Source organism: Lichenostomus cassidix, chromosome 2 (genome assembly GCF_008360975.1).
Source record: "Lichenostomus cassidix isolate B80296 chromosome 2, HeHo_3.0, whole genome shotgun sequence".
NCBI classification, from domain to species: domain Eukaryota; kingdom Metazoa; phylum Chordata; class Aves; order Passeriformes; family Meliphagidae; genus Lichenostomus; species Lichenostomus cassidix.
Genome location: NC_139482.1, coordinates 116,443,403 through 116,515,491, shown reverse-complemented (window position 1 = coordinate 116,515,491; position 72,089 = coordinate 116,443,403). Strand labels below are relative to the sequence as shown.

The 72,089-nt window shown below is 40.9% G+C and overlaps 1 protein-coding gene and 2 long non-coding RNA genes across 4 annotated transcripts; 1 reads left to right on the top strand and 2 right to left on the bottom strand.

The window, feature by feature from the left end:
• Positions 1–31,899: 31,899 nt before the first annotated feature.
• Positions 31,900–39,057, bottom strand: LOC146442052 (uncharacterized). Its single transcript, XR_014850132.1, has 2 exons — positions 36,551–39,057; positions 31,900–35,455 (listed from the first exon to the last, which is right to left on the bottom strand). It is a non-coding gene; the product is annotated as an uncharacterized LOC146442052 (long non-coding RNA).
• On the top strand, positions 39,046–41,228 carry LOC146442051 (uncharacterized). The gene is made up of 2 exons (XM_085052927.1): positions 39,046–40,304; positions 40,854–41,228. The coding sequence occupies exon 1, from the start codon at positions 39,048–39,050 to the stop codon at positions 40,011–40,013; it is 966 nt and encodes a 321-aa protein (XP_084909053.1). The 5' UTR covers positions 39,046–39,047; the 3' UTR covers positions 40,014–40,304; positions 40,854–41,228.
• On the bottom strand, positions 41,216–46,360 carry LOC146442050 (uncharacterized). 2 transcript variants are annotated; one of them, XR_014850131.1, is made up of 3 exons: positions 45,997–46,360; positions 42,244–42,543; positions 41,216–41,612 (listed from the first exon to the last, which is right to left on the bottom strand). It is a non-coding gene; the product is annotated as an uncharacterized LOC146442050 (long non-coding RNA). The 2 variants fall into 2 exon arrangements; XR_014850130.1 differs by lacking the exon at positions 45,997–46,360 and having other exon boundaries at positions 42,244–42,708.
• Positions 46,361–72,089: the final 25,729 nt, after the last annotated feature.

Here is a 72,089-nt window from a genome sequence, read left to right as displayed (position 1 = left end):
TGAATGTTTATCCTTTCTCTAATCACTGTAAGAGTGGCTGTGGACTGTATTTATTTTATTTTCAAAATGTGATGAGACCAGGAAGTCTAGAAGCAGAATAGCTATTTAGAATGACTTTCAAATTCAGCACATTTGTATGCTTCATACAAAACAAAGAGTCCTTGGATCAGTAAGAGGGAAATAAAACTGAAGAAAGGGGTAGCTCATGTTTTTGGTGAAGAACTAAAGATGAGCTGTACTGTTCATTGTGTAATTTTTGAGCTTATCACATCTTCCTGTGTGTTTTCTGCCTTGATGGATAGATGAATGACAGATGACATCTGCCTGCATCTGAACACAATGCTAAAACATGCAGAGGCACTCAGGAAGGATCCATTGTCCCAGTGAGGTGCCAGCCCTAGAAAACCTAAAAAAATCCTCCCAAAAACACAAACCCTGGGGCTAAAACAAAAGCTTGTGTTTTGGGGTTTTTCTTTTTTCCTTTTTTTTTTTTTTTTTGGTGTGTGTGCGTGTTTGTTTTGGGTTTATTTTTTGTGTTTGTTCATTTTTTTTTTACTGAAATATCTAAATATCTTAAATTATAGAAATTGTGTATCTGTATAAAACAATCTATGAAATGTTTTGTCAGACAATTAGACATTCTGGAATGACTGCATGCATTGCCAAGGATTTAACACAGTATTTTTTGCATCTATTGTTTTAAGTGTTTCACACCACTTTTTTATTTGAAGCTCATTATCATCACTTGATTTCCCTAATCACTTTTCTCCTGTGAAAAATTGCAACTGCTTTCTCTTTATCTCTTGCACTCCAGCCATGTTCTTTCTTCATTGTTTCATTATTTTCCATGATATTTACTTTCTGTCCTCTGCTTTACTATGTTCTCAAAGTGAAAAAAAACCCAACAAACCCAACCAACCAAAACTACTCAAATCCAACTTCTTTTCACAGAATCACAGAATTTTTAGAGTTGAAAGACACCTCTGAAAATCTTCTCATGCAAACCCTCTGTCAAGGCAGAGTCACCCGGAGCAGGTGACACTGGAATATGTCCAGGTGGGGTTGGAATGACCTCTCTGGGCACTGTTCCAGTGCTCTGACACCTTCAATGTAAAAGGAAGTTCTTCCTCATGTTGAGGTGGAACTACTTGTAGTTTTGTTTACAGCCATTGCTCCTTGTCCTGTCACTGAAGAGAATTTGACAGCATCCATTTTCAGTCATCAGAAATCTCCATGCACTCAATGGAAGTAGCTGTGGCATTATTGCTCTAGAATGGTGATAGGATCCTTCCTAGGGAATAATCTTTAGTGGATAACTTAATTTTGTCTCATCCCAAAGTTTTCAAGATCAAGATCTATACTCTCAAATGTATGAAATTGAATGGATGTATTTTCTACATGGGATAAAATTTCACTTTAATTGCCCATTTGGTGTCCTATCGCACTAACAGAACTTGCATTATGAAATTATTATAGATGCCAGACTCATAATTAAATTATTATCAAGGACTAGATGGAGGGAGACAACTACATGCACCCTCTTCTTTTAGCCCTATTTTCTGTGATTATGCAACCTGTGCAAATCAGGTGGAACATTATTAAGCCTAGAGAAGAAAACCTAAGGTTTATATGTTACATGCGAATTGTTGATCTGGATGTAAGATACCTCTGAAAGTAAAATCAAATATCAAGAAGGTTGTAAAGGACACCTGAAGGTCATCTAGTCCAACCCAATCCTCAAGACATTTTTCAAGAAGTGAAATTGTTGGTTGCTTCCCTGGTGAAGCAAGCAAATAAAAATATACTACATAATCTCTTCATTATTTAGACCAATCTCTTCTAGTCATGAGGCAAACCTTAATTATAGCATCACTCCATTACACTTGGGCAGACCTCAAAGAGATTGAGAGAATCTCTTCAGATTTTATAGGCATTCAAAAGTTCAAATGAATACTAAAGTTAAAAGTGAATAAATATTGCCTCATAGCATTTGAAAAAGATTAGCCCCTTTCTTCACTCATGATAGGATTGTGATCTGATTTTTCATCTGCAGAACCATATTTAATATTCAGGAATATTAATCAAATTGGTTTTTAATTACCTTTTGCTCTGTGGTTGATTTGCATCACCTGGGGCTGCAAACACTCATTTCTGCATGACTGAAAACCAGAGGTCAGAAAGCCCCACACTGCAAAGAAAACATAATATCACATGGTACAGTCAATCAATGAAGTCAGGAATTCTGAGATAGGATTGCAACATGCAATATTTGGTCAACTACCTAAGACTTCCAAGGACCTCTTGAGCTCTTCAGAACATCTTTACCATGCCTGAGGACAGAAATATTCTTCAGTTACCTAACTCAAATCTCAGGTTTGCTGCTCTCTAGGTTGCATGTGATGGAGCTTTACAAGATACTTTAAAATTGTCTTTCAGGGCTAATTTAAATTGTAAACAGAAGGAAAAAAAACTACTCTTAATTTTTAGATAGATGTCCCAAAGAATTCTACAGCAAATCTCCCAAAGTCTTTGTCTCAGTGCTGAGTAAAGACTCTTATTGATGTTGACAGAGTTGCTCAGCTTTCTACAAAATAATCCAGTGACTTAAACCTCATATATGCCCAATGAAAGCAGAGCCACACCAGTGATAGGCCTAAATTGACCTAAAGTAATTCTGAAAGTTTCCAGTTACCTAACAATTCTCTTTTGTTTTATTCATGAAAAGAAATCCATGTACTGTGGTTGCTTGAAAAAGAAAGACTCCTGATTGAGCTATTAGAAGTCAGTAATAATTCACAGTGAACTTGGAAAAACCTGTAGAGGTTTTGTTTTACAAATTCTTCAGAACATTAATTTCACATCCTGTTCTTTAAAACGTGCTCGCTTTTGTGGCAATAATTATTGAGGATGTGAGTGAATCAGATCCTGAATCACTTAAAACCTCTACATCCATGAATAATGTTCACCAGTGACTCTTTCTCAACTCCATACTTATGCAGTAATTCCAACAATGAAGTCTGGTTGCGTTGCAAGAAAACAAACATGAAAGTAAACAGCTTGTTCTGTATTGAGATGATTAGAGGAGGAATTCAACAAAGACTAGACTTCTGTCAGTCCAGTTAGGAATTTATTATTCAAAGCTGTTGTGATAACAGTGTTGTTTCAGTGGATACAGGCTGTTCAAGTTTCTTGGGATTTTAAGGTGAATTCAGGTCATTCATTACTTTTTTTGGCACTATAAATCTGTAGCATTAGGAAGGAGTGGAAAGAGATAACTATGCTACAAATAGTACAAATAAATATGGAAGAGATCATTTTAACCCCCTAATTCTTCCTGTATGAAAATCTGGCTCCCTTCATGATAGAATCACAGAAATAAGATGGAAGAAAAAAACCCCAAATTTCCTTTTCTGGCCATACTGTGTACACTTTCTTATGCATGCAGGATATCCTCTGAAGCTCTCAAGCTTTTGCACTCTGTAGATGCACTTGGTTCTTTTTATGGTGGAGTTCAACACCACCAGTGCAAACAGCAGAGAAACTAGGGGACTTGCACAATAAGCTGTTTCTTGTAGAATGTGATTTTAAATGACTAATATATTCCATGAACACTCCCCAATTTATATGAGACTTGTGAAAGAAGCAATGTTGAAATTTGTGGTTCAGTTGCAGTTACAGTTGGTCTTCTCAGCACCCTTGCATTGATTATAGCTAGACATTTTTCTTCATCTTGGGTGCATTCCTCTTCTTTTTATTCCCAAAGGAGTTGGAGGAGGAAAAAAAAAGGTGGTTATGCCCCAAGTTTTCCAAACTGATAGTAGGATCTTCCTGTTTCTTCTTTATTTCCCTCAGATAATTCTTTGCAATGAAAAATGTAGAAAATTCATGTCCTGTTATGTAGCTTCTAAGTAGACTAATCTTGCTTGAACTGCTGTCTTTTGTTAATGCCTTTCTACTACTTGTAATTATAGGATGAAATATGTTTATTCCTTTTCCTCTGATTAGCCATGGTAGAGGTCTTACACACTGTATTCTCTTTATCAGGGAGAGGTCTGATGTTTATCTTCCTGCCTTGGGTGTCCATGGAGAGTGAAAAGCTGCAGGACTCAACTCAATGGGAATTTCATGCATGGAGGTGAAAGCTAGGCTTCTGTCTGGAGCAACATTAGAAGAACATCTCTGGTTTGAGATCTCATTGAGCATCCTCAGAAAAATAAATGGTCAAATGTGACTATGACGGATGGAATTGAGTCGTGTTATAAAGAATCCAAGTTGCAGTTAGTTCTTACTTTTTATAACTGGACATCAACTTGAACTTTTTACGTAGTTTTTCAGGGTTTTGAGATTTACTGCCATCAGTACTAAAGTTTCACTTAGAAATCTTGGAAAGGTCATCATCCTAATTATTCCCACTTAAATGTGCAAGTTCAAAATACCTCGCCATTTTGGGACATACACAGTGTTTTCATTATCAGATTGTGATGTCCAATGATATATTTAGAAAATATATTAATAAAAATGTGAAGAATCTGTCCAAGTAGAGATGAAATAGACGGATCTTACAAAAACAGTGTAACACAGACCTGCAACGTCCTGCAATCCTTTCTGCCACGAGCTTTTTTAAATGAGTATCCTTTCTAGAGGTGATATTATTCCATTTGTAGGATGTGATCAGCAAACTGAGATCTTAATTTTACCTTTCTATCTCCTGTCTTCTGACCCTATCTTCCAAAGGCCCAAATTCAAAACAAGGTGTTGAGATGAGATGAGATGAGATGAGATGAGATGAGATGAGATGAGGTGATGTAGCCAGTCACTAGCCCCTACCCCTCAGGTAATTATCAGGGGACACACTTTGAATGCTCAGCTTCCCTCTCTTCTATTCCATGTGTACAGAGCCTGGCTGATGACACATCCACTCAGCCCTACACTTACTATTAAACACCTTTCAACAAACACAAGCAAGATCTCTCTACCATAGTAACAGCAACTCCTACTTCCAGGAGAAAGCTATTCCCATTATGGGGAGGGGAAGCATCAGCTGGGGGGAGCAGCATGTCCTCCTCTGAGCATTACTGCTGTCAGGACAGCTCTGTGTCTCACACGGGTGTTGGTGCAGGCTGCATTTCAGTGCAGCTGGGAGTCCTGTTGCCCACTGAGCCCATCTAACTGCACACAGCATAGGCTGACTGGCACCCTTTAAGGCAAATGTAGAAAGTTTGCTGTAAAACCTTTTACAGTTTTTGACGTTGATGGATATGAATAGTGAAAAATGTCAGTTCAAGATGAAAAGCTACTGGTGAAGCAGCATCCTCCAAACATATTCCCATGGTACCATGGCAGACTTTAGCAGCCTTGATTTTCTTGACACAGAAGCTGGTAACTAGCGGTCTAGATGTAACTTCAGTTACATTATTTTCAAGCAGTTGAAAAGGCTGCAGCCTGATTTGCAGAATTCATTTTCGGTCTTGATGTGAAGGAAGGTTGTGTTTGTACTGTTGGATACATGGAATATAATACCTATACATGTATGTGTTCAGTTATGTATGTATGTCTGATTTTAACACTCATGTATGTGGGAACAGGACATAATGCAAAGCAGTATTCTCTTTCATCATCTCACTTTTTCCTAGCCAATAATCCAAGCACCTTGGTAAAAATACAGGAAGATACCTATTTAAACCGTTACAGATTTTAATTATTTCCTCAAAATATTAGATTTTCTCTCCGGAATTATCTCTCCAGCCCTGAGAGTTAAAAGACTGTATTAGTTCTTACGTCCTGTCTTGCTGATAAATGGTTATTTGTTTGTTTGCATATTACCTAATTACATTTTTCTTTTCAAAAATACCCAGGCATTGGCACCTGACATTTTACAAACATCTCTGCTTTATGAAAAAGCTTTACAGAGAAAAAATGTAACCAATCCTACCTGATGACATTTTAAATTATGTTTTTTACATCACTTGTTCTTAGTGTTGTTTTTAACAAAGAGCTTTCAAGCTGTTTTTTTTAAAGTTATTACTCTACTTGAATAGCTAGATTTCCAAAGGTAAGAACATGACTGCACATACAAAAATATATGACAAATAATTGTCAGAAGACATTTGAAAATTTTCTAAAGTTTTTATAAAGCTTTCCCTGTAAATGCTTTTGCTACATCTGTTCCTTACATACAGCACATTGTACAACAGTACAACAGTTTTAACGGATGTTGAGGATGTGCTGCACTTACCATATTTGAAGGTCTCCCTGAAATGAAAAGATTTTACCTTAAAACTGCTCTCTTTCATGCTGTAGGTATAGTGAAAAGCTAAAGCTAAAAGAAATATTTTGTTTGAATATTAATGAGGAATATTTGTTTGCTGCTCAAGGTGTCATGTAATGCCTAATAAGGGGTATGAATTAACATTACTGGTGTTCAAGAAATTTCCTCTCTCACCATTTCAGTGGTACTGAGTTGTTATTTATAACCAAATTACTGAGACAGAAGTATTAGGTTTATAATTATTTGTCCATTTCCTGGTTCGCCTTGAGTGAGTGACTTTGGGACTGTTGTCTAAGTTTGCTACGCAGTCACTTTCTAGGATGATCAAGACACTTCTATAGGATAAAGATAATATGGAAGATAAAGACACTTCTGTAGAATATTTCACAGAAAACTTAACTTTGGTGTACTGAATCTTCTCCTCAGGATGCTAAAAATACCTTTCTTTTCATTTGTTTGTAGGTTGTATTGGCATATTTAAGGTTCCTGAGCTAAGAAGAAAGATTCTGTTTCCGCTGCCTCTTCCAGCCTCTGTTAGTTCTGTGCTTGACTAAGTGCCTTTCAAGCATAGTAGAAGCAACAGGATTGTGTGGAAGTCTATTGCCAGAGTGAAGTCAAAGCCACACATTTCACACAGTCACAGAGTGGTTGAGGTTGGAAGGGACCTCTGGAGATCATTTAGTCCAATCTCCTGCTCAATCAGGGTCACCCAGAACATGTTGCTCAAGAAGTGTCCAGTTGGATTTTGAGTATCTCCAACGGTGAAACCCCCATAGCTTCTCTGGGTAATCTGTGGAATAACGTAAAAAGTAAAGCTTATGTTTAAGGGAAATTTCCTGCATTTCGATGTGTGCCCATTGCCTCTTGTCCTGTCACCAGACACTCTTGGACAGAGATTGGGTCCATCCTTTTCATTCCTTTCCACCAGGTAGTTATACACATTGATAAAATACTCCCAAGGCTTCTCTTCTCCAGGTTGAACAGGCCCAGATTCCTTTCCATACATCAGATATTCTGGTCCTTGAATCATCTTTATGGCCTTTTTCCAGACTCTTGTGCAGGGGACCCCAAACCTTGTCCTAGCACTTGAGATGTGTCTCACCAGGGCTGACAAGAGGGAAAGGATTACCTCCCTCTACCTACTGGCAAGGTTTTTACTTGTGGAGAGCCATTCCTCCCAGTTTTGTATAATCTCACAACCTGCTGAAGGTGCCCTCTATCTTGTTGTCCATGTTATTAATGAAGATGTCACCTTCCTACAACTGACGTGAGGCTGACTGGCTTGTAGTTCCCCAGATTCTCCTTCTTGCCCTTCTAGAAGATAGGAGCTACATCCAGTCCTCAGGAATCTCCCTGAATACCTTAACCTTTTGAAGACAATTGGGAGTTGCCTAGCAATGGCATAATCCAGCTCCCTCAGAACTTGTGGGTGCATCCTGCCAGGTCCCATGTCAGTTGCAGTTTGTTTAAATATTCCCTTACCTGACCCTTCTCCACTGAGAGTAACTCTGCCTTGCTCCCGACCTTCACTCAGGAGTCTGGGGTTCCTGAAGGCCAATCTTACTGGTAAGAGGGTGAGGCAAAGAGGCATGCAGTGCCTTGGCTTTTTCCGTGTGCTTTCTCATAAGGCCCTCCTGCCCCATTCAGCAGCAAGCCCACATTTTCCCCAGTCTTCCTTTTGCTGTTTCTGTACTCGTAGAAACATTTCCTGCCACCATTCACATACCTCAACAGATTTAAATCCAATGCATTTTTGGCTTTCTTACTCCCATCACATACTCAGTGTCCCTGTGCCTCTTCTGCATAACCTGACCCTGCTTCAACCTTGTATGTTTCCTTTTTGAGCCTTAGTTTAATCAGGAACTCCTTATTCAACCATGCAGGTCTTTTGACACCTTTGTCTGTCCTCCCAAACATGGGAGTAATAATTGGGATAATTTCCAATCTTGTAGGTGGATAGGTGGTCCCCCAAAATCAACAAAGACCCTTGCACCTCTCTTCTCTCCAGAGCTTTATCCCATGGGATACTTCCAAGCAGTTCCCTGAAGAGGTCTGAGGCTGCTTTCCTGAGGTCCAGGGCTGGGAATTCTTCTGTTTGTGTTGCTCTCTCCCCTCAGGATTCTGAACTCCAGCATCCTGTGTTCACGGCAACCAAAGATGCTCCCAATCTTCACATCCTGAACAAGCTCTCTCTTGTTTGTAAGTATGAGGTGCAGCAGAGCACACCCCCTTGTTGGCTCTGTGATCATCTGTTTTAGGATGTTATCATCAATATGTTCCAGAAACATCCTGGATCGCTTGTGCACTGCTGTGTTGGCCTTTCAACAGAAAATGGGATATCCAGGAAGACCAAGGCCTGTGAATTTGGGGATTCTTCTTTGAAGGAATGGCCATCCTATACTCTCTAACAGTGAGGTTGCACAGTCAGTCTTTTTTAGGTCAAGGCATGTCTGCAAGATGTTCTGGGTTCAAGATAATATTTTTTTTTGCCAAAAATGCCATGAATGTCCAGCTTTGTATCTGAGATAATAAAGTTTCTGTTGTGCAAAGAAATCTAACTTTTGAAAAGATATACAGAAGTATTTCTAGCATACATAGCTGACTTTCATAACCAAGCCATCAGTGCTCTGAAGGTAATCTAGAATATTCTGGTCCATAAACTCAAGGAGTGAGGGACAAAATTTATCTCTGATTTTGAGTTCCCATTGGGCATTGCTTATGTGTTTATTGAAATGTCTCTCCTGGACAATATCATACACCTCTGGCAAAACCCTGTTCCTTGCTAAGCAAAAGGATTTTATAAGAATTTACCTAAATCTCCTTCATTCAGTCACAAACTCTTTTTAATCATTTTTTTCCCTTTTTTTTTTTTTTTGCTTGGATAACTTCCATCGCCTACATGAAATGGGATGCTAGAAGGTATGGACTGTCTCCTGTTTTGTGTTGCTATTTTCTTGGAGTAGTTCACAAGTCCTTTAATCTACAGGATTAAACCCGCATTTCTGGTGCCCTCCACCCCAGCCAAGGCTACTCCCTGGGTCAGAGTGCTTTGGTCACCCCACTTTTCTAACTAGTGTGGCAGTGCAGCCAATATTCTCAGGACATGATGTTCTCAACCCTGCCACTTCTGGCTAGTGTTCAGCACCAGCCTGGCTTGGATTTCAGTCTGTAGATGCAAAACAAAGTTTATACGTCTCTGATAACATGCAGTGAGAGGCTTTTTGGAGACATCTTTTCTAAAATTCTATTTTAGAAGTTTTTTAAATTGTGTTCTGCTGTAAATGATTTCACTGCCTACCTTACGGCAATATAATGATTATGATTTCTCTTGCAGCAAGTCAAATATCTTTATGAAATTTTTAGTAATTCTTAGCTGTATATAAATATTTTTATTTAATGGCTTATTTTGAATTAAAATTAATTCAGTGATTACATGTAGATAATTTTTCTGAGGGATTAAAAAGCATTTTCATTCTTTTTTCCTAAAATTTCCCAAAGTGGTCTGCTTAAACCACCATGAAGCTTCATTAAAATTTGCCATTAGTGTGACTGGTATTTTTAAAGATGCAAAAGTGTGGAAAACAAAATCTATCTGTTCTGAGTAGTTAGTGATCAAATAGAAATTATTTCATTGATTCTGAAATAACTAAATTATAGTGTTTGGATTTTGTGCCCTGTATTCAGATTCAATTATCTGTAATTTAAACCCCGGTTTTAATTCTCACTGTGTTGATCCCATAGCTTAGAACATATGCTAATAGAATACAAAAATGGGGGATGATGTGTTGTTTAATATTTCTGTTGATGCATTGGGGTCACTTTTGAGCTGGGTCACTTTTGATGTAGTTCTGATTTCTGTAGCTGCAGTACTAGATTTTGACCACTGAGTGTCAGACACTGAATAATCTTTTGACATTGTTTTACCTTTTTGTTTCAACCCTTTCCCTCTGCAGCACAGTGTTAAAAGAAAAAGTCATGGCAGATCTTCCTAGCTCTGCTTTTACCAAAAAAAAAAACAACCCGATTGCTTGATAGATTAAATTCCATCACTAAGATAGAGAAAAAATTTGAGCTCGCTGAAAAGAAAGCTTTACAGCACACACTGCAAGTGCCTTGCCAAGTGTGTTACTGGTGGCACAGCACTGCAGAAAATTGTATTTTACTGATGAGAATTTGTGTGGGCAGTTGAACTCCTGTTCATGATGTCACTGTTACATGTTGTTCGTTCTTCCTCAAAACCAGAGGATGGACATCACCCTTAACCACTGCTCAGGATTATTCTGGGGTTTATTGTCCGGGACTGTGAGATGAGGATACCTCCATGTCTTTCTCTGTTATGTGCTAGGTGTGTGTGTGTATCTGTGCTAGTCAGCCTTAGCGAGGGCTTTGGGAACTTTCTTGGTGGAGACACAATTTAAACAAGCAGTAACTTCTTTCTTAGCATATTCAGTTTCCTTTTCCTCTGAATTTTAACTATTGCAAATGTACAGAGGAAAGATTGACACATAGGTCTGACCTTATGCGCTGTGGTTGCTACCTTGGGGAATCCATTGCCAGAGACATAACTGAGGCAAGAGCTTAGTAACAGTAAGATAATAGTTGTTGTGTTCAAATGAAAGGACACAGCTGTGGTAGCCACCACTGCATCCATTAAAGACAGAGCTGCTACTGAAGGAGCTGCCTACTTTAGCTCTCTAATGCCTTTCATTATAAGTCTCTGGCTTTCAGCTGATCTTATCTGCTGAACTTACACACCTGTCTCACACTCTTGGTGCTTTTCTTTAATGTGTCTACATGATAGAAATAGGAATCTCTCACACTGCATCGCAGAAGAAATAGAAAGGCAAAAAAAAAAACCTAGAAGAATTGGCAAAGACTGAAAATCTGAGCTAACCTGCAGCAAAGAGATGCTGTTGGCTGTGGATGGGAGCAGAGGGAGAATCTCAGGTGACACAGGGCAGAAATGGGGGCTGCAGGGGTAGGGGACATGATTGTTAGGTGTGTCTGCAGTGGATGTGAAATCCTCAGCTTTGTTTCAACTCGTGCAGAAGAGAAAAATTCAGTTCTGTGCAATGAAGCTTGCTACTGGGAAACACTTGAATTAGCGTGGCCTCTGCAACCTTACATCAGTCACTAATCGCTAATGGATGTTTAGAAGTCTTGGTAATGGACGCTAAATGGTTTGTTTGTAAGACCACTTCAGGAATTTGGAGAACTAGGTGGAATCTCTATTTTTGCTACAGAGGTAAGATGCTTTTCTGCCAGAGTTATGCATATGATTTTTTTCTAATTTTCTCTGCCACATGATGTTGTAAAGTGTTAAACATTTTGGAAAACCACTAGAAGGGCAATCAACTAAACTGGACCCAAAAGTCTCTGTGCCTCAGCTTCCTTCCCTTCTGCAACATGTCCTTGCTTTCATCTCTCAGGCAGACTAGAGAGATAAATTCATAATGGTTGTGGATCAGTTGCTGTGAAATGACATCATCAGAGAAAATTCCAAGAGGTACTGAATAACTTCCTACTTGATATAGTATTGATCTGTGGCACTGCAAGTAAAATCTGAGCCATCCCTTGAAAGGAGGTATGTGGAAAGGTTGAATAAAAGTTAAAACATCAGCTATTTTGCACATCAAATGAGCCTGGAATATGATTCTATGGCCATATCACATTGTGTACTCTGTCACAAAATAGAGTGTTTCACCTCACACTGCTTATAGACAAAAGGGTTGGGTGAAATTTTGACAGAAAGTTTTTTTTCTTTTTTTCGAACTTATTTTTCTTTTGATATGATTTTTAATCTCACAGCCCAACTGTGAGAAGGCAGCCCCTGCTTTCCTAACAGGGTGTTGGTCAATTCACTATCCACTGATAAATGTTTCTGACAATTCTTTCCTCAGTAGTGATCTCTCTTTTCCATTTCTTCATCTATCAAACAATAGGTAAGTTGCTTATAGAAATGCAGCTTTCAATTTTAAGCTGGTTTATGCAGCACTTTCACCACAATTTAGTCCTTCGTAATCAGATCATTTATGAAATTGCCCAAGGAGGAACACTGTTTCCAAGAACTATGAGTAAGATGCCATTATGAGGATCTAATAACAAAACCATGAGTTTTCACTCAAAAAGAAATAGTCTGACCTGACCTGGGAACACTGTAGTTAATAGTTAGAATCAATCTATTGAGTTTAAGGCTTCAAGGTAGTAGGAGAGGACAGAATGAAGTGCTACGACAGGTTTGTCCCCCTGGTGAGGAGACATTTGTCATCTGCTGCCCACCTGGAGGCTCAATGTGCTCACTTCATTCAGGTGATTTTGTGGCCTCCTGCTCTACCAGACAGTTCACATTTTGCCTTGGTACTCTTTGTAAAAGGTTCCTGCATAGTGCAAGGTAGAGGTCAAAATGCCCTGTGCAGAACCCTCAGGGAGACTGACCTTCTGTCACACAGCAATATGTATCAATTTTCTCCTCAAGAAAAAGAGGGGAGCTGAGGCAAAATGTAAACGTTACAATGAATGGAAAAATTAACAGAAAATTTAATTAGACAGGAACAGGGCCTTAATGATGAAAGCCTTGTCAGCTGGCACTTCTGACTTGGGTGGTGCTGCAGTTCACGTCTCTGATTGAAACAGGTACAAACAAGTTGTCCAAAGGTAAAAGCAGATTATATAGACTTTTAATGTCTGAAAATGAACTGAAACGCTTGATGTCCACAGAATCCAGTGTATTTTCAGAATGGAATATATAGATAATACTAGGAAATTTGCATTTTGCTCCTGGTTGGACTAAGCATGACTCAGTATTACACAGATGCAGGTGGCTTTTGGTTGGAGTCTGCAACTTGCTGGATCCCACTGAGCTTTATTTATCTCATGGTTTTGGTGGTCTGAAAAAGGCAATTAAGGCCACCGTCCAGAGGGTGGCACACTTAAACAGGTGGTAGAGAGGATCTCCTTCCCTTGCTCCTCCATACCTTATCACATCTGGCTAGAAGTTCTGCTGCTCTCTGCAGGTTGGTCTGGGTCTGCAAGCAGAGGTAGCTCTTGGGAGACAGGAAGGCAAATAGTTGAAACAGTGAACACAACAAGCTCTAATCAATTTAGACGGGACACTGTTGGTCTCAATGGACTATTTTGAAGAGATCTCAAAGGAGAGCTTAAAAAGGCAGCTTTATTGCCTGGAGGCTTGACAGAAGTTAACACTTCTCCTTGAAAAGCGCAAGTCAAAATGGATGAAAATTGCTACATCTAAAGCACAGATGACTTTGGACGATGAATGACTAGGAAAAAACTTTACAAGAGGACAAGCCTAGAGAGCTCCCTACTGGTCTTTATACCTATGAGGATGTTTCTTTAGTATTGCAGTAATTGTGAAAACCATGGCAATGGTGTTGAGCCAGTTATACATTTTGATTTGTGGCATGGTAAAATCCATGTAAATCTCTGATACTTAGGTATTATGGAATGCCAAAATTTCCTCCAGAAAAACAAACAAAGGTAGTTAGCATCAAGTCAATTAAAATGTGCTTGGATCTTGTTTATTTAAACTTTTAAATTCTTTGTGATATAAAAAAAAATCAAAAAGTTCTCTTTAACTTGGGAATAAAATTATTTAATGCTTAACCCCATATAAATAATATCTTAGAGCAGTCTCAAAGGTGGAATTCTTTCTGAAATCAGAAAATTTATATAATTAGCTCAGGTCCAGTTTTGACTATTCAATATTTTAGAAACAAAAAAAAATTTCTTAACAGCCTCTCTGCTACCTCTTCTCACACCTAGCAGCCATGATTATTTTATTTCTCCTAGTAAGTCTTGCAGCTGAAGGTGAGATACTATGGGGCAAGAACCTGCAGGCAGATGTGCATTGTGGCTCACAAGAGTTTTTATTAACATGAAATTCCTACTTAGAGCACAAAATGCATCCTGCCAGTTTCCATAATAGAGCCCACTCTTAAGCAAAGGTAACATGCAGAAATATCACTGTCTGTTATGAGGCACAAGCAGCCAGACAGATCAGGACAAAAAGGGCTTATCTTGCAGTAAGTTAATTTGAACAGAAAAATATCTATTTTGGATTGAAATCTAATCAAGTGTTTGAGACAGTTCTGTTTGGAAAGGGCAGATGATTTTCACTTTGAATTGCTTCATTGCAAAATCTCTGCCAAATTATCTTGCTGGCAAGATGGAGCCACCTGGCATTTTTGAATGGCTGCTGGGAGTGGCTGCATGCCAAAAATTTGCCAGACTGTGGCGATTAGTTTTAAAGGACTTGGCCTATGCTGTTCTTTCTCTGTGCAATGTCCTGGGGTCCCTCAAGCCAGGCAGATTCCTGTGCACTTATAGGGAAGGATGTGGAGCTTTTGCAGTTAGGGAGGATGCTCTTTCATCTGCAGTTTTGGTCACTCTGAGATAATATGGCAAATGGCACAGGTGTTCCCAGGAATCTCCTTGCTTTTTGTCTTCAGTCTTCCACTATGAGGTATTTGTTGAAAGGCAAAGGTTGTGCATAGCTGCCTTTCAGTTTTGTGGAGTAATTACACTTCTGGAAATGAGAATGTTGCTATGCTGGGAGGCCACAATGGGAGGCACAGGCATTCTTGAATGTATATCCATTGTGAATGTCCACAATGAAGAGGCTCCTGTGCCACTGATTAGGAGTGCCCTTTGTTACAGGACATTTTTTCCTTCACAAATATGTAGGTTTGATAAAGCTCCCACATGCTGAATAATGATCTGAGGCCAAGCACCAATTAACAGTCTCATTTATAAATGGAGGAGGAAACAGAATCTGCCTTTTAGCCTTTGAATAGCAAGCCTGTTTTAAACAGCTTGACTGTCATCTCTTTAAATTCACCTAGAAGATCTGTGGGCTTTAGCTTATTGCCTATGTGGATCTTTGCACTGCTGGGCAAGTTTTCCAGGACCTTGGTGTAAAAGAAGCTTAGGCCTGCTATTTGTGTATTACTGAAACTTCTTTCAAAACTGCTGTGACAAGTAGAACAGCACCATTATAAAGCAAGAATTTTGGGAAATGTGCCTTTGGAACTTTTTAGGAAGGAGGAGGAGAGACCATCTGTTTTGCTTGTCACAATTCTTGTTTGTTTAAGATGTGAATCGCCAGAAATGTGGAAAGATTGGGTACAACGACAAGTGATAGAGTAATTTTCACACTGGACTTATGGGAAGCATGTGTTGTCCATCTGTGTGATTCTCATTTTATGCAAATTTAGGAAATATAGTCTTATGTCTGATTGTCCAAAGGTAGTTCTGAACATTCAAATAGAGGAAAGATACCATGCCATATCGTCAGTAGGCCTTCCTTTGGCTCTGCAGCACGCCAGTGCAGAATGCTGCTTGTTTGAAACCACAAATCATAATAAACATTTATATTTAGAATCCCATAAAATAATGTTTCAGGGTCTGCAAAACACTTCAGACCCATGCTTGGGTTTTCCTGGAAGCGGAACAGGATACCACAGTTTTCCTGACCTTCCTGAGCAGGTGCTACCAACCTGCCCTGAGTCACAAGCTGATGCTTGCTGGATTGTGATGCTGGGGGAATACCAGAAGAGGCTGGGGAGAGTCTTTGGGCTAAAAAACACATAGCTGTATGTGGTTAAAGCTTAAACGAGGCATATCTGAGCTTCTGGGAAGAAGCTTTAATTTAAGGTTTGTTTTGGGGGAGGAAAGTGTTTATTTGCCTTCCTAAAAAAGAAATCACACTCCACCCAGGGTGATGTAAGTTTTACCTGGAGCATATTGCATTTTTCAGAGCTCGTGAAAATGATACTTCCCCTTAGCTACCCTAAGCAGTTTCATTGAATAGGTCCCAAAAGATACACTTTCCCCCCCATTTTTTTTTCTTTTTATCAGTTCATGGTTTGTCTACAAACTGCAAACGATTCTGTATTTTTTTCACTCAGTGTGACAACAGGAAACGTGGCTAGAAATACTTCTTAATTCCACTGCCATTGAAGTGCAAGCATTACCAATTTAAAATACTTTTTTGAGAGTGTTCAGTCAAGGAATGCTTCAGTGCTTGATCTTGTAGAAAGACAAAAGAGATCCACATGTAGTGAATATGAGATTCAGTTTTGAATTCCTGTTGGAAGTTCCCACGAAAAATTTTCCTTTGTTGGTGATTCTTTACATGGTATAATACCAGCAGTGTCAAAGATTAAGGTCTGTGCATAGTTGCTTACTGAACTCTCTTTAGACAGACACCCTGGTTCTACATACAGGCTTTTAGGATTTTTTAACAGTCTGTTGTTGTTGTTTGGATGATTTCAAGGTGATTCCCAATTTTGATTTTAAAAATATTCTATTCACAGTATGGTGTATCATTAATGCAGAAAACACCAACCACACAAGAAGACAATTTTTTAAAATAAATAGCAATGTAGTGATGGTAATTTGTAAACACACTGATTCTGACTCCTTGCAATCTGTCTGGCTTTTGAGGAGAGCTCTGTTGCATTTGTGAGCAGAATGGAAATCTTGGTCCTAATGCCTGTGGGTCTGTTCTGTGATATCTGATGTCAGAAAGGCTGTTGCTGAATGTTGGAAAGACAGTGTAGCAGGACTCCAGGTTTTGGCTGGGTCAAGAATACTGCTACATATTATAAATCCCAGACACTTTTAGGTATATGAAGCTAAAATGGTGTAGGAGAAATGGACTGACCGAAGGGACAATAGGGACCATCCCAATCGAAGGAAATGAGAGATTAAGCAGCACCTTAGCTTGTTGTGGGTCTGACATGGTGAAGGGACAGAAACTAGAGAAGTTAGGTCTTGTGTATCCAGCAGGACAAAAAAGAGAAGCAGGGAAAAGAGAGGAATCCATATTACATTGACTGAGGTAGAAATCCATATTTCATAAAGCAGCTCATTGTTCAGAGAGGACTGAGAGAGGGGAATGAAATATGTTTTCTTTTATCCAGCAGGATTATTTAGCAAGTAGGTTTGCTGGTTTTCAGTGGGAGAGGCTGGGGAAAGGTTTCAAGTCTCTTTTGGTGGCAACATCAAGCTGCTGGTTTTGGTGGTGGTGGGAATCAAAGATGGAGGATGATGAAAGGGAAGAGTTAAGGTGACAGAAGGGGGATGCTCCTGTGCAACTCAAGATGGATGGACTCAAAGTGAGGACTCAAAGTGAGGAACTGCAGCCTTGTGAAACAAAATATTTTTTTCTCTGTGTGTGTTTTTTCTGTCTCAAAAGCTGAGCTCTGTGTCAGCCTCCTACTAAAATGTGCCTTATCTTGAGGAAAGACTGGTCCAGATTTAATTATCTCAAGAAACTGGAAACACTTTTTTTTTCTGTCCTAGAGTACTTGTAAAATGTATCACCATGGTGGATAAGTACAATACAGCTTATAAAATTCTTAGATATGTGTAATTAGAGCTATAAAGAGTAAGTTATCTGAATAGGGTACAACTGTCTGTTTAAAAATTTTAAGTGGAATAGTCACCTATATTTTATGTGTGGCTGCCCAGTAGAAGCTGCTCCATAATTCAGGTTCTTCTCTTGTCAATGTGTGCAAAATACATTGAAAATACACTTAAATGTAATTTTATGAATTCCAAGTTTGAAGAGAAGTTTATATCTTTAAGATAAACATGGCAGCCACATGGCAGCCAATTTACAATAAGCAATAACTTAATAATTTTTGATACTGGAAATGTGGTGTCTGAAGGAGTGAACTGCAGTACTAGTTCTGCTTCTCCTTTCTTTGGATTATATAAGGATACGTTTAAACTCCAGCTGATTTGCTGAAACCTCTGGGTTTTCTTTTTATGCTTTCATCAAGCATTACCTTATTCATGCAAAACAATGAATTCAGGAGATTTGAATAAACAACTTGTAGCTGTCCATGTTTTCTGCTAGTATGTTTTAATCAAACGATCTTGAGCTATATGTTGCTATGTTACTGCTTTGTCTTTGTCTTTGCTTGCCTTCAACAGAACTAATTTTTCCCAAAGCTACACCATGCTCCTGCCACAATGCAATGTGCTACATAGATGTGTCCTATAAGCAAGTTAGCTGAAGTATCTCTGTGTTGTATAGCTGATTTAAGAAAGCAGGAAAGAAGAGGTACACCTCCTCTCTTCCACACCCAAAATATTGTGGAATCTGCAACAACTTCAGAAATTCTTGCATGTTGCTGGAGGTGGTTTTAGTTTTCACACCAGAAGTAATTTAATTTCAGCACTTAAAGCCCAAAAAGCTCCAACATATTGCTAGCGTGCAAAAATTCCATGTGTGCTAAAAAACAACAGCATATGGTTGGGTGGGGTGTGACCAAAATGAACATAGTTATCACATTGTGAACTTTCTTTTTACAGACTTGATTAAATAAGGAAGAGGGGGGCAAAGGGGGAGCATCTAGGACGAGAACCTGGAGTCCTCTTAGAGTCTGTCCTTTCAAGTGCTGTGTAGTGAACAGAAAGGTTCATCTTGCATAAAGTGTGGTTTAAAACAGGAGACTGACATTTCATCTGAACATGAACACAGAGACAAAGGAAAGGTAGAAAGAAGGCAAGATGTCTCTGGGGTGAATCATTAGAGGAGAATGGTAGGTCATCCAGCCACAGGGGAACTTCAGCCCTCCCTGTTTGCTCCTAGAAATTCGGTAGATTTGGATTATTTGCTTTGAATTGGGTAGAACAAGTTTTAAGGGGGTTCATTTGCTGGGACTGTGTGTTGAAGGTGTTTAAACTTTGCCATCAGTTCCTCACAGCATAATTTTATGCTGAGGTAATTGTAGAAACAAACAATTTAAATAATCTCTGATTGTGACTGTATATATATCCACAGTCAGGTTTTGGACTCAGGTCTTTTTTTCTGTTGAGTATTTGCAACCTTATCAGGTCCCCACATAGGAATATCTAAAAATGGCGCAAATCAAAATCAGAAAAAATTCTGGAAACTTGGGTCTAGATACTTATCCTTCTGTATCCCTGGTAACAAGGTTGAAACCCTTTAAGACAGTAGTACCAAAAAGCTCAGGTGACTAACATTAATGTGCAGTTGTTTCATGTGATTGTGTGGCTGCACCTAAAACCCCTCAACTGAGCGTATCTCTCTTGGGTCGTTGTTAGTGTAAGATGCCTGCTTAGGTTACTTGACTTGTGTCTGCTTTTTTTGTGCTCTTCTGGGTGCAAATATATCAACAGAAGAAGAATCCTTATTTCCTGGCGCATCACATACTATTCTATCTGGTCTTCAAGTCTGAATATGACAGAAGCCCATCTTTGCCAGGTGGAAGCTCTGTGCAAGCTATTTCACTGTCCAGTGCCTGACTCTCTGCATGACCAGCATGATTATTCTCTAGGCAGCCAGGAAAGGTACCTTCAACTCATATTCCCAGTCAAACGATGTCATTTCTGCTGTAGAGGCCAAGTACCATTACTAGTATTTGAGCTATACAAAGCCAAAGTGAGCTATACAATGCAAAATGTGCCTTTATTTTCTGCATGCAGGCCTGTCAGATGGTTAAAAGTGCAAACTGTTCCTAGTTAGGCTCTGTTGTTGAATAATTGGTGATTTCTGTGAACTCTGTAATCTGCTCTGGTTTCTAATGGTGAATTTTTTCCTACTTTTTCTTCTCAAGGGAATAGTCATCCTTGAATAGCCTTAATGATTAGATCTTGGCCCACTTTTTTTTAATGTTCTTGCAAACAACAAAGTAACAATGCATGTAAAAGTCTCTTCTTCCAATTTCAAAACTAAGAACACAAAATTACTTTGGATGTCTTTGCAACTTTGGAAAACCTTTGATTTTTGCTCAGAAAGACCATTGCTCATGTTAATTATATTGGCTGGGACAAAACATCTTTTTCAGAAAAAAATTCAGCTTATTCTGTAGAACAATGGGGTCTGTCAACATGTGACAAGGCCTCCATATCTCGAGGAGAGGATCCAGTTGATGCAACAAAGTGTCAATCAGGATGTAGAGCTTCAGGAAGTTAACTCATGCGTAGTCCAGGGTTGTCCAGATCAGATGAAGGAAGTGCCAAAAGAGCTTATCCATCATAACCAGATGAGAGATGAGCTGTATGTGAAAGACAGGACAGCTTGAAGGGCCCTGAGTGATGATCTCAGGAGATGTGTCCCTCAAGGGACAGAGACATGCTTCATGTCCTTGTACAGCCACTTGAAGCAACTTGACGTGAAAATACTAAATAAAACATACAGAATCCCCAAGAGGTCATTTCACCAAAGAGCCCGATGGGGAATTATCCAGCCTTTTAGCAGGTGTAGGGCTGTGCCTGAAAGTGGCATCATGGATGTCTCCTGGGTCTTCCCAGTAAGCCAGTAATGGATCTGCAGCTTGCCAGATAGTCTGTCATAGGTTGTCAGCCACGGCTGGGAGGAGGGACGGCAGCCTCTTTTGTTCCCATGTCAAGCATGCAGAGAAGGGACTCCTAAGTAGATAATTCAAGGGGAAACAGCTGCTGAGTTCTCAGTTTTCCATGACTCTCTAATTTTGCTTTCTTCTCTTAATGTATTTGCCTGCTGCTGGACGAATATTGCGTGCTGACAGTCAGACAAATAACGAAATGCTATAAACTTTGTTGAAAAACTACTGTGAAGTGTAGCTATTTTGATACTTATGGGAGAACAAGTTGAAAGGCTTTCTTGAATATTTAGGGCCATGGATGGATAATTTTAAACTCCTGCAAAAGGGCAAGCTGACTTGTTTTCTCTAGTCCTGGTCTTTTGAGCCAAATGAAGTATTACAAACTCCTGGCTTTGTGATTTTGAAGGAATTTTTTTCTTCTTTTAAAAAGCCTCAGCATCTGACGTCACTTGAATACATGAATATAGAATATTTCACTTAAATAAATGTTTGAATTGTGGCTTAAAAATGTAAGTCCTGTAGACGTAAAAAGGCAGACTTGTTAACCAACCCTTCCCACCTGATTAATGTCACATACCTTTTAGGCTAATATCAGGCGTTTCAATCATAAGTTTTAGATATTTTGGTTGACAGTATTTGGGTGTTTGTATCACTTAGAAAACTGCAAAAGCATCCATGAACTCCAGTACAAAAACTTGTCTTGGACAGTTTGTCTCTGCGAGAGACTGACTGGCTTAACCAGAGCTGTATAAACATATACCCTCTTACCTTCGCCAGCACCACTGGAGAAGACTGAGCTTGCAAAAGTTGTGATTTGGGATTTGTAATTGTTCTGAGCCTGGCCAGCTTTGCCCCCGGGTGTTTCTGGGCCCTTCCTTTCAGTTTTTTCTGTGTCTTTACCCTCATTCCGTCCCCGAGGCTGTTTTTGGGGTGCCCCGTGCCGCGGGTGCAGTTGGGCGCGGCGGTCAGCAGATGGCGCCATTGGACCGGGCAGAGCCGCCTCCGTGGCAATTCCTTCACCGGGGGAATTTCGGGAATCGTCCGCCGTGTCTGAGCTCCGTGCGCTCGGCTGTGGGCAGCCTGTCAAAAGCTTCCCGCAGGACGAAACGCGCTTCTTTCAGTCCCCTGCACATCTATCACAAAGGTGAGGACAGGCACAGCATTAGCCGATTGATTTATTTATGGACATATATATGCTTCAGAAGAATGAAGTTTGACAGCCAAAGAGTGTGTTTGTCTTGTCAAAATACTTTCTTGTTTGCTCCTTCTGACAGCCTGCAGGACAGGAGCCTCTATTCTAGTGTTTTAGTTTGAATCAAGAATGATATTATGACCTAAGCACCACAGGGTGGGCTCAGAGAATACAAAATTGTTTCCTTTAGGATAAGAGGAAGAAATCCTTATGCAAGAAGCGCAGAAGACAGTTGAACTCCAAACACATCTTATCTGCTACAGCTGTAAAGGCCCTCAGACCCCAAGCAAAGATTAGAGACTTGACTGAAGAAATGCCCCCAAAACTTTTGGTGTGGATGCTCTTGGCTCCAGCTGTTTCACTGTATGGATCCACTCCTTTCAGGCTGTGATAAGTGATGATTTTCACACAGCCTGAACTTGCTGTAGTCTCACCTGACAAAGATAGTGGCCCATCGGGGAAAATGAATGCCTCCAGTTTAGATACCTGCATTTGCATCAAGTAGGTGATGTGGATAAACCCCATAGTGATTAAAGGCTTCTGGTTTCCATACACACACAGAGGCAGTGTGGGCATCTTGCTGACTGTGGCATCTGTAATTTGCACTACTGGCTGTTCAGAGAAGGGATTCAGGAAATAAATTCTTTTTTTTCTCTGTTGTTTCACTTTTATGGCATGGTCTCAGGCTTCCCACAGGCTCAGGCAGGTGTTTCTGTGTGAGTTATGCTGAGTTATGCCAGTTTTGAAGTCTTTTTTCACTCCTCCCTTAAGCTTGTTACCATTCTTCTTTTAAATCCAAAGCAAAAGTTGTGGAGAGACATTGAGAAATTTGGTCTCATCCCCGCTCCTTTGAAAAAAACCCTTAAAGTACAGACGTCTAGAAAATGGTGGTGCTTTCATTCTGCAAGCTGGCATCATTCACTAACATTGATTTTTTTTGTTACAGTCAACCATCAAATATGACATTTCTGGAAATGAAAGTTTTAGTTGCTGGGTAGAAGAGAGTTAATAATCCTGAATTTATTTAAAGGTTATGTTTTCTATATTCATATAAAGTTATACTCAGTGGTGCATAGAGATGGGTGGTAAATGCTGTGAAGCCTCCAACAACTTGGTGAGTGGGCATCCAACACCTCCTTCCTAGAACATATTCCAGGATCATTGCAAAATACATTTAAGGTAATTTGCAAAGTCCAAAATCCTGGAAGCAGGAACTACCAAATTTGGGCTTCCTGTATTACTTTCACTCTTGCTGAGCTGTCTGCTGCAGTCATGGCTGGGAAAAGATTTCCTGTGAAATTTCCATGACTGTGTTGCCAATGCTGCAAGGAGGATGCAGTGAGTCTTCCCGGACAACTGTGATTACAGCCTACTCCAACTTCTTCAAGTGTCTGACTCTTTTACTCTAGCTCTTGATCCCTCATTTGAGGGTCTTTGGGTGAGATGTCATTGTGTTTTTGTGGAAAAATTGTAATAAGCTGTAAGACAAAAATTTCAATAAGATTTAACCAGGATTGCTCATGTGCTGAAAAGTAATGTTCATAAAATATTGATGAATTTAACCTTGCTTTTATGCTGTGAATAAGATTTTTATTTGAAATTACATTGAATGAAATTTTATCAAATGATAGTTTCATTTAAATATTACTCTGCTTTCCTATCTAGATATTTTGAAGGCCTACAGCAAACCTGGAAAGGAGTCCTGTGTTCAAAATTATGCTTAATTAGTTAAGATGTTCCTTTATTATTATTCCTATATTAATAGTTAAGTGTTCCTTTATTTTATTTGGTATCTTATTGGGGTGGCTTTGAATTGCTGGAAAAACGAGTAAAAAATACTGTAATTTTTCAAAATACTTTGTTTCTAGTGAATATGAATTGCCAATTAAATCTTACCCTCTGAGCCTAATTTTTAATAGTCAAGGATATGTGACAAAGAGCTTGTTTAAAAAAAAAATTATTTGTGTTTTGTTCTTAAAGATGGATTGAAGGAAATATGTTAAAGGCAAGTTGTTCCAGCACTGCTTAACCTGCTAGTATCTTGGAGATTATTTCTGCTGGCTTTATGGGCCTTTTCAGTGTGATCCTTGAAAATGCTAATTAATTTCAGGATTGCTGTGTGTGTGATATGCTTTGACATACACAGCAAATTAATAATAATATAATAATCTTTCTAAAAGAATTTTGAGAGCAATTTATAGTTCATGCCAGATGTCAGTTGACTGAGTAATTTAACACACTTGTGTAACTGAAAAGTAATAGCTTTTGCGAGCTTGCCATGCTGCTTATGGATATGAATGACAAAATTTATGGGTTTTTAGCTATGTGCATAATCCAAAAACATTCACTCCCTCTTGCAGGGAATAAGCAGTACCAGAAGTGAATGTGTTTTAATCATCTGAAACATATAGCCCAAATGCTATTTTATTTGTTTAAACCAGGAAAAGACATAATTCCTCTAAAGGAAGTGCTGTGAATGCAAGACTAAGAAAATTGTTCTTGTCCTATCAGTAGCTGCAGAGACCACATCTCCATAAAAGTCGTTAAAGCAGCAAAGACAGCACTGTCAGCTTAGAAATTGTGCTAGAAGATGTACTAAGCCTCTGGCCCTGGAATCTGAAGTGCTTCTTGCTATGTTTGTGCCCAGTGTAATGCCCCTGAATCTTGCAGGTTTTAGACCTAGATGTGTCCTGGGGGATGAGGTTTAGGGAAGCCACTGGGATACACCTTTCCAGACTTGAACTGCCTGGGAACCACGCAGCCTGAGCTGGAGTTCCTCTAGAGCAAACAGAGATAGGCACCTCTGGGAGGAGGTTCTTCCCCAAAGAGTAGGTGGATGAATTGCTTCTTGTGGGCAACCAAATCCAAATAAGATTTATATCTCTGTCCTTTCATGCAAATGATGAAAAACTGCAGAACAGAGTGGAGGATGTTCCCTTTACCTCTTAGGAAAAAGACAATTTCACAACCATCCTACAAATCATGACACTGAGCATTTCTAATTTGTTCCAATTTTACAAAAAGTGACATACATATTTGTTTTTGGTTTGATACCTAAAGATTTTTAGCATTTTCATATATTTGTAGCTTTGTATATTTTAATAGGTAGTTGTACAGCTTCTAGCACTTACTCTTTCTCTGACTTCAGAACAGCAGCTAACTCTGTGTCACATTCTTGAAATTCTGTTCAGTCTTATTTTAAATAAAAGGATTTCTAGCAAGGATTCTCTCTTTTGCACCAGGACTTGAGAGACATAACAAGAAATAGGGCAAAGAACCCCCTGGAGAGTCTGCAAGGGGCAGACCCAACAGTGGGTTACCAGGGCAACAGTTCTCCTATTGGATGTACCTGCTAGATCTACTAATTAATTAGACTTATAAAAATTGTGAAGATCTCATGCTGCATGTGCACATAGCTATCTTTGTGCACCTGCAAGCACTGCTTAAAGAACCGATCTTTATATTAACACTTTTAATATTGTTTAGAAGTCTTCAATTCTAGGCAACAGTTTCACCCTTTAAAGCAAAACACCTCTCTCAGATCTGGGCTCCTTATAAAATGTCTCTCATGGCCATAGTGTGGCATTGTGATGGTTCATCCTAGGATATTGGAGTGTCAAAATGTTCCTGCCTCTCCACTCTGTTGCCAGTTCCATCTCCATTACCCCTGTTTTTCTCTCTGAGAAAGGATAAGCCATGCAAGGACCCACTCAGGTTAACAAATGAGGGGCTTGTTAAGTTAAATCAAATGGGACAACCACTTTGGAGTGTGAGGAAAGGAGCTACAGGTGAGGTTCCTGCCTACCTGCCATCAGTTTCCCCTGGCTGAGACTCTGTCACCTCAGCTCCAAGAGAAACTGAATGTGCTGGATTAAATATTGGGTTTTGCTTTCTTTTTGTGTTTGTTTGTTTGTTTGTTTGTTTTAAAGGATGTTTATGCTACTCCTATAGTCTTAGAAATAGCAATTATCTTACCTTAAGAATATCATACCCAGGAATTTCCCATGCATGCATTTAGATGCCCAAATATATCTTTGAATCAGACGTCAATGGCCAGGTGAGGTGAGAGGAAATGGGTTGGTTTAATCAAAAAGGGATGGGAAGTCAGTGAACAGCGCGAGACCATTATCTTCTTCACTCACTCTCCTACACTGAAATCCCACTGATCTAGAAGATCTGTTACTCAGGCACAGAAGTAAGAGGGTACATACCATCTATGAAATCTCAAAAAAATTTACAAGGATTATGAATGAGCTGGGTTGTGATTGCTACCATAATTTCTTTCAGCTCCCCACAACTTTAATATCTATCAGTTTTTTCATTTCAAGATAGCAGTCAAGAGGCTCTTGAGAGTAACCCACACATGCAGTGCCTAGCAGGGAGAGACCTTGGCTTTGAAGATTAAAAAAAAAGAGTGACAGCATATGCTAAAGCTGTTTTATGAGTCATTTGCCTCTTTTTCATTGGGAACATTTGACGGGGTTATCCTATTGACACGCGTTATGAAAAACCACAAGACTCTCAGGGGGTTGGTTAGAAAACAGTTTTTCTCTTCAGTAACCAGCTAGGAGCTGATGCTCTTTAAGGCATCCCAGTTTATACATACTCTGTGATCATAAACAAAACCTGGACGTATTTTCCTATATGCAGAAGCACGAGGTCAATATGGGAAAAATAAGGCTAATGTTGTGCGTGCTGCTCAGGCTTTATTGGCTTATACATGAGCTGATCTCAGCACCACAGCAGGATACAGCCTGTTTTTCTGCTCAAAAACTGTGCTCCAGAGAGTGCAAGTAGGTCTTGTGTGTAAGCAGTAGAGCTGAAGTGCCTCTAAACCTATGTGTTTTCACCATATCTCAGAGGCAGATTTTAGTGGTTTTGCATGAGATCAGTGAGATGGTTTAGGCTAGAAGGATATCTAATGTTCTGCCTCTGATACCTTCATCTGAGGAGGTTTCCCAGTTGAGTTTGCAGTACATCTGAGGAACATCTCTGAGACAAATATTTTCTTTGATTCTGACTGAGAATTTTAAATCCAGATCACAGGATTTCATCTGGGCTCCTCTCGTGAAAATAAGAGAGGAATACTGCTTTTTCTGTCTTTTTGAGACCAAAAGAAGCATGGAGTTGACCCATGTTCTACAGGCAAGGCTTTGGTTAGCTCACATTGCTCCAGACAACCTTTATTTGTTTACATCTTCCTGCAGATTTGACTGAAGTAAGTAGAGATGCTTACAATACATCAATGCAAACTTTCTTCTGCATAACAATCACAATTTAAAAGCAATCTGCATTCCTTGTAACAGTAACTATGTTCACTAAAATTATAATGTTGCAGGATTCTTGTTAGACAAGACATGATTAATAGTTTTGATAACAGGCTTAAAAATCTGCTTGATATCAGTCATGCCTTCTACATTATTCTCACTGGAACTGTGTGCTGTGGTTCTAAGAAGTAATTTGCTTATTTATTTTAACAGCCCATTTAATGAAACTTTAATGAAGAGCAGTCCTTATGGCAATCTTGGGCTTCGTGTGTGTAGGAGGAATATTGGATCAACGTCATCTGTAACATTTTTAGCTTGGGATTTTTATTGGTGTGTCAGTAGAAGGTCTGTGTTTCCAGTCTACTTTTGTGGCAGTGCCACAAACTAAACACAGTTTCTCAAAAGACAATGACTTGCCAAATGCTGTCCTTGTCACAGGAGAGTCTACATGAGTAGCTACAACATCAGACTAACCTTAGCTGCAATGGCTTGTTTCTTTTTTCACTTCTGAGAGAAGGAAGGCTGTGTTGGGTTTGAGAAAACTGTACCAGCAAGACTGCAGGAGTAAAATACTCTCTAGGGTGTGTGTATGTCTGTATGGCGGCTCACTTCCCCTGCTACACCATCCCCAGTAATGTGTGAGAAGTGAATTTTTTCCTCAGATCTGAAACAAGGATGAATTTGGAAATCTTAGCACTTTTATTTTTTTAAACTTTCCTTCTAGCCATCCCTACTTTATTAAGTTAGCATAATTATACCAGATGGGGAGTTCTGAAGTTGACTAGGGATGCCCCTAAGATCACCACTGCCATTATAAAGCTAAAAATTTAAAATAGAAGATAAATCCCTTTTGTATGGCTCTGTAAGCAGCCCTACTTGCTGGTTAGATTTACATATCAATGCATTACGATATTTTTACCTTCTGAGCACTTCTGAATTAAGCCTGTTCTTCAGGGCATTTGTTAAATCATGTCACTTAGGAGCTTGCAGATATTTCCTTGGCCATTGTAAATGTGACCAGCTATCGAGCTTTGTACTAAAGTCCTGTGTGCCTTTTCTGAAAAACAGTGTTGGTTTTTTTCCCATCCTCATACACAGTTTCCTGTTGCTTATTCCTTCCTTGTGTTTTTGTCTTTGTGCAAGTTCAAATTGTCGTGGTAGTATTTGCTGAAATGTAGGAGGAAAATGTCTGGGTTTCATTCAAGCCCTGCAAGTTATGAGTTGGCCCTCAAAAAGGAGATTCCCATTGCAGCTCCAGCCCTGAGAGAGCAGTGGAAGAGAGGGAGTGCATGGCTAGGGCAGTTGATGGAGACAGTGGAAATGCTCTCATCCTCACACTGTCAGGAAGAGAATACTGAGCCCTGTGCTGGAGCACACCAGGGATCACTGGGTTGGGGATCAGACTGTGGGGCTAGTGGAGAGTCCTCCTCCCTCCTGCACTCTTCTTGGCCTGGACTGTCCCACAATCCTTCTGCTGTACCACTGCTGAAGCACTCAGACACAGAATTTACCCCATTCTTGAAATAACACATGTGCTTTTTGCAGAAACAAAAGATAAGTGGTGGAGTGTGTTTTAGGAAAATCTGTTTACTCATGGAAACTTGTGTGACTTGACCTTGAGAAAAGGGAGGACATCTTACATGAGTGAGCACCTTATAAACACACACACACACACACACACACACACAAAAAAAACTGTGTGCATGCTCATATACACAGACCAGTTGTGACCAGTGCCAAAACTGACTCACAGCACAATCAATGGTTACAAAACCACAGCGTCAAAATGGAAGCCATTGTATGTTGCTATGAGTATAAATGTTTGCTAGAAGAGCAAGTCAAGTTTTCCCAAAAAATCACTGATGTAGGGTCACAAACCTGATTTTCTGAAGTGGTGGGCTTCAGAAAATGAGGCTCTTCAAAGCCATATTAAGCCTTGTCTATCAAAAACATGAAGTCAACGTTTTGCATCCTATTATTACTCCTACTATTAGTAAAACCAGAGAAACACATGAAAGAATGTAAGAGCAGTACTGCATTGTGAACAGATAGTAAATGTAATTGTTTATTAAATATTGTTTATTGATACTACTTAAAGTTATTAAACTTATTCAAGAAGTCACTTATCATTAAGAATGTACTTGCGTGTATTTTAAATGCTTTTGTGAACTGATTCAGTAACAAAGGAAATGGATTAGAACTTTAAGTAAACACCAAGGAAGTCTTCAGACTTTAGGAAGTTAAATATATGGAAGCATTTTACTTAGGTGAAAGGAACATTAGAAGAAAACTTAGAATTAAGTATTTTGAAAGATTTTTTCTTTTCTTTTATAAATTCTGTATTTTGAAACTTCTCACTTCTCTAGGTCCCTTTGATTTAGTAGATGCATTATAAATGTATGTGTGTGTATATATATATATATGCACAAACACACATATATATACCTATACTGTATGCACATAATGTCCAAATGTAACATTTGGGAACAAATCAGCATGTATCCTGCAGACATGATGCTGTAGCTTGAAGAGTTGGGCCCTGATAGGAAAATTTGACTATTTGAAAGTACTTCCCAACAAAATGCTTGACTAAGTTTTCAAAGGTTCCCCTTTCTGAAACACTTTCAGACAGACTAATAACAAAAAAGGGGAAAAAATCACAGGCTAAGCAGTTTATGCCAATGCTAAAATGAACTGGCAGAGTTCTTCACAATGAATTTCCAGATTTTCTCATTATGCCCATTTAATACCCAAAGCCTTCCTCAGAAGTTTGTTAGCAGCTCTGATTCCTATAGACCTCTTAAGATCCATCTCTGCCCATACAAAGTTTAGAAAATGTGTCACTTTGGACATACATTAGACTGTCCCAGTTAAGTAGTCCCTACTGCCCCTACTTTGGTATAAACACAGTTGTGCCATATAAGTAATACAGTGCAGCAGAGAGAATCACATTAATTAGGTCCTGAAAATCTTATATTTGTAACATTTCTCCTCTGTCCTGGCAGGGCTTGATCTGCAAAAATACTTACTCATTTTGAAGAAGAGAGCTTTCCTAATAACCAGTACTGTGGTGGTCACAGCTTTTTTACATTGGGAACTGAGACCTTGAACTGGTGCTTCCCAAACCCTGACACTGGGGACACAACCTGCCCAAGGTATGTGTGATGTATCTATATATATTTAGACATGTGTCTATCTGCTCCTGCCAGGGTAGGCAGATCTCAAGAACCTTAGATAGGAAGTCACTGAAGCCTAGACTTTGTTATGAGTGCTGAAATGTGGGCTTACCAGCTAGTGGCTATCCTTGGAGTTCCCCGTGGTGAGAACCAGCCCTTAGATGGAAGATTGTAAAAATTGTTGAATTTAGATAGCAGTTGTCTGGCAATTGCTGTGTCTGAGGCAGGCTGGTGGTTCTACAGACCCTACTGTGCCATGTTGTCTTCACAAGTGCTCCTGGGAGCTGTCTGGAGGAGGGGTAGTCAAGCCTATGGCATTGTATTTGGATGAAAAAAAATAAAAGAAAACTGCATAAATAAACTTCTTAAAATTACTTTTTCTTGTTTCAGTAGCTGGATACCCTTGAGATGATATATTGAAATAATAAATTAGGATCCTGTTCACCAATCTGTGATCTCTTTAGAGATGCAGATTTTTTTCCATAAGCGATGATGTTTTCCAAACACCTTTTAAATAATTCATAACCAGGAGCCAGAATGTAGAAGACTTTTAACTACAGAGTGTCAAGTCACTTTACTTATTCATCTTGATCACATTCTTAAGCTCTTTCTGTGAAATATTTTTCTGAAGCTGCTTGTTTGGGAGAGTTCAGACAATTTTTGACCCTGTTAACATACCTATTTCACTATATATTCTCTCATTGTTAGAAAAACTGAAAAAGTAGGGAATTCAGTCCTGCTAAATTGGGTCCCTAAAACCTCTCCATCTCTCCTTAGTTTTTTCCTCCAGAACCTTCAGAAAGCAAGATCTGTTATTGTGATGTCCGCTAATCCCTCCCTCCCAATGCAATCGCTTTCTAAGCACGCCAACTCTCAGCAGGGACAGGAGGGCATGGCAACTCTGTGTGCAACTTGGGCATTCCAGCTCCAATCCATCTCACCAAGGGGTAGAGGCTTCATTTCACCCAGCTTTACTCCTAACGCTGAGCAGTGTTGATGGCTAAAACCCCACCCTGTCCTCAGCCAGAAGGGCAGTGGTTGCTAGTATGAATAGGTTGCTAGGTTTCTAAAATTAAGGAAAACATAGGAATCACTTGCTGTAGGATGTAAAGCCTGAAACATGACAGGGAAATGTGGAGTTATGGATAAGGAACATATGTTGTACGAGTGTGCATTATATTAATTTGTGCTGCATTAGTTAAGGAGTCTGTATGTAACACAATAATTTACTGTTGCCTTGTAATTCTAACAGATTCAAAGACAACTTTTTAGTGCTTATTTTGGTGGGATTTTTCAAGGGCATTTAAAAAAATCAACCATCTTTCTCTTTCATTGACAAGGCTGCTCTGATTTAGCTCTGATATTTGAAATTGCTTCAAGGGAGTTGTTACTGCCTTTTCCTGCCTCGGCTTAACTACTGCTTCCCTTTGATAGTCTTTCTAAATTCCTGATCTGGGCATACATAAGCAGAATGAAGGATTTGTCCTCCTGTTCCTTAACAGACTTCCATATCCCCTCCTTCAGGGCAGGCTTTGGGCTGGAGTTGCAGTCCCAGGGCTCAAGGTTTATCCCAAGTCTTCTCTGCCCTTCATCCTACTTCATGTGGCTCAAGAAAGAAATACGCTGCAGTCAGGAATTCAAGACAGATTCTGCTGACAAGTTTTCATTAGAAAAAAACTCTTGAAAGGCATCCCTTAATCACTTGGGACCTGTCGGTGGTTCTTGCTTGCTGGACAGAATTGTTCGTACTTTCTGAGAGGACGAGTGCTTGAATAAATTGAACAAAACCGTGCGTGCCTGGAGATGTTAAAATCTAGTGATTTTTGTGTTTGCCCACGAAATATTAATGTCTGCTGGAAAGAAGCTTGCTTGCACAAATGTCTTAAACTGAACACAAAACAATGAGCATACGCAACTGAAGAAAATGTGTTTTAAGTTAAAAAAATAAAGGTAATTGTCACAGTTCTATTGTTCTTTGAATTATTTTTCTCCTTTCCATGCTTCTTCATCTTGCTATATAAACTTCTGAGACTGCAGAATTATTACTCCTCACTTAATTTTGTGTGGAATCTCAGTCTTCATTTCTCAGGATCAGCTGCAAACTTCCTAATAAATGCTGAGCATCTGTATTCCCCAAATTTTCCAGACAGTTTCACAGTTTCCATACAGAAGAGCTTGGGTAGTCTTTCATCTTTGCTCTTTCATGTCCACGTGAGCCACAGAATAACCTTCATCTTGCAGGCTCTTGCGTTGTGTCGGGAAAGGCAGAAGTGTTTGTAGTTTAAGATGGTAAAAACAGTCAGATGTTTTCAGCTCTAACCTCTTGTTTTCCTGTATTTAGGATTTCCTCAAACTTTTGCATCCTTAGGTGGCTTTTCTCTCATGCGTTGTCTCCAAAAGTGAGAGAAAATAATAATTAAAAAAAATAATATGAAATGTATATATTGCTGAAATTTATAATTTGATGTAACATGACTTTATGGACTGCTCATTGTTTGCAAATGGATTAATGTTAATATAGTTGGTATCTAGGGTGCATTTTTTCATCCATATTTTTTAAATCTATATATACTTGTGTGTGAACCACTATGCAGACAAAAACACTGTATCTGAGCTCCAATGTCTGCTTAATCATAAATATCCAGGACCTGAGGTTCTTTGATTCCTTGCAGTTAGTATAGCATAAGCCTCACTAAATGTTCTTCTGTCAAACTACAAAATCTATGAACGAGTTCTCTTTGTATTTTCCTTATCTCTTTGCTTAAAATCAGAAAAAATAATAAAGATAAAAGCTTTGAATCCCTTGATTCAGGGAATTTATTTCCAGCAATGTTAATAAAGCCATAACATACCTGGATTTTCTCTTCCTGTGAGTTTATAATATTATTGACATAGTGAAGTCTATCTTATTATGCAAGTTTTGCATAATAACGGAAGGAACACTTCAAAGAAAAACAGAGAGTTATTTATATTGCACTGCATTTAGGATTTTTGCATTGTATTTGTAAGAAAAAAATGCTGATTCATTGAAACTAAGCAGTGGAATTGTACATTTTGTTAAATTCCCCAATTCAAAAATACCTTGAATGAATGAATTAAAAAACCTTGCTGTGGACATTTTATTTTATTTGAAAATACTTCTCTTTCTTTCCCTTTCTCACTTTCTTCCCCTTTCTCACTTTCTTCCTATTTCTCTTACATTTGCTTTTTTTTCCTCTCTGTTCCTCTCTCTGTATTGCTCTCATTCTTTCTCTTTTTCCCTTTCCAAACAATTATTTTTTTACAATTTTCCTAGATTTTGGGCTCTTAAATACACATGAAATATTTTTTCTTGACCCAGGCTAAGACATCCTTTTATCCTTTATTTTTTTTTTCAGATTTCTACATGCTAGAGAAAATAATGAGAATACTGTTCCTAGTAAATAAATTCAGTTACTCGGTGTTAAAATAAATTTTTCCTGTCCTCTTCCACCTGTGAGAAGGCTATTTATTAATTTATGCTCCTTCATGCCTAGGTTGGGCTTGAGATTTATTTTCAAGGCAACATTAGTGCTAACATCCTAGTCATACAATTACTTCTTTGCGTATCCTAGTGTTGTTTGTTCTCTGGTATTTGCCAGAGCTGTCACACCTTCCCTCTGACCACATTTTGCTGAGCTGACACATCAAGTTCTTGTGATCAGCTCATGACTGAAGACTACTCACCCTCTTTGCTGCCTTGGCATCTTTTTTCTTGACCACAACTGATCATGCTGTACATAATCCCTGTGTAGGCTTGCCTACATATAGGGTTATAGCAGGAAATAATTTCCTGTGAAAGCATTCCAAAAGCTCTTTTTTTTTTTCCAGGAGCATATCACACATCTGGCACACAGATATTATGTAACAAGACCATATTCTAAGTCTTCGTCCTCCTACTGCCTCCAGCCAATTGTAGTCCTAACCCACAGCATTAAACAGTTTTGTTAATTCCAGAGTGTGATCTCCCACATTCTCAAGTGACATTAAATTCTGTTTCTATTATTCCCAGTCTTTAAAGTAATTATATTTTTTTCTCACATAATATTCCAGAAGTCCTGCATTTTTCATAGACAAGGAAAATTGTTTCTCGGACATCTCTGCTGTTATAATGTATTTCTTCTTTTGAAGCAGGATTAATGCTCTATTTTGTGTATATTAGTATTAGGAAGGCCCTGAATGCATTTAATTGACTGCCTTAAGTGCACAGTGTGAACACTGACCTTGTTCATATCTGTTGCTGTGTGAATCCTATGAATTTTCAGTTCAAGGGGGTTCAACAGCCCCAAAGTGTCTGTCCCGTCCTGGCAGGGCGCTGAGCACATGGGGGCTCTTATTCCATCCAGCACAGAGCTGTGGGGCTGAAGCACAGCTGGGGACTGCAGTGTGTGCTGCAGCACCATCTTAAATCAGACCTCATGGAGGGAAGGATGGGATTCCTTCCCAAATGCACATTGCATCCTGGGTGCTTCAACACTTCATTGTGTGTGTTTAAACCTGGCTCTTGGTCTAAGAGTAAAACATTTTACTAAAAACTTGAGCTTACTAAAACTAAGCTTGCTAACATGTAAGTACAGAAGATCTATCTGAACAGGTGCATATGTTGGTTAGATTTTATATTGACCATGATAAAATTAGCACTTTGTTTGTCTTACCTCACAGGTTTCTATGTGTTTCTTAAATACTTGTGACCTGAAACCTATAGCTGGTGTCACTGCTTTGACTAAGGTGGGGAATCTGACATTTTAGTTGTTTGAAATTAAGCAAAAGAACTGCAAAGAAGAAAAACCCATTGTTTTTACTGTTTTCTTTTGGGGTTTTGGCACTCTTTTCAAGGAAATTATTTCTTCTGATTGGCCATTAGAATCCTCTGCAGAGGACAGATGAGGAACTATAAATCTTTAAAATAGGTCAAAATCTCACTAATTATTGCTTTAATTAGTGACAGCCACATAATTTTTTATTCTTTTGTTCAATTTCATAGAAGTCAAACATATCCCAATTTTTATAATTTGAAAGAAGTTTTGCCCTTGATTTTTAATGGACTTCACCCAGTTTGTAGATTACCTGGAAGTGTCCATGGTAAAAAATTTAAAGGTTGTACCTTTAGTTTTTCTGTCATAGCTGCTCTTTTCATTTTCTCCACAAATATTAGTAAACTGAACATAAATTTCCTAAAGAAAGAACAAATAATAAAAAGATCTTAATTAGGTTTGAAAAACAACAGTGTGACAGCAAGAACTTTTACAGGGACGTGTACATCCATTAAAAAATATTTTCTCAGCTGATTGTCTCATGCCCTGGACATAGAACAGCAAATCAAACCATAAATCATTAAATGGTCCAAAAATACTTTCAATAAATCTAATAGATCTAGTTTTTGAGATAACAATGATGTATGGCACAAGTTTTAGGTTTTAAAATGCCTGAAAAGTTATTTTATACAGATTGTGCAAAATGATACAGTGTTTGGATAAAACCCTCTGAAGTCAGAAAGGCTTACATGCACTAGGCATTTCCATATTCCAAGTACTGCAATGATACTTCAAATAATTCTGCAATTCTTTGTTTAAATTGTTAAGAAAAGAATGCTATTGCCTCGCATGCTAACTCCTTTACCAACTGCATTCATTAAGATCAGTTCAAATACTCACTAGTTAATTGCTGTGCACAGAGTATTTTATTTTTTATTTCCTTGTACAGAAAACTTATATAAAATCTGCTAGTGATGGAGTTAAAAAACTTACATTTCATTTTAAGTACTTTTGTACAAGTATTAAGTGTGTATTTTAGTTACTCTTATTTAATGTCCAACCTGTACTAAATCGCTAATAAACAGAATTACTTTAATATGACAAATTAATATGGCAACCTTAGCATGAACAGTACATGAGTTAATTTAATAGTTTCCTGGTACTAATTAAATTGTCCTTAATTTACAATTTCAAATATTTTATACTAGCAACGTATTTAAGATTTGGTATTTCTTCCCTGTTTTCTGATTGTGGGACTTGTCTAGTAAGATTTTCTTACTACTATTTCAGACACACAAATATTTATTATTGAGTAGCGTGATGCCCTTATGGCCACCTTGCTATTAAAGCAGTTCCAGATTAAGCAAAAATTAATTCACGTTAAATCACAAATTACTATCTCTATTATCTCACTCCTGAGTTACTGTGGTAATTTATCAGTATCAGAGGAGCTAAGTAATACAAAAGAAACGAGAGGAATTTTTGCAGAGTGTGAAAATGAGTCTTACGTCATACCTTTGCTGGCTGGCTCATTCACCCTCCCGCCCTCTGGCAGTCACCACTGTGCTCCAGGCCTTGAAGCACCAGACAGGTCACTTCTCCTCTGCTTCCTTCTGGGACTGGGGAAGATCCTGCTGCTGGCACAGCTCTGCAGGGTGGAGGCAGTGGGACAGTGCTTGTTCTGCTGGAGGGCTTGCTTTGCTTATTGCCTGACTTACCTGCACGCTACACCTTTCTTTGCCACCACCTTGAGTACAGGAGGACAAGTGAAACAAAATGAAATTTAATGTGGTATTTAATGTGGTATTTAATCTTTCTCATTCAGAAACTAAATTAAACTTCTAGCTTTTTGAAAAAGACTGCGTCTGTAAACTGGATTATACCTCCACTGTGCCTCTTGCTCTAGTTTGTCCCTGAGCGAAACTGACACCCCAGCTTGCCCCAAAAGCTGCACTAACCAGCTAGTAGCTCATTTCCCTTCATATTTTCATGTCACAGATGATACTCGATAGCTCTGCATTTAAATGAGACAGATAGCCTTGATTCCCCGCCGGGAAGGTATGAAAACATAGCTTCTCACGCTCTACATTGCAAAACATTTCGAATGACTTGCGCTTGACTTTTTAAAGTTGTTTTTTATTCGGCACGTTGCTTCGAAGCGGCTCATACTTGAAGTTTCGCGGATTCCTCGGAGGCGCGGATTGAGCGCTGCGCGGCGTTGGGATTGCGCCGGATTTGCGCTGCGCTGGGCGCCATGCCGTGCGCTGCCACCAGGGGGCGCGGCAGTGCCGGTGGCCGGCGGGGAGGAGGAGGAAGAGGAAGGTGAGGAGGAAGATGAGGGACGAAGAGGAGGAGGAGGTGGCGGATCGTCCCACCGCCCGCCCGGCCCCACCTGAGGCAGCCCCGGCAGCCCTGGGGACAGGCTCTGCTTCCGGGGGTACGGCCGGGAGTCGTTTAAGTAGGGAAAAAGAAAAAAGAGGGTCCTTTTTTAAAAAAAAAGGCGTGCGGGAGGGAGGACATTGCCGTCTTCTTCTAACTCAAGGGGAGGCTGGCAAGCAGCTCTCACCACTCCTCATTGTGGGGAGCCGTGATTGAGGTAGCCTCGGAAATCAGGCAACCCCCAAGAAAAATTGCTGAGAGCGGGGTTTTCATTCCGTTTTCAGGGCCGGAAGGGAAGTGGTGAATATTAAATGCTGGTTACTTTGAGATGCTGCCACCAGAACCTCAACACGCCTGACATCGGAATGGGAAATGCACATCTCTAGACGGCACAGTTCATCACCTGGCTCTTCAGATCTTCATTGCATCCATTTTTTATGTGCTCCATCATCTTCATCACCACTGCTATTACTGCTGTTGTAGTTTAGAAGGCAGCAAGGTTCCCTGTCTCTGGAAGCTTTCCAAAAGGAAGCTCCATCCGTTCGAAAGAAAGTACCATTTCTTTTCAGGCATTAAGAAATATCTTAAAATATACATTGAGGGACTGATGGTGGAAAGTTCACTTACATATTTATGTTTCTTTTACTACAGAACTGTAGAATCTTTGTAACAATTCTTTAGCACGGATTTCCAAGAAAATAAACAAACAAATTCAAATGTGGCAGAGATAATGCCTCAGTGCAAGGGTGGTCAGCTCATGTTTGTAATCCTGCAAACAGGTGAACTGAGTGCTTCAGGTCGCTCAGGACACAAGGCATTTAAAATACTTCTCTGCTCTCTACCTGTGTGAGGGTAAATTTCTGCTGTGCATCATCCTGGTTCGCACATGAGGAGGCAAAGATGGACTTTTGTCTGTTCTCTGCTTGGGTCCCCTGAGATCCTGTGAAGCGCTGGGTCTTACAAAGGACATATAAGCAAGAAGCAGTGATGAATAGAAATTGTGACAATTCTGCCACATAGAAAACATGAAATGTGCATATACATGTATAGGTAGATGTGTACATGTGAAGAGATATTTCAAAACAAGAAATGAGAGCAACTATGTGACGTGGCAGGAGTAGGCAAAAGACTCGACCCCAACTCACTGAGATGAAGGGAAAGAACGGAGAAGCCCATGTGCTTCATCTGTCCGCTGGACAGCGCAAGGATGATTACATGGGGATGAAGAGGCGACAGGCTGGGGAAAGGAGAGGATTTCTCCCCTTTTATCCCTTTGCAGAGAAGGGCGGTCAGTCCAATCTGCAATCCAGTTTTTGGTAAAAAAACACTGATGTGAGGCTGTCTGCTGAGTGCAATAAGAAAGAGGACAAAGCTCTACGACCTTCAGGCAGATAGTGTTGTTATCATTATAGTTCTTGTGGTTATTGCTGTTACTTAGCTGTTTTGCCTTATTTAGCGTTTGAGAGCATTCCCTGCCCTGGCTGGCTGTGGCTGCTGTTTGATGGATGGAGAGCAGAATTAGGCCGCGGCAGATGGCTGTGGACGGAGTCGGGATGGGAGCGGGACGGCCCCCGCAGGACTTGCTTCTAACCCGGCTGTTTCAGAGGGGGGTGGGAGGGACTCGACGGGAAGGATGCGCGGGGGGAACCCGCTCGGGGACTCCACCGGGGCAGCGGCTGTGCACTGCGCATCGGCGGAGGCTCAGGCCAAGCCGCTGTCCTGCAGTTCCCGCACCCCTGCCTTGATCGCCGCTCATTCCCGTCGGGATGCTGGGTTTTCTTCAGCCGGGGACAGTCCCGTTCAGAGGGTCACGCGTTGCCACCGGGACGCGCCTGCCGCGGGACAAGCGGTCTGGAGGCTCCCGGCGGGAGCGCGGTGCCATCGCCAGCACCAGGGACAGCGCCGGCAGCGGCTCTGCCGCTCCTTTGTTCCGCCGCCGGCGAGGCCTCGCGGAACAAAGGCTTCCGCCGCCGGCGGCGCGGGGACCCCGGCCTCTCCCCTCCCCGCCCCCGCACCCTCCCCGCACCCACCGGCGGGGCCCCGCCAGGGCCGCCGCCTCCACCGGAGCCTCCTCTCCAGTGTGCCGGCCGCGCACGCACCTGCCCCGGCGCACGTCGCACCGCCACCGCCGCCCCGCCACCCTCCCCCGCGCGTAAGCTGCCCCGCACACGCTAGCCCGCCGCCGCGCCCCGCTCCGCGCTCGCCAGCTCCGCCCGGCCCCGCGCACAAAGTCCGCACGCCGCTCCGCCGCCTGCCCGCCGCTCCTCTGCCCGCCGGCACCGCTCTGCGCCGCTCTCCCCACACCGTGCCCGTGCACTGCTCCCCCTCCCCGCCTCTCCCTCGCAACCTCCGCACACTCCTCTTCTTCGCACATCCAAGCTACGTCTCTGCACATGGCTCTGCTGCAGTGCCCCTCTGCACCTCCGGCACCCCCCGCCCTGTGCGCCGGCTCTGCACATGGCTCTGCACATGGCTCTGCCGGCCCGCGGCACAGACCCTGCTCCGCTGCCCCCCGCGCACCGCGCCGCTGCCCCGGGGCCCGCATTCCTCGGCTTTCAGAAGATCCCGGCAAAAGGAGGAGCCGAGCGGGCACTCCTAGCTACCGGCTGCGCGATGCTCAAAGAATAATCCTCGCGATTATAATATTAGAAAATGTATTTATTTCCCATTAACCGACTTTACATGGTTCAGACCAAGAAAACGAGAGGTCGAGTCACCACTACCTTGAAAAACCACCACGGCTACCGCACCACTCCAGTAGCCCCCCACGGCCCCGTTACCTGCTGCTGACAGCTGCCCCCGCGGGCGCCCGTCCCGTGGCAGCGGCATCTCCTTTCCACCGGGCTGAGCCAATCAGTCCACCAGTCCTAGTTAGTCTCGGTGTCCTTAGGTGAGTACAGGTTGTCGAGCTCTTTATTGCTTTGTCTCTCCTTTTCATTCTTTCTTTCTTTCTTTCTTCCTTCCTTTTTTTTTTTTTTTTTTTTTTTTAAGCTAATTGCAATTATTTTTATTATTAACGTTATTGTTATGGTATGTTCTAGCGAAATCTTTCATGCTGCTTTGAGGATCCGCTCTTGGCATTCACCGCGTGCCTTAATTGTATGACATTAAATCAAGGTCCGCTGTGAACACGGAGAGTCAGAGCCTTAGAGCGCTCTCTCTCTCTCTCTCTCTCTCTGGAAGCAGAACAGCAACTGATCCCCGAAAAAATACCCGGTAATTTCCCTCCGCCCTAGTCCCATCCTGGCCCGGGCTTCATATAACTCATGTTTGAGTTTTCTTACTTTCCAGTCTGTTTGCAATGCTTAGGAAGCTGTTAAATATGTATTTAATCGATTTAAAAAAAAAAAAAAAGGAGAGAAACCGAGCGTGTGCCTATTGCACACTTTCAGACGGCTGCTTTAATTTCACCAGCGTCTTCGCGTGATTTTAAACACAGGAGCTGACTCTCCCCGACTTGATGTCTGTCATTTGGCATCCCTGGCTGAGAGGAATGACCGTGTCTTTCCGGCTGTCTCGGTCCGCCTGGTTCTGCGTCTCCCCTGGAGCACGGGCGGGGGGAGCCCGCACCTCTAGAGCATCCCCGCTCCCCTCTGCCGGGGGAAAGGCGGGGGGAGGGAAAGGGGATCTTTCGGCGATGAAAAATGAAAGGGCAGGACGTGTCATCTTTCTTTGTAAAGCAGAAAAAAAAATTTAACTCACTCGCACCTGCCCCTTTCCCGGGAGGGTCTGGGCAGCCCATCTGGCCTGCCTACACTGAACTGGCGAGTGAGGAAATGAAGGGTGAAGTCATTACAATAATTAAAAAAAGAAATAGCCTAGGCTTTTATTATTATTATTATTATTATCATTATTACGCTTTTTGCCGTCTTGCACCGCTCAGGACCATTCTTTTCGGCGCCGAGGGCGCGCCGGGAAGGAGCGGAGCGGCCGGGCACCTTGCATCACCCTGCGAGCTAGACCACGGCCGGACCCCAGCAACGGGGCAGCTGACCTCGACTGCTTCCTCGGCGCCATGGCCCGGGAGAGAGAGAGGAGGCGAAGCGGGATATGCTGCGGCTGCACGCGGCGGCGGCCGGAATCCGGCGGCGAGCTGGGCTTCTCAGAGAGTTTTCCCGTAGCTTGCCGGGGCACCCGGGGGCAAAGTGGGCAGGCGGCTCCGGCCCCCCTCGGCACCGCAGCTCCTGCGTGCGGCCGCCTGGAAAACAGACAAAGCAAGAACGTTAGAAATGCAGGCGGGGAGGAAAGGAAAGGCAGGCGGGGAGGGAAGGGCGCCGAGAGCCCGCACGCCGCGCGGTTGCCAATGACAAAAGGGAGAGAGGGGGGAGTCAGAGCAGGAGAAGGGCGGGGAGGGAAAGGGGAAGGGGAGGAAGCGAAGGGAAGGGGGGCCACACGGACTGACGCGGAGCTGGGGCCGGCCAGACCCGAGCCTGTGGGGCTGCTTGGTCCGCGGCCGAGGACGGACAAGGCGGAACGCCCATCACCGCAGGGCCGGGGCGAGGGGGCATTTGGGTCCCTGCAGCGCGGTGGGAACGTCCAGCCGCGGGGAAGGGCTGAGAACAACCTCCCTGCCCACCGCTGCAAAAATCCCCTGAGAGCAAGCACAGGGGGGAGCTTTAAAAAAAAAAAAAAAAAAAAAGAAAGAAAAAAAAATTAAGGGACGGGAGGGGGGGTGGGGAACAGCAGTTCCCCCTTCTTTTTCGTCTTGACGACCGTACTAGAGCAAAGAATCATACGGAGAAATCCAAGCATCCAAATAAAAATGAGAAATAGGAACCCACTCCAAATACCAAAAAAGACAATCATAATCAAAAAGGAAATGGTCAAACCTGCAGAGGGCTGGCGGCTCCTCCACCCAGTCGGAGCTGCAGAGCGCAGGAGCGGAGAGCCCCGCTAGCTGCTTTCGGGGGATAGGAAGCGGTCCGGTCTCTCCCCCTCGCTTGCTGCTCCAGAATTAGGGATTAATGCCTCTCCAGCCAAACAAATAAGGCATCTGCCTTCAGTACAAGAGGATTACACGGGGTTGCTGACGTCACCAGCCAGGCAGATGTTGGCTCCCAAAGTCCTGATCATCTCCCGTGTCCTTGAAACCCGGCACAATCCCAGACCCGCTCCGCCCGACCGGGTCCCTGCAAGGTCGAGGGGGACCTGGTCGGAGGGGACCCCGCCGAGCCGCTCTCTCCCAAAACGTCCTCACGCATCATCGGGAGAGAAAGGTGTGAAAAGCCGAGCCGGGCAGAAAGTTCAACCCTCCCCCTTCCCTCCGGGTCCTCTCCCCCCACCCCCGCCCTCCCCCCCCCAACCTCAATGTCACATGAATCTGTACAGTCATAGCGAGGAAGAGGAGCCTGATCCCCGGCTCACCCAGAGGCAACCCTCCCCGCACGGCATCCGACCCCCCCTCACTGCGGCACCGCCGCGCCCCCGGCCCCGCGCCGCCCCAGCCTGCCGCCCGCAGCACCCCGGAGCCGGGCCCCGGGCAGGGAGCGCGGCGGAGCCGGGCCAGGCCGCTCCGTGCCCCGCGGGCTTTGTTCCCGCTGTGCCCGTCTCGGCGGGGCAGCGGAGGGCTCGGGCCGGAGCGGCTCGCTGGCCATGCGGGGACAGGCAGCTCCCCGGCCCCGGAGCTGCGCGGCGTCTCTGCGGCAGGCAGGCCCCAGCGGGCGGGCAGCGACCGGGCAGAGCCCAGCCGGGCCGGGCCTAGGTCGGCCACGCAGGGAGCGCTGAGGTGGCTCAAGGCCTCCTCTCCCTCTGCGGTGCCCGTGGCAGGCGCTGAAGTAGGGGTTTCCTGGCTAAAGGACTTGGAGGTTGCGTTTCTGCAATTCTTGGGTGGAGGCAGAGCGGCTTGGCGTTCCCGCAGCTCAGCCCAGAGTTTGCTGGAGCTGTAGGGTGGGTTGGAAGTGCCGCAAAGTGCATCTGAAAGGGGAATCCAATTAGAAGCGCGATCAAAATAAAAAAAGAAATTTGCCTGAGAACCACGTCTGTTGCTTTTGCCGTGGCATAAAGTCCATGACTCATCATCACTAGTCCTTTTGCATCAAACAATGGTTTCAATCATTTCGGTACTGCAGAAAGGCAAACTAGATGATGTGACATAACGGAGCTAGATGAAGAAGAAGGGATCGCCAGTATTTGGCTCCTCTTGGCTTGATGATGTTGTTGTTGTTCAAAGGAGCTGTTTTATAGATCTGTTCCATATTATCCTTGTCTGTCAAAGTGGCATTTAATTTTTCCAATTGTGGAACTTGGTCACTGATAAAATCAATTTAATTTACACCACTGTCATTCAGCCGATCCGAGCAGTAGATTTATTTTTGGCTCGGAGTTGAAGGGGAAAAAGCAACCGTATGCAGAATGGAGAGATCCTTTTACTTCTTTTGCAAACAGTAAGAAGAGGAAACACTGGCGCGGCATTTTAACAGAGCTTGCCCTCCTGCAGGAGAATTATACGTGTAATTTCTCAAGTGTTTTGCCTAGAATCTTGAGCAGCCACACGAAAGGGATAACAAGAAAGACAGAACAGCTCGGGCCCCAGGCGTTCCGTGAGGGCCGGCAGCCCCTCTCAAACCCTTTCCCCGGGGTGACACCAGCCGGCTCCGTGCTCTCCCGGTCCCTGTCCATGGTCCTGACCCGCCGGCGGCAGCGGGCGCTGCTCCCGTGGTCATGCGGATGGCCCTGCACTCCCCTCCGCGCCCGCGCGGCCCGCCGCCGCCGCGGGGCCGGGGAGCCTGCGACCCCTCAGCGACAGTTCCATCAACACCTCTGCTTTGTTGTTATTATTATTAATACTAATTTTTTTTTTTTTTTTTTTTTAAATTCAGCACCTTGGAAGGAGGCGGTAGTGGTAGATGGGATTTACCTTTCTTGGGGTCTATTTGTTAGCTCTCCTGTTTCAAAGAGCTTTTAACCACTGACGCCTGGGCAAACCCACATTCTAATGTAAAGTGGTTAATATCGGAAAACAGTCTTTAAACCTCGGATTTTCATTTGTTTCCCTAAACGGATCAAGGTGCAACTTCAGACTGTGGTTTTTGATAACTGGTACCTACTTATGGGCTGACCTGAAAAGAACTGACAACATTGCTAACTATTTTTTTTTTTTTTTTGCATTAGAAGTTGCAGCAGGAATAACTTGCACACAATGGTTAAATATCCATTAAAATCTCACTTTGCATATATATATGGCCTCTATCTGGTCCTAAAAGAAAGATCTTGGTACGTGGCTACATGCATGCGCACAGAGATACACTCTCTCTCACGTACACATACATGTATATATACATAAAGTTTAAATAATTTAGTGGAAAAGTCAGGAGTCCCGTTGACAAGTCTTTTCTCAGATACACACACACACACACACACACACACACACACACACACACACACACACACACAGTTGGCTAACGCTGTTCCTTAGCATCTAAAAGCAAGGACAGGTCTCGTTATATTATGTCTTCAGTCCCCTCCTTTCTCTCCTAACCTACTCCCTCGAGTTGAATAACAGGGGGAGAGAGCAGCTGAAATAGTCCCTACGCTGCAAAAGGCTCTGAATGCAGCAGCTTTAGAAATTGTGCACTAGCCCTGCAAAGAGAAATGTGTGGGCTCTCTCGAATGTGATGTGCTACCGGCTGGGGAAAAGGCAGAGCTGAAGCCATTCACACTTCGTAGCTGGGAGATTTCTTTCAAAAGAGCCCTGAAGTATTTAGGATTTGGGGGGAAACCCTTGTACCGGAAGAAAATGGCCTAAACACAATAGGACTCGCCATTTTCTTCTTCCAAAGCACAAAGCAGCTCCGCGGCTTCAGCACCACACAAAGAAAGCCCGGACCCTCTGAATTCTCTTACATTTTCCCCCACGATTTCAAAAGCTTTCCCCTCTATCCGATCCGCTTTCCCAGGAGTGCTCTCACAGAAATAAAGAAAGAAAGAAGGAAAGGGAGGGGGAGAAAAGCGACTAGGCTAGGCGAGAGAAAGACAGTTTTGGTCTTAGTTTATTTTAAGCGAATCCTGCCAGGGAAAAGTACCACCATCACATGTACACTTGAGAAGTGTGTGCGTTTGAGGGGGGGGGAGGTTGGAATCCCGAAAAACCAAACAGCTGGAAAGCTGTTTTGACGACCGCATTCCTTCGAGCTGGGCGGACTCAAGTTGCACTACAGAGACCCAAGCAGACCACGCTGCCTGGGGATGTGTATGTACACACACAGCCGCGCACATTCCCAGGCCAAAAAAAAAAAAAAAAAAAAAAAAAATTCAAACCGTCTAAGCCCACAAAGTGATGTGGAAAACAGCCCTCTGTCCCTCGCACTGCCGGCATCGGGCATTCCTCCGAGCCCGCGGAGCCCCGCACCCCCGGCTGCTGCCCTGCTGCCGCGCCGCGCTCTGCTCTGCAGCCCCTCTCCCTCTCCCGCTTTTATTTTCTTATTTTAGTAAATCGGCAGAAGACCGAAAAAGAGGGGATGACATATTAAAAAAATTAAAAAATAAAGTAGAAAACAAAGAATCAAAACAAACCGAAGCAACCCCAGCCTAAAAACCAGCCTGTCACTGTCGCCCTGAAATGCAGCAAGAGACTTTGTACTTACAGGCAGCGCTAAAGTGAGTAATCCTCATCGCAGCGTGGTTGGGTTTGTTAGGGTTTTCTTTCCCTCTTTTTTATTGGTATAGCTGTTTCTAAGTACTTGTTTGTTCCCATTGTCCATGGCTCGAGGTGGATTCAAGCAAAACCGGCCCGTTAGCAGGAATAAAAATAGAAGTGATTTCATTGTGTAAATGCAGCAAAGACACAAGAAGCTGGGTTTCTCCTAATACTTTCTGCTTGGGAACCAGCAGCTCTCAGCTCAGGAAAGCAGGACTCTGTGTGAGTCTCCCCCTCCTCTCTCTCTTCCTCTCTCTCTCTCTCTCACACACATACACGAACACGAATACGCGCACACACACACACATACACACACACACACATACACACTTACTTTCCTTCTTCTTCTTGCTTTTTTTTTCTTTTCTTTTTTTTTTTTTTTTCAAAAGAGGGCAGGCCATTCCCTGAATCCCAATGAGTTAAGTCAGTCACTTTCCTTCACATGCATCACAGCCTCCTTAGAGCTGCAGGCACAAAAGAGCATTTAGCTGCCTCCAATTTGTGTAGAAGGCCTGGCCTTATTATTTTTTATATATATATTTAAATAATGTATTTTACTCAGTATAAAAATACCACGTCCTCAACTTTGACGACTGAACCACTAATTGTAACCTTTTAAATAAAATCTTGAACTTGTATTCATACTTAGATGGTCTGCAGGGGCTTCACAAGAAATTGATGCACAGTGTTTCTCAGCTGTACAGACCCTCACCCTTCTTTCTGCAAAGGTCAGAGCTATACAATCCACAATTACTTTCCAATGAAGTCTTATATCAACAAAATATCTTGAAAGGATTACAGGCCTTTAAAAATAAAGCTTTAATCTTAAATATACATGGTGGCATATTCCATTTCAATCAAATATGAGGGATTGCTTCAAAAAGCGACCACACACACAAATGTGTGATTTCAAGCAGGGTTACTTTTTCCAGGTTGACAGAGAAAAACATAAGCAAGGTTGTACTCACTCCACATTTCATTGCCTATTTTATTTTTATTCTTTCTTCTAGTGAATGCAAGAACATCCATTCATGTATGTGTGTGTGTGTATACATGTAAAAACACATATTTGTGTATGGCAGAGTGTGGCTCGCCTGGCCATGTCAGAAAGCCGCAGGGCTGGCAGAAGCCTGTCATGAGGCAAATGAAGCGCCAAAGAGACCCAGCGGTGGCCCTTGCCTCTGCGGAGCCACAGCGAGGAGAAAGGCTGGTCTGCGCTGGGGGCCAGTGGGCACTGCCCGGCCCAGGGCTGCCCCCATCACCCCACTCCACGGCCAGAGTGCCCTGGGGGACACCAGGGAGCTGCGGGCTGGCCAGGGCCACCCCGACATCTCTGTCACCTCAGGAGTTCTTGGCACTTTCTTTGCATGCTTGTCATCCCCTAATTCCAGCTGCACTTGCTCAAATGGGTGGTAATCCGACTCTAGAGGAGATTACGGAACCAGAGATAGCTGCATTTAGGATTACCAAAAGGAAATGAAGGAATCTAATCCACTCCCACCCCTTGCGTTGCTGGGTTTCAATAAGACCTTATACCACCTTTTAGGATTTTAAACAAATGAATTTGCTTGAAGAAGGGGACAGAAAGAGACCCAGTGATGGAGAGTATGTTTGCCCATTAAATGAACTGAATAGGAGAGGATAAGGTGAATTGCAAAAGCAGCTAGGGCCAATCTGCTTTTTACTTCATCCCAATATGGGCCCCAGGCTTGTAGGTTCCTCAGTGCTCTCCTCAGGACCAGGGCAGGTTTAGGAAGGCCACGCTGGAGATCAATGTATAAACTGCAAAATCAACCTAGCACTGATTTGAACTGCAATATGGCACCCCCTGCACTCCCCCCACCACATCACACACTTCAAAAGCCAAAACCCGACAGTATAGTGTGAAGCTGTAAGTACATTTCTTCCAGTCAATAAGAATTCCAGTCAATCAGTAAACCATAGAACGTCCCTACCTTCAGAGGATTTTTGCTGCTCTATTTTGGTTGCATAAAGCCAAGAAGAAAATATCTAGTGTTTAATACAGTGATAAAAGTCCTCTTGGTTTTCCCTAGTTTTGCTTTCAACAAAAGAAACAGCATATACTTTTGCTTCCAAAGATATGGGAAGTCTGCAATAAGAGAACTGAGTTAACCTAATACTGAGACCCGGTCATCCCTCTTTGGAAAGATACAAGAAGAGTAACACAGAATTAAAAAACAAACAACCAAACAAACAAACAAACATAAAATTAAAAATACCAAAAATTTAACAAACACCACAGCAACAGAAAACCTGTGAAATTTATAGATGTTTTCTTTTTGTAATTTCAGTTATGCCCTTCCCTTTTCCCAGACGATTTTTATATTTAAAGTGCTAGACTGCCTACAACAAGCCTCTCAAAATAATACTTAATATGAATATGCTTAATTGTACTCAGCTCCTTCATATACTTATTATCCTTGGTGTGTTATCAGGGTAGTCTGAAATGCTCTTTGGTTGGAAGAAAACAAGCCTTAGTGTGAGGGGGGAAAATGGCTAGTCATCCCTGAGTAAGATTTTGTTTTGTAGAGTGCTTGTCATGGTCCTTTGCAATCCTGGAAGCAACGTGAATCAAAAGCCTCGGAAGAAGACTTACGTCGACAGAAGCTCCGTATATAGCAGGCGCTAATTATTAAAGCTCATTCCCTTATTTAGGACTCCATTTTCCTTAGCAAGCCCATCATCCTGACACAACGCAGCTCAGGATGTTTGTTCAAAGCTTATGAAAATGTAACCCAACTCATTGCTAGAAGTTGTTGCTAATTAGTTGATAATAAACTTCTCCGTCCAGGACACAAAAGTCTTTCAGAAGTGCAAGGTGTTCTTTGTGATGCCCTCACAAGGGGAATTAGCATATCAATTCGGCAGGGGAACAATACAGCAAGGCGCTTGCCTTCCCTCCCTCTTCTCCTCCCCCCACTTCCCCCCTTCCTCAGGCTGATGCGGTGGGCATGAAAGTGAAAGGCCGGGGTGCCCTGCTCCGCACCGCCCCGGGCTGAGCCCGCCGCGCTCAGCGCACTTGTGGCCGCGTCCCGCTCGGGGCATCAGCCGGACCACCAGGCAGCCCAGCCCTCCGCACCGCTGCCTTTACGACCCCTCCTCTGTGGCGCTGACAAATGGAGATAGCTGGGGGTTTGCGAGCCCCCGCCCTGCCTCCCCCTCCCCTCGCCACCGATGAAAGGGTTTCAGCCTGAGAGCCTTTTGCAAATGGATGTTTTACAACGCCTTGGCCCCCGCCAAGGTAATTCTGCTACCCAATATCCTTAATAAAGACTGTGCTCCCCCTTCAGTTGTTAAAGGTTTCTCTGACAGACTGGTCTTTTCTTCCTCACCTCCAAAGAGTGGATTTCTAGACCTCCCTAAGCAGGTGTAAACGCCAAAAGAAAGCAATGGTCCTGATAAAAATGTTCAGTCAGTTATAGATTCAAATGACTGAGGGAGAAGAAATCCCATTCTTAGCTGTTTAGCAGAAATTTGTCCTATTGATTGCAACTTTCTTCTGCTCTTGGTGGTTTTTTTGTTTGTTTGTGGGTTTGTTTAACGCCGAACAAATTTACAAGAAGACACAAAACCTTCAAATGCAAGGCACAACCCAACACCCTAACCTAGCCACTTGGTGACATGTGTAAGTGGATACCTCAGAAGAATGGAGATCCATGTATAACAGGACAGAGAAAGCAATTAAACAAAACTCTGTGATCCTGAGGCCTCTGATCCCTCTAACCATGCTCCTACCCAAAGGCTCAACAGATACAAGAGTTATTTATCCACATGGTTAGAGTGCAAATAAATGCCTAGGTTGAAATGAGAAATGTGGTTTCGACCCTACAGGTAAATCAAAGCAAATCTATGGAATGGCATGTGCCCTCCTTGGTGGTTGCAGATGAACTCTTTGTTTGGAGTGTGGGGAAAGGGCCAGCCTTCGAGGAGATAAAAGCTATGCTTGCCTAATCAGGGCAGAAACAAACCAAGAGACTTCAATCTTCTGCTTTTATTTAATTTTGTTTTTTTGAAAGAAGGCAGCACTCTCCAGTTGGCTCCCACTCAAAAAGAGACTGCTTCAATACAGTTATTTTTAGGAATAATGTGATCTGTAGTGTGCATTAAAGCATAGTAATATGCTAAGAAATAAAAGAAAAGAACCCTCACTTTTCCCCTTAAATCATTAGGGAAGCAGTACCCCAGGAAAAACGTGTTGTGTAATTGAAAAGAAAGAAATGTATTTATTAAGAGAAAATATTTGCTTTCTTAGGTTTGTATAGAAAGTCTTGAGCGATGAGAATTAAAGGCCAAATCCTAGGAGTTTTCGTGAAATTCAGTTTAGGGAAAAAAACCTGTTAAGGATGGTTGTTTCCCAAAATGCAAAACATCAGGGAGGAATCTGAAGAGAGCTTTACTTTCTGTGCAAAATCTCCATTGTTGCTTGGCAAACAATGGGAGCTCTGGGCGACTGGAAGGCTGTGAGAATGAATAGGGAATCCGCAGGATGTGTGCGGGTCAGTGCTTGGGGTCTCTGTCCTAAAGCCCCTTTCTCAGGTTGCCACAATAAAGTAGCACAAGGTTTAGTCTTTCCTGGGTCACTGGCCATCTTCTATTATTCAACACTTCACAACAAAAAACACTTATTAATCAGCGCTGACCAGAGGCCCCTTTTGAAACAAGAGAAGGGGAGAAAGAGAGGGGGGGAGAGAGAGAGAAAAGAAGATTGAGAAACCCTGAACAGACCCTCCCAATACAAGAGCAACCATAGGCAGTTTCTCAACTGGCCAAAGAGATTTTTTTTTCTTTTTGCCACAACAAAGTTTCCAATCAGGTCAGAGAGGACTGGACTTTCCTCCCCTACCCCCACCCCTGTTTTCCCTCACACTCTCTTTCCTTCTTGCTCTGAAGATGATGGAGACTTTGTTTTGCAAGTAAGGATGGCTTTAGGTCAAATTGCCAAGGTCTGATCTTAGAGGTGTATCCTTGCTATACTGGAAGATAAGGCTGTTTCTCATCTGGCCCTCAACTCTGGAGATGGCGTCAGAGAGAAGAGGTTTGCTTGTGGGGTGCTGCTCTTGTGCTTTAAGAGCTGATGGATGAGGTGTCAGGGCAGAAGTTGTGTGAGAACTTGGTTAAAAATGGTATGAGAGAGAGTCAAATGTGCCATTTATTGACTCTGCTGAGGGCAATCATGGGCTTGCTGTTGTTGGTCCTGATTTTCTAGCAATATACATAGCACAGGGCTAAACGGTGAGCTTTGGAGGGAAAAGGAACTAATAGATTTAAGAGAAAAACTTTGTATTCCTCTGTGCAAAAAAGGATTCAAAGGCAACAGCGAAAAGGGATCTTAAAGGACCTAATATGTGATAATTTAATTTGCAGGGGGAGGTGTTTGATTGTTTCTTTCTTCTTCTTTGTTACATTCTGATAATTTCTTTTGTGTGTTTAATTATTCTTAAATAAGTTGGTATCTCTATGTAACGAAATATGCACAGATTGTCACAAAGCCCACATTACGATGTTTATGCCTCTTACTCCCCTGAAAATGATCCAAACAACTTTTACAGAGAAGTTTTGTTTGTTGACTGGAACTATTTTTTAACTGGAGAGCACAACTGAAAAATTGAAGTAGTTCAGACTTTGTTAACTGTACAGGTACAGATATACCTAAGAGAACAAAGCCATTTGTACTGTATTTTTTTTTCTTTAGTTTAGCAAATGCACAGAGACAGCAAATATTGAATCCCATGTGAATTACCTGAGAAAATGAAATTGTTCTCTCAAGAAAAAATTAGTCCACAAGAAAGGTAAAAACTTCCCTTTTTTTTTTTTCCCTGACTAAATAATGTGTGTGCATTGTGTCGCTGGGGGGGTGCGTGCTTTTTTGTTCATCTGAAGTTGATGTGCACATTTTAGCTAGAGTATATCGTGAAATATTTTAAACCTAAGGAGAAGCCGCTCCTTAAGCCTTCTGAATATCATACTTCATAGTGTGTAAGCTGCAGCTAGTGCACCATATAACTCCTCACTGAAGGGTTTTGTTAGTGGAAACTGGAAATAAAGTATTATTTGGAGGGCAGCCTCTGGTGCTTTACCACAGTTTGCATTGCAAACATCAGGCAGTTCACAATTTGTTTGCAGGAAATGTATTTTACTTAAGTAGAGTATTCTCTCTTTTCCCCTCAAATATTGTGTTACTCAGATTTTGCAGAGCTTGATGTTCCAGCAATGGAGTAATCAAGTGTTACCTAAATTATTTAAAGCCTGGGATTAAAGGCCTTAGCTCTGAGTGCTGACAGGCTTTCAAATGTAGCCTGGGAAAAGTTTTGTATCCTTTCCTGTGTGTGTACACTTTGAAAATAATTTGGAAAAGTACAGTGAATTATTCTCAAAATGTATGCACAGAGAGAATGAATAATTCTTTTACAAGTTGCTCTCCAAAGGAATGAGTGACTATTAAAAATACAGCAGCAATATATACACAATAATATTGTGGCACCTGCAATGTTATTTTTAACAGATCTGTTTCTTTCATGGAGGTTGTTTAAAGGAGCTCATTTATTTTAGAACTTTGATTTGGTCTGAAACACAGAGAATGCACTAATTCAACATATATGACCATTTAAAATGTTAAATTCCTGTATGTTTTGAGGCCTTACCTTTCATTTCTTACTCTTTAGGGTTCTCAGTGGTTTGAATCTTCTGTGCCCTGAAAATTAATGATGTTTATGCATGATTACCTTAAAATGTTGTATAAAATACATAGAAATGCATTTTTAAACAGCTAAATTTTATTTCCACTTGTATTTGGATGTGGTGAGCTGTGTCTATATTTATTTGTGTTCTTCTTCATCATAGCTTTGTTTTGTGAATGGAGGGATTGTTGGTGTTATACAGTTCTAGACAATTTATTTATTCTTTTAGATAATATAATTTTTGCTATACAGTAATGTAAAAACAGATGCATAGATCTGCTACATTCTGAGCTTTCATTGCATCACTGTGATATACTTTAGATGATATTCTTTATAACTAATATGGTTCATAGAAATGAGATTTTTCTAGTTTGTCAAAAAAATAGCAATGAGAGTTACATTTTTGCAAAGGTTTCATCATTAGTAGGTTGTTCTGTGCCTTCAGAAGAAATATATATTAGAAATGTTACTATATAATGTCAGCTTCTCTTTCCATTCTTACTAATGGCTGATTGTGTGAATAAGTCCCATTTAAATCAGTGAGACTATTCAAGGGCTGAGATCCTACTCTACATGACAAAGGGAGTGACAAAATTTGGCCCACAGAATTGAATGGGACTGTTGGAAGAATGAGATAGTGCTCAGAGTGAGGAAGGATACTCAAATCTATCTGTAGTATAAAGCACCATCTTTACACAGTGCTTCAAAAACACTGACATTTCTGCACATATTAGTTTGTAGCTTCAGCCAAGAGAGGCAAACATAAGCCGCTGGGGATAAGTAAGGCATGTGAGGTTGGCAAGGATGGAAAGAGGAGAGGATGGATTGCAGCAAAAATGTGGGTTAAGGTGATGAAGATCAGAAGGAAGAGGACAGCAGCACTTTGTCCATGGGACATATGTGCCAGTCTAATGGGCTAATACAGGGCTGGAGAAGGGGTTATGAGATGAAATTAGCTTGAGGTAGTTGCTGTAAAGTATGCAGAAAACAGAAGGTGTGTTTACCCAACTTCTGTGGTTTTAAAACTTTCATGTTTACTTACCTTGATATTTTAAGGCAGAAAGATATTCAAAATGTTGCTCCATCTCTACAGTACATCCTGGGTTAAAAATGACTTATCTTACAATAACTGTTCCAGGTATCTACGTGAATTTGGGTGCTCTTGTAGTAAATTAAGCTGAATTTAATCCTGGTATAGATATAAGAATCTGTCGGACATACCCTAAAAGAGCTACACCTATTATATTTCTTTTCACATGTGTCCCTCTAGATTGATGTGGAAAAGATCTTCCATACACATCTTGGGTTTTAGGTCTGCAGCCTGGACATGTGTAAATATTTCTGTGTTTATTTTCATAAGTTTTCTCCTTGATATTGAGTACCAATGCTCTATTCATTCATTAGAAAATGTGCTGTATTTAGATATATTGAGAAAGGACATGTGATTTACCTCTCAAGATATTTATTTGCCCACTCCCGAAACTGTAGTGTTACTGTGACTGAAGGTGTTTCTGGCAAAGACAAGTGGAGAATAATCAGCTAAAACTGTGGCAGTGGTATAGCATGCTTTGTTGGGTGTAAATGCACTTTTAATTAACTGAGAGTACAGAAAAAGCAGAGCTGTGTGGGATACAACAAAACCCGATTCATACAGCATCAATTCACCTTCACTCTTATTCACACCACAGGCTTTCCCTCCTGCTCTGCACAGAGACATTAGACATTTCTGGAGATTTTGTCCCATGTTTTAATAAAGGCATTTTTCCCAAAGGCCTGTGACATGCAGTTCCATTTGAGAGCAGGCTGATGACAGCCTACCTGCTGGAAGGTCTCAGCTCACTGTAGCCCAGGAGTTTGGGACCTACACTTTCAGCAGCTGATGAGCTGAAGGCCTGCTGGGAGGGGCAGCAGGGGATAAAGGGCTGAAGGTGTTGGTCAGTCTGAATGCTGTTTTTATAACATATTTTTTCTCTAAGGTGGAATCTGAATGTGAAGTGCTGTGAAATGCTCACCAAAAAAGAGTATTACTTATCTAAAGAATTTAAAACTAATGAGTCATTCTTTCCAAGCCTTTGATTATTTTTTTAATAATACATTTAGGACTTGTTTGGCTGTTTTTGAGCCTGAGGCCCTAGTGCTTTCAGACTTTTCATCTGCAAAGGCTGGAAATTTACTTTAAAAACAAGATTTGAGCTTCCCTTGCAGATATCTTGATTACAGCAGCTGGGGCTTTATGAAACACTGGCTCATGGAAGGGGCAGAGCTGGCAGCATTAAGAAGCTAAGGAAAGGGCCTGAAATTATTGTGAAGTCTTATAGCTCAGAGAGATCAAATAACTATTCAAAAGGCTTTAAAAAGCCTCTGTCATTCTGTGTGTGTGGGGGTTGTGTAGGGCGGTGAGTTTGTTCACAGATCCTCAGTAAAGGACTGTGGAATATAGGGGAGAAGATGCCAGTGAGGATAAAGTTGGTTGCTGACGTGTTGGGAGTGAAGCTGTGTATGGATGGATGAGCATCCCAGAGGAGTGCAGGGATAGAGGTAGCAACTCTTGCAGAGGCAGGAGCAGGGGCTTGTGAGGGAAGCTGCTGCTGGTTCACTTGATGACTGGGTATTTTAGCAAATAAACACTGATAATCTATGCAGCAAAATTCAGCTTGCTGCAGGTAAGAACTGCTTCAGCTTGACTGCAAAAATTTGAACTCCATGCAAGGTTGAAATTGCTCAAGTATGTCTTTCATGGTAATTTTTTTTTTTAAATGATGGATGTCATAGTTGTGGTAAAATGTACCAGTAGATGGCGTGCAAAAATATTCTGCACTTGATCATAGGTTTTATTGGATAAATGCAAGTTCTTATTATTGCAACTGGCTTTGGGTACAATGACATGTAAGAAGTGAGTTAAATGAGGTGGTTCCCAGCAAGCAGGGAGGATGTCTATGTAAGGAGAAAAAGAAACAAAAAAAGAGTGAGATTAATTTAATCTATTCTTCATATGTTTTCAGAAATAGCTTTGCAGCTGCTGGTGCTTCTTTTTCAACATAGCCAAAGAATATACCCTTGTATGGTTGTTTCCTCCCTGGACTTCACACTTCAGTCTCCTCTTCTCCAGTGCTGCCCAAAATACATGGTTAGGCTTTATCTTGGGGAGGAAAACAGAGAAAGAGAAGAGCTTTTTACTTCGCATTTTGTTCAAACTTAAAAATAAAGAAAATCTGCAGGAAAGATTAAAATTTTAATACCTCACATGAATATAGCAGTGCCTTGGAAAGTTATGGCTTCATGTAATAGGGGCTGTTTGTTTTTCTTGATTTTAGTTGGTGGTATTATTATTGCTTGTTGATCCGTTTAATCTTGTTTAAACTTCCTGCAGAACTGGAAATAGTCACTCTGAAATAGGACTTTGGTTTGGTTTTGTTTTTCTGTCATAAAAAAATATCAGAAAGTACTAATATAATTTATGATGGTAGGTTTTGATAGCTGCCAGTTGATACTGCCCATTTATAGAAGTAAAAGTAGTATTGTGTGAATTTATTGCCAGTATCGCTTATTCCAACATAAAAAGGTTTGAAATTGTTTCTAAATATATAGATGGTCATGATCGTGGTTCTGCATACATGAAAACAGTGTTTGATAAATATATTTGGTCATTTCAGTGGTGTTCTACCTCCTTCACTGTAGTCCTCCAAGAAAGGTTTTGAGGATGGAGGTTCTCCCCACCAGCTCCACAGAAAGAAATTATATAATGCTGTCAAAGAAAGTGTGATATGACTGTCAGAGGACTACAAGAAAGACTGAAGTTTCTTAGTAATCTGATATATGTTTAAAAACTGGGAGTCACTGATTAAAACCCCTACTGATCAACTTTTATTTATAGTGTATGAGCAATAGAAATAGCACTAAATGCTTACAGTGCATAAGCATTTATAGTGACAAAACACCTTTAAAGATGCAGACATGAAAAATTGAGAAACATCCTCCCTTTCTGCTCTTATCTCTTTACCATGGTTTACTGAAATACCATGAAGGCACATGAGAATTTGAGATGAGATTTCTGTTACAAGGCCATGATAGAAGTGTGTGGGGAGAGAAAGGTCCATCTGGACAATAGTCAAAGGACAATGGCCAGAAATATGCTGTGGTGCTCTTAGGCTTTCTGGCTCTAGCACAAACTGCTGTTCATTGAGTTTCAGAACAGAAAAGGTGAAAATCTAGATCATTGCTAGGCTCTAATCTGGTGTTTTATAGAAGTAAAAGCAAGAGTCCTCATACACTGGAGTTTTTTGTTTCCAGGAGAGTGAGATGGACAGAATTTTCTCCTTCTATCAGAGCTTTGCAGTTTTAACAGATTTTTCAATTAGCAAAGGCCTTTTGGAAAGTTTTGCTAATATTTATAGCTCATTTCTTCTCTATGTCTGTTCTGCTTGTTATTTGCATAGCTATCTTTATAAGTGGAAAGATATAAAAACAGCCTTCTAAATATAAAATGAAATATCCTGTGATGGCTTTTTTTCTTATTAGGTTTATATATTTTATGTCTTTCTTGTCTTTCTACAGTGTTCTGTCCTAATTAGAGCTCATTTGCAGCAGTCTGCATAAGTTGCCTGTTTCTCATGACAGTACTACCATTTAACCCAAAACCAATAAAACCTTTTCATCATGCCATTCCTTCTTGATTTGCTTTTATGTGTATGATGGTGATTCTTAGATGAGATTACAGTTTGAAGATGTAGCATACACATAATTCACTTAATTTATGCTGTGTTTTAGCACATTTAAATGGTCACATCCATTTTATTTTCTCGACAACTGAGTATTCTGTCTACTGGCAAAGTATAGTATCATCAAGGACACTATGATGGAATGGAAATGGAAGATGTTGAATCCTTTTCTGTTGTATACTTTTCCCCCTTTTAAAGAAAAGCATGTAAGTATCCATTCTAGATGAAAGGTTAAATGATGAGATTTTAATTTTTTATTACTCACTTGCCCTTTTGTCAGTGGAATTTAGTAGGAGCTAATGATCTGAGGTTTTCAGTGTAAAGCACCATTCTGGTTCCTCTCCCTTAACCTGTAATTTTTATTTTTATTTTTTAAAATAATTTAAGTATTTCTGAAAACTAAATGCTTTTTCTGTCAGACCAGGAATTTTTTGTAGGACATAGGAACTAATTTTAATGCCTTCAGATTATCTGAATCAAGTTTTAGTGCATTGGGCTTTTTTTTCTGGAACAAAATTCTGTGGAATGAATTATACGGGAACAAATGAACCATCTATTAGTAATTAATGCTTTGTGCAACAAATATTGTATTGATTTTATGCTTTTCAAGGGTCTGTATTTGCAACATGAATGAAGAATTTTTTTTTGTGCTTCCATTGAGAGAGACAATGTGATCTATTGCATGGCCATTAGTGGCTTTACTGAGTGCCTTGAGACACTTATTTGGGAAACGCCAGATAACAGTTATTGTGGTATATATGAAGGAACATAAGCACTGCTGTTAAAAAAAACTTGTAATTTAATGAAGTCTACTTAAATACAATTTGAAATTACCTGCTTTTTAATAATATCCAGCCTAGTCAAATTTTATGGAGCATTTCTCCCCTCTCTTCCTTTTTAAAGGCAACCAGTCAGCTTCTTGTGTCAAATACTAGCTACCCAAAAGTTTCTTGAACTCTGAGTAAACAACTCTTCGTACACACCTCACAGCAGAGCAGGTCTCTCTATGCAGGCCTGGGACCACTGTTAAGGACAGCAGTCTTAATTCCCAGAGACCAGTTCAGAGAAGCAGCCAAGCCAACAATGGCAGAAGATGCAAGGTTAGAAAATTAATACTCTGCTGTGATTTAAAATAGTTTGCAAGTATAATGATATCAGTTCCCTTGCCTTTGCAAGGATGCTCAGCTATATTTTATCAACCCCAGAGACATACTCACCTCTAAAGGTACTGGTTTCAGAGTTTACATTACTGTTTCTCTTCTTCCATTCCTTGGGTTGAAAACTTGACTTTAGACAAGAGGATAGAAGTGAGTGGGTGGATTGGTATTTTTAAAAAATTTCCATAGATGGTTGGAATGGATGAGTTTTAAATTTTGCCTTCAGATTAGTCAGGCTCAAACTCTCTTTATTGTCAAAGGTCCAAACCACCACTGTTACAATTAAAAACTACTCTTATGATATTCTCTACAACTTTAAGAAAGATGTGGGCTTTTGCCCATATTCTTGCTGTAAATCCCTGGCATTACTGCTACTCAAAAGCAGGGTCTTCATTCTTCAATACCCCTCTCTGGGTTAACAAACAGCCTTGACTTTATCGCATATCCAACTGAATTTTCTTCCCTGTTCTTGCCTCACTGCATGTAATATCACTCTCTTGTCACATTTATTTTACCTATACAATTTTTTTCTTTCAAATTATCCTCTGCCCTCCCACACATTGAATTCTATGTTTTTCTAGAATCTTATGAATACAAAGGTTAATTAAATAATAATCAGATCCTGGTTTGACATGGACAAGGGAGTGTTCTCTCTGCTTTAATCTAATGGAGAATGAGGAAGAGAGGTTAGAAGACCTGTCTGGCAGGTGAAGAATTTGGTTCAGAAGTTTGTTTCTGAGATTTGTTTTTCCTCCCCTTGACCCATGTCCAAAGTCTGACAAGAGGAAATCTTTTTAGAAAAACGAGTTGCATGGTCTACTCTGTCTACAATTTGAAGAAATAGAGTGCATTACAAGCCATGATTTCCACAAACTTTAGCATCCAGTGTGCTTGGGGTGCCAGGGAAGGTCAGGTCACCAGGCAGGAGCAGGACACTCTGTGTGAGTTTTCACAGAGGAGGGTGGCTATCTGGAGGGTTGAATCTTTGACCTAATCTGTGATGTGAGCTGTAGTTTTTCCTTAATTCTGAGTCCTGACAGACACCATCAAGAGGGCTGAAAGGTGGTCAGTAAAGGAGAGCCCATGTGCAGCTACAGACATGCAAGAAGAGCCTGTTGCTGGTGCAGTGTGTGTGAGGTCTGTGCAAACATCCTGCCAGCAGCGCTGGCCAGGGTGAGTCCCTCTCTCATCAGGTTGAAGGTTTAGGGGTTCTTGCTAAAATAGCACACACAGCAATTGTGTGCTGACTTGAAACCTGGAGAGTTGGCTCTCATCTCAGCATTACTGTCTGCACTCCATTTGCCCTACTAGGGTTCATTTAGCTGTAATTAACCTTGGCCTGCCTGCTGTTTGCTCCTATGGTGCACAAAGGCAAGGAGCTGCAGTGACTGTGTATAAAAACTACATGCATTGGAGGTGTTAGACCTGGCTTAGGCTGCAGATTTCCCAGAATAAGGCTTCACTTCTCTTTTAGGATGACGTATGCTTTAACAATCACATTAGAAACAAACTTGAAAGCTTTATTTCAAGTGATATTATTTACCTAGTCAGTCAAAGATACATTATGGACTGTGATAAAAAATACAGTCCTTTTCCCCCAAACCTCTGATTTTCTTGTAAATTTTTGTATTTTTTTTGTTAAAAACTTTCTAAAGTTTAAACTAAATCAGTTGTACAAACTGTATCTCTTCTGCAATAAAGTAGTGGAAAAATTACAGGACAGTGAAGAAGGAACCTTCCTCAGAGCTTCACTTGTGCATTGTGCTGTTGGGAGTAATCATAAGCAATGATCTATATATGGACCATTATATTAACGACTATATATATTAGACTAAGGGGTTGAGTGTACTCTCAGTAAATTTGCAGGTGACACCAAGCTGAGTGGTGCAGCTGACACCTGAAGGACATCCAGAGGGACCTGGACAAGGTCCAGAAGTGGGCCCTTGGCAACCTCCTGAGGTTTAACAAGACCAAGTGCAAAGGGCTGCACCTGGGTTGAGGCAATCCTGGTATCAGTCCAGGCTGGGGGATGAACAGGTCAAGAGCAGCCCGGCAGGGAACAACCTGGGGGTGCTGGTGGCTGAGAGGCTGGAAACAAGCCAGAAAGCCAAATGCATCCTGGGCTGAATCAAAATCAGAGGGACCAGTAGAGTGAGGGAGGGAATTCTGCCCCTCTGCTCTGCTCTGCTCTGGTGAGAGCCCACCTGAAGTGCTGCATCCAGCTCTAGGGTTCCCAGCACAGGAAGGATATTGACCTTGGAGCGAATCCAGAGAAGGTGGAACACCTCTCCTATGGAGAAAGGTTCAGGGAATTGGGATTGTTCAGCCTGGAAAAGAGAAGGCTTTGGGGTGACCTTCCAGTACCCAAAGGGAGCCCATAAGAAAGACATGAAGAGGCTATTTACAAGGCTATATAGTGACGAGGACAAAGGCGGATGGATTCAAACTGAAAGAGAGTATGTTTAGATTAGATATTAGGAAGAAATTCTTTACTGTGAGGGTGCTGAGGTACTGGAACAGGTTGCCCAGAAAAACTGTGGATGCACCATGCCTGGAAGTGTTCAAGGTCAGGCTGGGGCTCTGAGCAACCTGGTGTAGTGGAAGCTATCTCTGGCATGGTAGGGGTGTTAGAACTACATGATCTTTAGGCTCTCTTCCAGTCCAGATCATTCTATGATTCTATGATATAGATAGTTGTTCAAACATGGAGAAACAAAAAGGGAGAATTTTTACTTATGTAAACTCTGTCTTTTCTGAAGAAGACCATATTAGTTAAAGGGATAGATTTGGCCTACCTGTGGTGGGAGATTTCTGGGTCTAATTCTGCCTGAATTAAAACCCCTTTGCTATTGCATTGACAGGTCCATTCAGCATCTCTCCAAAGCAGTCTGTGAATGTGTGCAAGATGTTATAATTTTTTGAGAGGAAACCATTATGTACCACAAACCCCATGAGGTAGATTTTTTCTCCTTTTCCTGAGGTACCTATCCCAACTCTATTTCATCAGAACATAAGTTGTATTAATAGTTGTATGTATTTTAATGGGAAGTTGTTTCTCAAAACGGGAAAGTGAGAGACAGAATCAGAAGAAGAAATGAAGGTTCCACACTGATACTAACAAGACTGATTTTTGAATGTCCTACTACTGTGTATCCCCATATGATACCTTCAATAAATGTGCTTATTTTGTACAAGGAATCATACTGACTTCAAGTAGCAGCTAATAGTCTGAGTAGTCCCTATAATGTTTTTAAATACCTGGTCTATTTTAAGGCAAACTTTAGTTATAAGTTATGTTGCAATATTATGATCTATATGGGAAGCACTATTTTTTTGTATGACCCAGGTGACTGTTAGTTGCTGAATTCTGCAGGGTAATATATTTAATTTCATCCTGGTCATACTAAATCATAAACTGGGCATTGATAACCTAGCTATGGCAACTTGACTGAAGATAATTAATATGACTGAAGATAATTAATATGACAATGTCAAAAGAATCAAGGCTCCATCATGTCCAGTGGTAGGTAACAAAATGAAACCAAGCAGGGACAACTCTCTCACCTCAAGGACTGCCTGGTGTTAGCTGTGGGTAAAAGTTGAGGTTTAAAGTGACACACACTGAATTGATATATAGAGTGTTATTGACTAATTGAGATAAATCCGAGGTTCTGAGCAAAAGGACTGTATTTGTTGTTGTCATCTTATATATCTCCAGTAAGCATTATGTGTAGGACAGCAGTGCTGGAAGGTTATTGTAATGGCCTGTCATGGAGCTGGGTGTGGCTGTACAAGGTTATTGACTAAGGAAGTGGTGGTGGTTGGAAGATGTGGTCACCTGGGGTTTCTAGGGATGGTCAAATGCAGGGTCTAAGGTTGAATAAAGGAATTTTCCATCTTCTGTCTGAGTGTGGGAATTAAAATGTCAGGTGAGCCATGCTTGAAGGTGGAGAGAAATGAGATACTGAATTAAGGGCGGTGGAAATAGCTGTGGAAATATTTGTGGAAAGAGCTACAATATGAGAATACAGGTTTTAAACACAGGCCCAGAGAAGTTGTGGTACCCAAAAATCTACCAAGGAAAGCAGGAATAAAAATCTCTTAGGAAGAAACATTCCTTGCTTCTCCTCATCAAGGCCATGTATTGTGAACTGAGTTCAGGGTGCTTGGAAAGAGCTACTGGAGACAAGGTACCAGAGATCAAGAAACATTTACTGAAGGTCCCTCTGCTGTCCAGGTTGAGACAGCATGAGAGCCACCTATATTCCTGAATCTGTGCTTAGGTGCTTCATGGTGTCAACGTGCAGAAAAAATGGTACTTTTTCATGCAAAGGATGTCAGTATGACCAAATGTTGGAATCTTACAGGAGACACTGCAGAAATACCACCCTAAATCCCGGTATCCATCTTATAAAGCCTATCTCTCAGACAGTGAGAACCTCAGAAGAAGCTGAGTGAACATATGTGGAGCTTATTAGCTGTATAAATCCACATATGAAATCTGTAGATTAAGTTATCTCTGTCATATCACTAGATAATCTCAGTAGAGTGAGCATCCCTCAGTGCAGTACCCTGCTCTGAAGGATGTTTGCTTTCAAACAGGGGTATCACAGCCCAAGATGGGTTCCAGCAATGATTTTGTTAACAGTTTAAACCAGAAGCCTTGTATTAATGTTCTGTCTACTACTGCTATACACTCTCCTTATAGACCCAGGGATCTTTTAAACCATGGTGTCACACAGAGAGCTCAAACTGAGCTGCACCAGAAAGTGGCTGTTGGGAGATTTTCAAAGTATGGCATGAGAGTAAGTGGTGCACTACTGTTGCCTATTCTAGGGATCCTCTAAAGCAATAGTTCTGAGAGACATAATTTTTCCCCTTTTAAGTGGGATTTAACATAGTCCTAAAGGTGAAAATTCAGCTGTCAATATAGTTTTTCTTTTTCTTACTTTTTAATTTTTCTAAGCTTCTATCCAGCTATTGCACTTATCCTAGACTCTTATCCTAGACTCTTGAAAGCCCATGAATTTTTGAGTGCACAAGTTCTCCATGTGTTTATTCATTCAAAGGTATTGCAGAGCTTCCAAACAGTGCAGTAAATTCAGGAGACAACATGCAAAGTTTGGGTCCAGCTTCAGTGCAAAAGCGTAAAAACTTGTTTATGCAATTGCTGAAAACGCAAGTGACAGGTTGAGAGCTACTCTCTGGTAAACTGTGACAGAGCTTTGAAACAAAGGCTCAGCTTTTTGTGCATTAAGAACTGAAATCCTAGATGAGAATTTGTGACTAGCTGGTGAGGATAGCCCTAGTCTGGAACTGAGGATGGTCAGCTCAGAAGTGAGCCTCTGTCACAGCAAATGCTTAGTCGTTTATGCTAAGTTGAAAAACATCACCAAGAAATAGGCCCTTCTCTGAATCTTTGCCAAATTTTGATAAGATCATGGTGAGGGCACTGTGCTGGTAGGTAGGAGAGTGTGTATAAGAGTTTCCTGTTTCTCAATGGGGTCCCTGTACAACTGGAATTGGTACTAGAATTAAAAGGAGATTCTTACTCTTGTAACTCTCCTCCTGGAATTTCTCTTTTCCTCAGATTTGTCCCCTAACTGAAATAATTTTGTGAGCTTTACTGAATCCAGCATGGATGAAACAACAATTTTGGCATATGGATCATGGACTGAAGAAAATTCCCCTGCATCTGCAGCTGAATAATTGGCATATCCTGCTCCAAGGAGAGCCAATCAATGGGGCACAGAAACATTACAGCATAAGCTACTTTTGCTGAAAGTAATGGGAAAGGAGTGGTACGATAAAGAGATTGCGCAAAGGCTGAAGCTCTTGGACTTTAGCAATTAGATAGATCTTTTTTCACAGGTGCAATATGGCAAATATTTTGATTTCTGAGAGATCCATAGTCTACTTCAGAGACAGGACACAATAAATCTGTGAGCTCTAGATGTTGTGGATGTATTATTTACATAGTTCATGGATATAAAAACATATGCAAATGAACATTTGTTCCTGTTCCATTCCCTATAAAGCAAATTGATGGAAAACCTGCAGAAATAATTTGTTATTAACCAGGTACATCCTTCCATGGAAAGAAAGCTGTCTTGAAGAGAGAAAGACTCTTGAAAGTAGTCCATCCTTAAGCTCCTTTCATCTCATCTGGTTTTGCATCATTTCAGTTGCACAAAACTAAACCACAGTTTCTTAACATCATTTCCAAACAACATATCATCTAATATGTTGGTATATTTAGAGGATGAGGCTTTGATTTCTTTCACATCTGACATTTGTACTGGGTCTGTGAAAATATTCCTGCTTTATCTTTAGACTGAAGGCAATAATAATTACCCTGATCAGAGGATTATGTTTACATTATTAAAATAATTTATAATACAACAATAATATCATGTGATTGCCCTTTTTGATCTGAAGATGGTAATAAAACCCATTTATTTTCTTGACACTTCTTTTCTGGCACTCAAAATTAAAAAAAATAAAAAATCTAGCATTATAATAAAATGGTTTCTTATTCCCAATCATTGTTCCCTTTTCTCTTCCAGAATGTGACCTTCCCTTGTAAAGATGCTTCAGTGATTCTAAGGCCATACAATAGACTATTTCAGTTGGAGAGGACCTACAATGATCATCTAGTCCAACTGCCTGACCAATTCAGGGCTCACCAATAGTTAGAGCATGCTGTTAAGGACAAAGTCCAACTGCCTCTTACACACTGACAGGCTGGGGGCATCGATCACCTCCCTAGGGAGCCTGTTCCAGCATTTGATCATTCTCTCAGTAGAGAAATGCTTCCTAAATCAAGTCTAAGCTTCCCCTGATGCAGCTTTGAACCATTCTCGTGTGTCCTCTCCGTGGATACCAGGGAGGAGAGAACAGCACCTTGTTCTCCAGCTAGACAAGCCCAAAGTCCTTAGCTGCTCTTCATGAAATATTCCTCTGAGCCTCTCACCACCTTTGTTGCTCTCCTCTGGATACATTCAACACCCTTCACATCCTTCTTAAATTGTGGGCCCCAGGACAGCACCCAGTAACAGTAACTTTTTTTCCACATAGAAATGTTTCTTAAAAGTTGGGTGATATCTAAGCACAAGCATCTGCAGAACCGCACAAAGAAATGAGACATTGTTTTTTAAATAATCGATTAAAAATATTGTCCTTTTGCATTCCTGGACAACTATTTTTCAGATTTTGGAGATAAGCTGGGAGAGGAGGGGATTGTAGCTACACAGAGCATTGGGGTGAGAGGTGGGAAAGGCGGAGAGGAGACCACAGAATCTAGCCCCTAAGACAAAAGGGTGTGCCTTGCTGTGGGATAAGTGGACAAGAGACTTGGGGTGTAAAGAGAAGAAGATTAAAAAGACTAGGAAAGTAGATGAAATAGGACAGATTTTTAAAATGTAAAAATAAAAAATATTTTAAAGATTAAGAAGCTAGCATTTAAAGAACAGTAAATTAAGTAAGGTGTTGTCTACACTCAGCTGCTAAGAACGTTACAAGCATAGGCAGGAGTTCATTGGTTTTGTGGAGGCCCAGACAGGATCATGTTTCTTATTCTTATTGCTTTGATTTTTGTAGAGATTCAGATTTATTTTTTTTAATACATCCCAAATAAAATGTAAAAAACCTGAAGCAACAACACAACCAAATTTATGTCCCTGCATTCCTGGCACAAGTTCTTATGCACTAAAATGTGAATAGCATTCTGTTAATACTAGAAAACTCATGAAAATGCCTTCATTGGCATATGTATCTGATTCCCATTGAACTTAGTAAGTTTTAGGTGCCCAAATTCATTTGAGATACCCATCCTTATTAAATTGCTCAAGGTCATATGAGAAGCATGGTGGGGAGGTGAAACTTAAGTTCAGTACCTTCATCTCCAAGACCTTTTCCTCTCTGGGGCATAGTAAAATGTAGAGGCTATTAACCTAAGGGCTTCCTAGTTCAGGAACCAAGAAGAAGCTAAGAAACCTTATACCCAGTTGACCTAGAAGGGCTATGTAAATAGTTATCAGACTTAAGATAAGGAATGTTGGTGTCTCTCTCTATTTTTCTGTTTCTCATTCCTTTCTTTTAGGTTTTGGTTGAAAGAAGGCATCCCAAAAATAATATCTTACTGTCTGGTTGGAGCAGGTTGAGAAAACCCTGGTGTGTCTCTGCTGAACCAGGGCCACAGAGCCACACTTCACCTGGAGAAGGATGTTCAATGAAGGGGCATAGTGCAGTTTCCTGCTTCTTTTGTCCTCCTTTTCGTTTGTATTTGAGTTGAGGCTAAGACTCTGGAGCACACTGGTTTAATAGAAAACTATTCCAAGGGAAACTGCAGATATTGAAAAAAGGATGCATTAAGTTATTGCAAAGGTAAAAAAGATGATGTTAAGAGGCTGTCACCCTGGGAAAAAGCAGTTTGTCTTATGAAACTTTATACTACGCAGGGTTTCAGTGTATCACCTGGCAAGTAATGTCCCAGTAAAATGTAAACCAGATATCGTCCTTGGTTCATGGAGATGCATGCTAAGAGAGCCTGAGGGTCCTTGCACCAAGGCAGGGGTTACTAGGGAAGATTGTCTGAAAGCACAGAAGACAAGTGAGCAAAGCTGAGTGGACAGCCCATCACCAGGGACCCTTAGCGCTATACCAAACCAAACCAAAAATCTTATTTACTTTTTAAAAAGCTGACAGCTATGTTAGTGAGCCAGTTTTGAGAGGAGATTCCTGGGGGCTTCTTCTGTAACTTCAGAGAATGTCCTGCCTCTTATTATGGTTTTTTTTGTGGGTTTTGAAAGCACTGAAGTATGTGTCTTTTAAAACAAAAAACCAAACAAACAAACAAGCAAAACTGGCAATTACTTGTTGTTTTTTCCCCTTAAATACATAAAATGCTTTGTTTTGCTTTGTTTCTTAATAGCTGCCTACAGAAATTCACTAGATGAAGTTGAATTCTTTTTCACAGAAAATAATATGCAACCATTGTAAATTTGGGTGGTGGTTACGGTTCCTAGTGATGACTAGACTCTTGTGTGGAATTAACTTTGTTCTGGCTGCAGAGGGATTGTGTCTCAGTGTGAAAGATATCCACAGGGAGGAAGAATTTATGGTACTCTGAAAGAGCATGGGAAGGTGGATTAAAACTGAGTTTTTCTTTCTGATGTTGAGACCAGTTTTCATTTGGACTGTTGCAGGTTTACACAGGTCAGATGCTTCATCCAGGAGTTAGCATATCCTTCTTGTAATTTATGTATTGTCTTTGGTTAAAACTAAAATAGGATTCAGCTGGAGATGTGAACTAAACCATTCTGCCCAAGCTTAACTAAACTGAGTAAACAGAGTTCAAGTTACTCCTGGGAACTCATCTGCACTGAATATAGAGAGATTAAAACCTTACCTCAGTATTGTGGCTAAATCTAAATGTAGACTGAGTAGTGGCTGCATGTTTTGAGGTGGACTGTGCCTAGTTTCCTGGTCATACATGTGCTGCCCAGGTTTTGCTCAGGTTCCTCTTTGTGTGCTCTTTGGGTTTGACTCTTTGCAACCATGCACAGCATCCATGTGATTACACACAACGTTCCCACAGGCTCCTCCAGGACGGGCTCTGTCTGCTTGCCCCAGTGTGAGAGCACAGAGGGTCTTCACTGGAACTAAAGAAAGTGCTCACACCTCACACACACAACCCCGGCCACATCCACCCCTTGCAGAGGGTGGAGGTTGGAGGATGCAGCACCAATTGAGATCTGGCAGGGGAAGAGAGCAGCAGAGTTTCTTGCATCCTGCTAACCAGAGGGTTTTTAAAAAAGTATATTAAAAGAAGAGTTTCATTTTGTAAAATGCAGGTCTCTTTCCAATGTGACCAGGAGCAAATTTATCTTGTTAGCACCTATTTACAACTGACAATTCTCAATTAGCATTTGAGCCTAGATTCCCATTTCTATAAATCCCTAATGAGAGTATAAATTACTAACGAAAGAGCTGAATCTCAGGGCCAAAGTCTTACTTCATTAACACACTAATGTAAATCTGAAGTGTTTCTGTTCTTCTGAGCAGAGTTACTTCACAATTACACTGGTGTAAGTGAAATGGGAAAGAATTCTCAAGGCTTTTGTAGTGGGCAGCATGAAGTGGTATAATTCTGTTTCATTTTCAGATTCTGGGTCTGTTAGGGAAAAAGTCTCCAATGTTTTTGTAGTGTTGTGCCCAAACTCATTTATCTGATTTGTCTGACTTCAGGCTATGTGATTCCTTTAAATGTCTTTTTTTCTTTTGGCACCTGCTGTTCAGTGAATACAGACTGTGTGGAACCCTAAAATATTTCTCACCTTTTGGTGTAATCAGTAAGAATTTTATATTTTTAACTAGTATTCAGTTTTCAGATGACTTAGGACTCATAGGAAATAGGTAACAATTTAAATTTCAGAAATAATAGAAATTATGTAAATTATGATAGATGTTTACATTTCTTATTGAATGTATCATGCTAATCTGTGATAATATTAATAGACTGCTGTAGCAAAGACCTAATTGTAAAGTCACTGTACTGACTGTATTGTGGGTTTGAACACCTAATAAGAGTGATAATACTTGGTCAGGTGTGGGGTTTTTTACCTCCTGTAACCACTAGAAATACAGCCATGTTCAAAGGGTCTTTTATGAAAGACTTTTAGAAAAGATCTTTTAGGATAATCTAGGGAGTAATGTGTGTCATAAAAGTGTCAATGATGTTGACTTTGACATAAATATCAAAAAATTGAGTCCAACATGAACTAAAGACTCCATGATGAAGCTTCATGTGCAATTCATGTTTGTTTTTCATATTTTAAAAGGCTGTATGTTACAGGCAAGAGTTATATTTGAAGGCCAAATATCAATAAAATGTGGATTACAATTTTCTCTGCACTGTTTGTAAGCTCTTCTTCTTAATGATCTCCTGATCCCCAGGCTCCTTAATGAGTCTGTTCAAAGAGTTTCTTGAAAAGTATTAGATAATTAATTAGAAATCCTAACCAATATTGTATGGGTGACAAATTAAAGCAAAACCTGTTATGTTTATGAAGAAATAAATCTGGCATCATTGTTTTCAGTCAATAACAATTTTACTATTTCTCCCAAGTTAGACAAGTTCAAACATGTTTAATAAAGGAGAAAAGCCGACTAAATACCAAAATACTGGCAAAATTACAGTAAAATTTTTTCTATAGCTTTTTCAACATGGTTTCTAATAGGACTCTAAACTATGAGTTTCTAGAGTTCTTCAGAGTATTAGCATTCTACCTTGTGAAATATTGTATGCTGCACATTACAAATTATTTTACTGGCTTGCAGGCAATAGAAACAAGCAAGAAAATGCAAATAGATGCTTTGACTGTGCTGAAATGAGAGGAGGAACGCACTTTTTAGCTCTTAGGATCTCCTGTCATCCTAGGAAAAAAAAATGAAAAAACTTGCCACATATTAGCAGAAGTTGCATGTATTTAACATATAACACAAAGCTTTAGTACCCCAATCACAAACTGGTTTTCTTGTCCTCAGGAAGCTGTGAAGCAAGTAAAAGCTAGTAAAGGAAGTTATCCTTAGCAGAAAGCTCTCTCTCTCATAGAAATTCAGATCTGAGACACTTAAGATGAGATTATAAGTTATAGTTGCTGAAGCTATTACTGTGGCTTTAGAGAATTTGGACTGCTTGTGTAAGGGCTCTCTGTGAGGTTGTGAAGTGATGCATCAGCTTTTCTTCTGAACAGCACAAAAATATTTATTTTGAAACTCTCCGTGCCTGAAGATAAAGCATGAATTTTGTGTCACATAGTTGGCAAAGGCAGTTTCAGAATTAGGCATTCTGAGTCCTACATGGCATGCTTTATAAATGGCTGGTTTTAGTCTAAAAACAGAGTTGTCATCTTGCTAATATACCAATATGTAAACAACAAAATGATAATGTGCAAAAATGGAAGAACAAATATAAAACGTTTTGTAACAGCTTACTGTATTTCTTGTAAATACTTCTTTTTTGGTGACATACTAAAATAAACAATTGTAAGTAGAACTGTAGCAATTTTCGTGAGCACAGTGATATCTGAATAGAAATGAGGACTGGAATTGATTCTCAAGTCTAATGTTTGCCAAGAATTTGTGGTTTGGGGGTGTGTGTGTGTGTGTGTGTGTGTGTGTGTGTTTGGTTGTGGGTTTTTTGTGTTTGATTTGTGTTTGTTTTTGAGTCTTTTTTGTGGAAATATATTCTGTTCAACACATTGTTTTTTGGGTTATAATCACAGAAAAGTTCAGACAGAGTTGAAAATTAAATAGAATTAATATTACATGGTGCCTGAAATATATTTTAGTTAATTAATATAATCAAGATTTCAAAAGAAAAACTAATAAATGTATTTCTGGCCTTTTCTAGTTAAGAAACAAAACCAAATTTTAAATAACAGAACAAAATAAAAGCAATTTTAAAAAATATTCAGAAGAAAAATCCAGTCATTAAAACTATATTTAATTGGGTGTACTTTGTTTAGATTTTACAGCAGGCCTTTTTAGAGTTAACAGTTTTGTATATAGCATAAGTAAATAGATGAGGAAGGATTTCTGTCAGATACCATTGTGACAGGCTTTAGTTTAAATCCTTAAGACAGATAGATAGAAGTAGATTAACTGGCCTTAGCTATTTCATGTTCCCTGTCTGAATGGAAACACAGTTCCATGTTGAGCTAGCGTGTCCTAGCAGCCTGAAGTTGTAATGTATTTACTGCCTTTTCATGCATCTTGTTTAACATTTGCTTAACATATTTATTCAAATGAGGCTGGGCATTTGTTTATCCCTTATCAAATGAAGTGGGACAGCTCTAGGACAAGACCAAAGAGATGACATCAGCAAAAGCACCTTAAGGCTTCTCTTTTTGTTGTTTTTGGTGATAAGATGGCACTTAAAAAAGAAAATACCAACATCAGAAGATACGCTCATGAAGTCGTTTGTTAGCCAAACTTTGGGTAACTTTTGTTTTATTTCTTAACATGTAATATACTTTAAATGCTGCAAGAAAGGAAATATTCAACAACCAATCTTAAACCCAAATCAAACTCCCATCCCCAACCATTAAACCAAACAACTAGCTCAACTCTGGGAGCACATAACCCAGTCAAATAAATAAATAAATCTAAGGGCAAGGCTTCTAGATGGACTGTGATTAGAGTTTAATTCAAGCACTCAAATGATAAAGCCCCATATAATCTATCCTGACTGGCAGTTGTTTGGATTACCTTGAGTAAAGAACTGTGTGTAGTGCAGCTTCTAACTTTAACGTGATGGCAACACATACAGGCTCTGTCCATCGCCCGTTCTTATTTCCTTTCTCCTGTTCTTTTTCACATAGATTTCTATTTTACCCTGTACACATCACTGTGATTTGTATAGACAAAACCTGTACCAAATCTGTAACAGTCTTAATCACAGCT

Coding starts and splice junctions, on each gene's coding strand:
- LOC146442051 (XM_085052927.1), top strand. CDS start 39,048: ATGCGCGGGGGGAACCCGCTCGGGGACTCCACCGGGGCAGCGGCTGTG.